General features: G+C 45.3%; 2 protein-coding genes across 3 annotated transcripts in view; one reads left to right on the forward strand and one right to left on the reverse strand.

Moving 5' to 3' along the window:
- The window catches only part of KIF24 (kinesin family member 24), a 20,505-nt gene extending 1,901 nt beyond the window's left edge, over positions 1-18,604 (forward strand). The window contains exons 3-12 of the mRNA XM_070938976.1: positions 543-640; positions 2,073-2,288; positions 4,191-4,278; positions 5,992-6,113; positions 6,568-6,673; positions 9,834-9,905; positions 11,927-12,036; positions 13,554-15,716; positions 16,340-16,436; positions 17,163-18,604. Of these exons, the coding sequence (XP_070795077.1) occupies positions 543-640; positions 2,073-2,288; positions 4,191-4,278; positions 5,992-6,113; positions 6,568-6,673; positions 9,834-9,905; positions 11,927-12,036; positions 13,554-15,716; positions 16,340-16,436; positions 17,163-17,303 (3,213 nt within the window). The 3' untranslated portion in view covers positions 17,304-18,604. The remainder of the gene's footprint in view (positions 1-542; positions 641-2,072; positions 2,289-4,190; positions 4,279-5,991; positions 6,114-6,567; positions 6,674-9,833; positions 9,906-11,926; positions 12,037-13,553; positions 15,717-16,339; positions 16,437-17,162) is intronic.
- A 3,803-nt stretch (positions 18,605-22,407) lies between these two features.
- Positions 22,408-58,469, reverse strand: UBAP1 (ubiquitin associated protein 1). Of its 2 annotated transcripts, none has more exons than XM_070938975.1 (7): positions 58,311-58,469; positions 34,120-34,160; positions 33,662-33,786; positions 31,577-32,473; positions 26,965-27,147; positions 25,201-25,302; positions 22,408-23,717 (listed from the first exon to the last, which is right to left on the reverse strand). In XM_070938975.1, exons 2-7 carry the CDS (start codon positions 34,151-34,153, stop codon positions 23,577-23,579), a joined length of 1,482 nt encoding a protein of 493 aa, XP_070795076.1. In that variant the 5' UTR covers positions 34,154-34,160; positions 58,311-58,469; the 3' UTR covers positions 22,408-23,576. The 2 variants fall into 2 exon arrangements, with proteins under 2 accessions (XP_070795076.1, XP_070795075.1); XM_070938974.1 differs by having other exon boundaries at positions 58,261-58,336.
- Positions 58,470-63,570: the final 5,101 nt, after the last annotated feature.

Here is a 63,570-nt window from a genome sequence, read left to right on the forward strand (position 1 = left end):
AGGGGAGGAAAAGAGAGGGAGGGGGAGAGGGAGGGGAAGAAAGGAAGGGGGGAGAAAAGGGGAGGGGAGAGAGTTGGAGAAGAAAAGGGGAGGGGAGGGGAAGAGGGGCATGGGGAGAGAGAGGGGAAAGGGAGGGGGAGAGAGGGAGAAGGAGAGAGAAGGGGTGGGGTGGGGAAGAACGGCAGGGGGAGAGGAAAAGGGGGGGGAGAAAAATTTTTCTTTGTGATTCTTACCACAGCTCAACCTTAGTTCAATTCAATGAACTATACTACTGCTTTTTTAAGATTATCTCTTTCTATAGCAACACTGACTGCTTTCTTCCCTAGACATATCTACTTGATATAGATTAATAAAATGAGACAGGTTATTTTTTCCCACCTGTATATCTATTTGCAGCTATTGCTGATGGTGCTGCTTCTCGGCGGGTTTAATGTGGCTTTGCCCTATCAGAACGATCCAACTCCTCATAACTTTGAATGAATGCCTAGTTAAAGGAATTAAACCCTTTTTCTTGCACTCAATGTCCTTTCTGTTGTTTGCAGCATGTGTTTTATTTCGACGAAGTCTTTGGGGAGTCCTGTTCCAATCAAGACGTGTACATGAAGACGGCCCATCCTCTTATTCAACATGTATTTAGTGGGTAGAGTATCCTTGTTGAATATTTCTTCATTTTTATTGTTCAACTTTCTTGGCGTTCAGTACTCAGACTCAGAATAGAGCTGGAAGGGACCTTGGAGGTCTTCTAGTCCAGCCCCCTGCTCAAGCAGGAGATCCTATACCATTTCAGACCAAGGGTTGTCCAGTCTTTCTCCAGTGATGGAGCACCCACGACTTCTGGTGGCAAGCGGTTCCACTGGTTAATTGTCCTCACCGTTAGGAAGTTTCTCCTCAAATCTAGGTTGCTTCTCTCCTTGATTGAGTTTCCATCTGTTGCTTCTTGTCCTGCCTTCAGGGGCTTTGGAAAATGAATTGAACCCCCCCTCCCTCTTCTTTATGGCATTTTTGAATTTGAAGGCATTCTTATGCCTTCCAAACCCTCCAGTTCAGCAGTCTTTTCCGTTTTCGAGTGATTTTTGAGAATTGAAGTCTTAATTTTCGCAAGAGGAGCAGTTTGGGGAAGGCTGATCCAGCACTTCAAAAGGAAGCGATGTGGATGGAGCTTTCAAGACACTCCCTGGGCCTTCTTCAGTACGAGAGTTGTCTCCTCTTTGCTGCCACACGCAGCGATGTAATAAGCTTGTGTTCTGTTTGGGATACCTCAACTCTTTGAAGGAGCTACATCTTTTGCTGGGAAAGGCACAGCTGCAGGCAGGTGTTCCCACTGGGCCCATTTGTAACCCCTGTCTGAACGCATATGCCCTCCCAGCAAAAGGTACAGCTCCTTTAGAGAGTTGGAGCTGGATATTACATCGGTGCCCCTGCAAAAACTCCTAAACTAGAAGCTTCACCACATTGAGAGCAAATTATTTATTTATTTATTTATTTATTTGTCCAATTTATATGCCGCCCTTCTCCGTAGACTCAGCGTGGCTTACAATGCATTATAGCAATAGCCTGCATACTTTTATGTATATACCTGCTTATTAGGGCTTTCGGCCCTTCCCTAAGCAGTGTTGTTCTATACAAAGGTGGCTTATTGCCCCCACAATCCGGGTCCTCAATTTACCTACCTCCAAAGGATGGAAGGCTGAGTCAACCTTGAGCCTGGTGAGATTTGAACTCGCACTAATTGCAGGCAGCTGTCAGCTAAGTGCTAGCACTTAACAGCACTTAGTCCGCTGCACCACCGAGGCTCTCTTATCGAGAGAATTCTGGTCTCTATAATTCTGGCATTAGCACAACCCAGCCTTTGAAAACCATCGATAGCTTGCATTTATCCCAGGACCCGAGAGAGAAGGATGTTTCTAATTTCGAGTGAATTTAATGTACGAGGCCGGGGAAGCCATCAGCACAAGTACGCCGTGAATTTAACCTTCAGATGAGATTGTGGTAGGCAAACCAACTGCTGCCCTCAATCCCCTGGTTTATGGGTTGAGCCATTGTTATTATTTTTAATCTTTCCTTGGTTGCAGAGGCAATGCCACCTGCTTTGCGTACGGACAGACAGGGGCAGGGAAAACCTACACCATGTTTGGCACCTATAAAACCCCCGGCCTCTACGCCTTGGCTGCTAAAGAGATCTTCAAGCAACTGGAAACAACTCCGGCTAGGAAAGATCTCCATGTCTGGATCAGCTTTTATGAGATCTACTGCGGGCAGCTTTATGATCTGCTAAATGGAAGAAAGAGGTATTTTAACTCTGGGGACACGTGGCTTTTTTGGGGATGGAATATGACCTAAATCAGATGGAAATTCGGTGGAATGACAGCTTCACAGAAGGCCCCACAAAGCTAGAGAGACTAGCTCGCTTTTTTTTTTTTAATGAATGTGTGCAGAGTTGTGTAACCTGCTTGTTGTGTTTAATATAGTCCTTGACTTATGACAGTTCATTTAATGACCGTTCGAAGTCACAACAAGACTGAACAAAAGGTGGCCTGTCCATTTTTCACCCTTGGGACCGTTGCAGCATCCTCGTGGTCATGAGGTCAAAATTGAGACGCTTGGCAACTGACTCGTATTTATGATGGTTGCAGTGTCCTGGGGTCATGTGATCCCCTTTTGCAAGCAAAGTCAATGGGGAGGCAAGATTCATTTAACGACTCAGTTACTTCACAACTGCAGTTATCCACTTAACATAAATTGTTTCAACTCCTACCGTCAAAACGACGCTATATAGGGCCCTGCCAGTGGTGAAATCCAAATTTTTTTACTACCGGTTCTGTGGGCGTGGCTTGGTGGGCATGGCAGGGGAAGGATACTGCAAAATCCCCATTCCCACCCCACTCTGGGGCCAGCCAGAGGTGGTATTTGCCGGTTCTCTGAACTGCTGAAAATTTCCACTACCGGTTCTCCAGAACCTGTCAGAACCTGCTGAATTTCACCCCTGGGCCCTGCACACCAGAACAACTAGACACAAGGACAGTTCCCCACCCCCACCCCCCATCCCCATGCCATCACTCTGCTAAACAACTCATTCCCACAACACCGTCAAACTATTTACTAAAGCTGTATTGCTATTCTTCTTCTTGTCTATCCTATTACCTCTCTCCTTTTCTACCCTATGACTTTGTTGCTTGTATCGTTACGATTTATATTGTTTTATTTAGTTTCCTAGTATGATTTTGATGGTTTATTTAGTCTCCCATCACTATCACTGTGTTGTATCTTATGATTTATGATGAATGTATTTTTACGATGACTATGATCATGATTTATCACTTCTAGCTTTTATGTACAGTCAGAGCTTATGCAGAGACAAAATCCTTGTGTGTCCAATCACACTTGGCCAATAAAGAGTTCTATTCGATTCGATTCTAACAATTGTGGCAAGAAAGGGCCTAAAATGCCAAAAAGTTCACTTAACAAATATCTCACTTAGCAACTGAAATTTTGGGCTCACTTGAAGTCGTAAGTCGAGGACTACCTGAGCTTCACATCTTTCAGGGACACCAATGTGTGTTTTTGAGAGTGGAGGTCGATTCATTCAACGTCCCACAAGTAGCAATTCTTTATTCCTCTTGTCAACATTTAGAAGTCAGGTAAAATGCAACTTTTCGCCTCTGTCTTTTGCTTCATCACCATCCCAATCAGTACAGGCAGTCCTCGACATGAGCCCAACAATTTCTGTTGTTAAGCAAGGCAGTTAAGTGAGTTTTGCTTCCCACTTTATGACTTTTTTTGCCACAGTTGTTAAAATGAATCATTGCCGTTGTTAAATGAATCATGGTTGTTAAACGAATCCAGCTTCCTCCATTGATTTTGCTTGTCGGAAGCTGGCTGGGAAGGTTACAAGCAGTGATCACGTGACCCCGTGGGCAATGCAGCAGTCATAAGTACATGCCAGTTGCCAGACCTCTGAATTTTGATCATTGAAATTCTTCAATCAGAGCTGAAGAAGCTGCTTGGATGAGAAGCAAAACGTCTTCAAAGAAAAAAAGCTTCTTGAAAAAGCACCTTTGGGACAACCATGATCTGGATGAATGAGAATCTCCATAGAGATTGTAACCAATACTTTTTCAAAGTTTATTTTTAGAGCATTTGCCGCACCTCTTTCCAAGTACCTTTACTAATCTCTGAGGGTTTCTCTGCAGGCTTTTTGCAAGGGAAGATAGTAAGCATGTTGTTCAAATAGTTGGGCTGCGCGAGGTCCATGTGAACACGGTCAACTTGCTCCTGGAGGTAATTTTCGACCCTGTAGAATTCTATTACACCTTCTTCTGTTTATAGTAATAGGAAACTTTGTCTTCAGCCTCTTGCTGTTCTCACACCTCCTACCTCATCAGATGAATTTTGAGAAAGAAGTCACCAGTGAGGACAAGAAGGGAAAATTTGGAGAAGTTTGGAAGCTCCAGCTGAACTGCACTGGAGGCACAATGGGGTGGTGGGAGGGAGAGGGACTGAAAGTTGAAGAGGAAGGAGTGGCTTGGGAAGACCCCATGTCTCAGATCTTCCTCATGCTTGACAATGACATCCCATAATAGTGATCAGTGTGATCTCCTTGGTAGTCTCTGAGTTTGATTGTGTGTTTGCAGTTGTTTCACTACCAAACTAGATACCGGATTTCCCCGAAAATAAGACCCAACTGGAAAATAAGCCCTAGCATGATTTTCAGGATGCTCATAATATAAGCCCTACCCAAAAAAATAAGCCCCAGTTAAGATTGTCAGACAGACAGACGTATTTAGTACTGTATTGCCCTGAAAATAGGACCAAACCAGAAAATAAGCCCTAATCTATTTTATTTATTTATTTTTTATTTTACTTCAAATTTATATACCACCCTTCTCCCTAGGGACTCAGGGCGGTGTACAGCCAGATAAAAACACATAATACAAACATTAAGAACAGATTAAAAGGAAATATCTCAATTTGGCCCAAAATTTAAAAGACATACGAATTTAAAATCATTTAAAAGGATTTGTTAGGCCAGCCCGGCTTGTTGGAAAAGGAAAGTTTTAAGGGCACGGCGGAAGGCACGGAGGTCTTGAATTCTCCTTATCTCTGGGGGCAGCTGATTCCAGAGAGTGGGAGCCCCCAAAGAGAAGGCCCTCCCCCTGGGGGTCACCAGCCTGCATTGCTTGGCTGATGGCACCCCGAGGAGGCCCTCTCGGTGGGAGCGCACAGGTCAGTGGGAGGTCATCGGTGGCAGAAGGCGGTCTCGAAGATAACTAGGTCCTAATGCATCTTTGGAGCAAAATTTAATATAAGACCTGATCTTATTTTCGGGGAAACGTGTGTATCATCAACAGTGCTAGAAGAAGGGGAATTTTGTGGGAGGATTCTTGGTGGTTCCTTGATTAGGCTGTTCTTTTATTGCTTGATTTATTTATTATTTATTTTATTTTATTATTCGTATTTCTATGCCGCCCACTCTCCGAGGACTCTGGGCGGCTTACACCAAAGACAGTATACTAAATAGCATATTGCCCCCCAACAATCTGGGTCCTCATTTTACCCACCTTGGAAGGATGGAAGGCTGAGTCAACCTTGTTGGTCTAGTATTAAGATGAGGGGGAGAGAGAGAGAGAAAGAGAAAGAAAGAGAAACCAACCAATAGAAGAGAACATTAGTAGCTCAGGATTGAAATGAGGGGTGCTTGGTGCTCTTTGAGTTTGGTTGTTTTCTTGCAGACGTTTTACTACCAAACTAGATAACATCATCCATGCTAGAAGGGAAAGGGGTTTGCCCTCTTTGCCCACATTGAACAGGGCAAGTCACTTCTATATAAACCGAGAGCAAATCCCATTCCTTTCTTGCACTTTTACCTAATTGGGTCATGTCTGCAAGAAAACAGCCAAGCTCAGGGAACACGAAGGATCCCACAATTTTATTACTGTACAATTCCCGCTCCCTCGTACTTATTTCTCTGCTTTTGACCCCCTCCACCCCCAGGTTATTCTGAAAGGAGGGAAGGAGCGCAGCACAGGAGCGACTGGAGTCAACTCTGATTCTTCCCGGTCCCATGCCATTATCCAGATTCAGATGAAAGACCCTGCAAACAGAGTGTTTGGGAGGTGAGCACAGAAGAAGGGGATATAACAGGCTTTCCTTGAACCTCCTCTTCTGTCTTAAAAGGTGTAAGCTGGCTGGGCATCCTTGCCAGTTCCTTCAGCACACATAGGTAACTTGAACACCTGAACTTCAGCTCAACGTAGCTAGTCGTTTACATTTCTAAATGCATTCTAGGAGATCACACAGTCTGTTTCTACATAATGGTAGATCATCAGAAGATGGCAGCAGGCCATGTCCCCATTTAATTTCTGATTTTCTTTCCTGAGCTGGACCTTTACTGCTTTGATTGGTTATTGTATTTTCTTTGAAATAGTGAATCAAAGAGTATAATTTTTTTTGAGATGTACTTCAGTATCCTTCAGCAAATCCCTGTTTCCTAGTAAATTCTACCTGACTGTGCGAGAAGTAAAACTCCATTGGGCAGATAAACATTAACCCACAAACCTTGTCTCCCAGAATCTCGTTTATTGACCTGGCTGGCAGCGAGAGGGCAGCTGATGCCAAGGACTCTGACCGACAGACAAAAATGGAAGGAGCAGAAATCAACCAGAGTCTTCTAGCAGTAAGTAAACGCAGGTTCTTCCCTGCTGAGTTCTTCTGAAGGCTGCACTTCGTGGCTCAATGTTTGCTTGGTCAGGGCTGGGCCGGGGGATTTTGCCACGCTCTCCTTGCCCCTCTGCGGGATCCTCTATGCCCTCCAGTAAAAGTCACCCCCATCTTACACCTAGTGACCATCTGGCTCGGACTGGTTGCTCCGCAAGTTCCAATTCCTCCAGCCTCTGTGCTGGTGCGGCTGAGGAAGGGTTGCTCTTGGGGCTCCGGACTCCTCCTGGTCGCTCCTGTGGGTTGACATTGAGTGCTCAGCCCCCACGGTAGTCTAGAGTCTCCAGGTTGGCTGATAAAGCAGATCTTGCCTAATGTCAGGACTGCCTCCGTTCAAATCCTAAGAAAGAAAAACCCCAACTCCTTTTGTTTAGAGAAGAGGTACTCTTACTAAGTTTGAACTGATAGCAGCGAAAGCAAGGCAAGATCTGAACCAAAGCAGGCGAATGTTACACATTGAAAGTCATCCCAAATCCCTCCCCCCAGGGTCCAGCACTAAGCGTCCAATCAATGTCCAGTAAGATGATACGGGAAAGCTCCTCTGCAGGTATTTCTCGCATCTGGCATCTCAGGACAGTTGGCCTTGAAGAAGTATAAACAACTCCACTCAGCAGTGCCAGAATTCATGGGTGCAAAACTGCTTTTCCGTTCTCATGGGACTACTACACACCAGCTTCCTTTCCCAACCCAAATGCCATGCCCTCCTCCCCGTTTCTTTGGCAGCTGAGAGCAAGCAAGCTTCAAAAGACCATGCTGGAGATCCGGCTGACACAGATCTGGCTTCTGACTTGCATATCCCTGGGTTATTTATTTATTTATTTATTTATTTATTTATTTATTTATTTTATTCGGTTTATATGCCGCCCTATCTCACAATGGACTCAGGGCGGCTCACAACAATAAAACACAAGCCACAATAAAAATAAAGACTAAAATCTAAAAAATTTAAAATTAACCCATTAAAACCCTTAAAACCCCGTCATCAGTCCAGGTCAAGGGATTTGAAAAGCCAAGTTTTTAATTCCCGGCGGAAGGTGCGAAGGTCGGGCGCTAGTCGTAGCTCCAAGGGGAGTTGATTCCAGAGGGTGGGCGCCCCAACCGAGAAGGCTCTACCCCTGGGGGCCGCCAGCCGCCACTGTCTAGCCGACGGCACCCTGAGTAGGCCTTCTCTATGGGCGCGAACCGGGCGATGGGATGTTGTTGCTGGCTGTAGGTGGTCCGCCAAATATCCTGGTCCTAAGCCATGTAGGGCTTTATAGGTCAACACCAGCACCTTGAATCTCACCCGGAGGGCAACCGGTAGCCAATGCAAAACGCGCAGGAGGGGTGTAACATGGGAGTATCGGGATTCTCCCGTCACAACCCGCGCGGCTGCATTCTGCACCAGCTGAAGCCTCCGAGTGGTCCTCAAGGGCAGCCCCATGTAGAGAGCGTTGCAGTAGTCAATCCGTGAGGTGACCAGCGCATGCGTAACTGTGCGTAGGGCATCTCGGTCCAAGTAGGGACGCAACTGGCGCACCAGACGTATCTGGGCGAATGCCCCCCTGGTCACGGTCGTTATCTGGTCTTCTAAGCTCAACCGTGAATCCAGAAGGACGCCCAAGTTGCACACCCTGTCTACAGGGGGCAAAACTTCACCCCCTATAGTCAACGATGGCACCTCTCCCCTGAACCGAGATGCCGGTACCCACAGCCACTCGGTCTTGGCCAGGTTGAGTTGCAATTTGTTTCTACCCATCCAGACCCGTACCGCTTCCAGGCACCGGGCCATCACATTAGGTTAGGGTTCGGATGGGAAAGGGCTCTGTCTGAAAAACAGCTGCCATTGGAAAGATCCGTCCAGCCCAGCAGAGTATAAATTTCATCCCTCTGGCTCTGGTGATACAAGACCGAGATTTCCAGCCTATTGAGTTAAACTGATCTGATTCTGAAGTCAGAAAGGAAGCAGTTTCCTATATTCATACAAGCAGGAATGGGTAAATAATTTCAGTTTTTAAAAATTAATGCAATAATATTTTGATGAAATCATTCAGCTGCCTGCAATTACTGCTACTTCGAATCTCACCAGGCTCAGCCTTCCATCCTTTCTAAGGTAGGTAAAATGAGGACCCAGTTTGTGGGGGCAATAAGCTGACTTTGTATAAATATACAAAAGTATGAAGGCTATTGCTTAACGCATTGTAAGCCGCCCTGAGTCTCTGGAGAAGGGCGGCATATAAATCAAATTTAAAAAAAAAAAAAAGGAGAAAAAAAATCAGGAGAAGGAAGGAATTAGTTCAAATGGGGGGGGCGGGGGAGGAAACATAAGAGGTAACTTACAAAGAACGATTATTTACAAGAAAAAGAAACCCGAAGACCAGAAGTTTTGGGAAAAGAAAGCAAAGATCTGTCCTGCTGATCAGAAGCACTCATAGCTAGCGAGAGTGTTACTCTAACACACGGGTGTCAAACGTGCCATCGCGTGATGTTTCGTGACATTTTTCCCATTTGCGGAGCTGGGGTGGGCGTGGCCTGCGCACGACGCATACGGCCCATGGGCTGCTAGTTTGACACCCCTGCTCTAACCCCATGTGTGGAGTCCTTGGTGCTCTCTGAAGTTGATCGTTTTCCTGCAGATGTTTCATTACCCAACTAGGCAACATCATCAGTGTTAGAAAGGAGTAGGGCTATATACACTATATACAAGTGACATGTAATCAAGGAACCACCAGGAATGCTCCCACCATCACTGACAGGACAAGCTATAACCAAAGGGGCCCCACAGTCCTTCCCCTCCTCCTCCACCCCTCCACAAACCCCACTCCCTTCTAGCACAGATGTTGTCACCTACTTGGGTCATGAAATGTCTGCCAGAAAACCACCAAGCTCAGAGAACACCAAGGAGCCCACAGTTGAACCCGGAGCGACAGACTTTCTCTTCCCTCCTAACCCCCTTGACGTTTGAAGGAAAGACCTTGAGGGAGTTCTTGCAGGAAGTTGGAGGCGGTGACACACATTGCAACACCCCCTCATATCTTTGGGATATTGGATGGTGGGGTTCAGCCTGGTTTTGTGAGAAAACGGCTCCATGCTGATGGGCAGACTCTTGTGTGATAGGTTTTTCTCTTCTGTCTCTCTAGCTGAAAGAATGCATCCGTGCACTCGATCAAGAACACGCTCACACCCCTTTCAGACAAAGCAAACTGACCCAGGTAAGACTGGGGACTGACTCGGCTTCCCCCCAAATTCTACAAACTTCTCTCGCTCTCTTTTTCCAAAAAATGGAAAACGTGAAATAACCAAGAAGTATAGGTAGTCCTTGATAGGTAGTTCATTTAGTTACATCATTCTCATTGGCATGTTTCAGTCTCAAGAGACTATGGTACAAAGTTACAACGGCACTGCAAAAAGTGACTAATGACCAGTTTTCACACTTACAACTGTTGCGCTACCCTCATGGTCACATGATCAAAATTCAGACGCTTGGCAACTGGCATGTACTTATGACGGTCTCAGTGTCCTGGGGTCATGTGATCCCTTTTTGCGACCTTCTGACGAGCAGAATCAACAGAGAAGCTGGTGTTGTGGTCCACCAGCAGCCTGTGGAGCTGGCAGCGGAGTCGGACAGTGAGGAGGCTGGGGAGGAACATGAGCCAGTCCTGGAGTCTGGGGAAGGCTCGGATGAGGGCTCTGCGTCAGAGGCAGAGATTGGCCAGGGCCATCTGGGAGTTATGCATGGACTCCGGAGCCTCCAGAGTTGGACAGCAGAGACGCAGAGGAACAGGAGGAGCCTGTTCCTAGTGCGCGCATGCACAGAGCTGCCAGAAGGCAAGAACAGTTAAAAGAAAAGGGACAACTCAGGAGTAAGGCCTGGAGATGATTGGCCCCTCCCATAAGGCTTAAAAGAGGAGCAAAGGCACGTGGGCCCTTTGCAGGAAAACAACGTTGTTAATTCTGTTCCCAGTCGGCATCTCTCTTTGATTCTGGACTCCGTGTGGCTTTGCCAAGTAGGTCTTTGGCAGAGTGTCAAGGGAAATAAAGGTTGGTGATGATCCCGAAGGACATTTTGCAACTAATTTGGGACTCAGCTGTGAATGAAAGTAATTCACAGCTGTTGCAATAAAAGAGATTTTGGGGACTACTTGTGTGTTTTAATGACTCAGGAAACCTAGATCACAACAGCTGGATTCACTCAACAACCGAGTTATTAACTTGACTGGCAGTTGTCAGAGTAGTAAATAGTTGCAAATAAGAAGGTTGAGACATTCCAGATTGCAGAATAAGGGACAAGGGCAAAGAACAGAGTTCTAGGCAGCCACGTTAGAGACCTGGATTCAACAGGGCCAAGAATTCAGGAAAATAGCCGCCTGGCATTGTGCAAAGGCATCCGGGCGGCAATTTTGAAATGTTCCCGCTAATGGGCGAGGTGTAGTCCCAGAACTCTACACGGCTAAATATTTGGTGAGCATATCTTAATTGTTGCTGTGTGACTCATCTGATATTGTGCCTCTTCCCGAGGTTTCAAGCTGAATAATGTCTACAGGTAGTCCTTGACTTAAAACCATTCGTTTAGTGACCATTCAAAGTTATGCGACTGAAAAAAGTGACTTATAACTGTATCACACTTATGACCGTTGTAAGCATCTCCATGGTCACGTGATCAAAATTCAGAGGCTTGGCAACTGACTCATATTTATGACCGTCACAGCGTCCCAGGCAGGGGTGAAATCCAGCAGGTTCTGACAGATTCTGGAGAACCGGTAGCGGAAATTTTGAGCAGTTCGGAGAACCGGCAAATACCACCTCTGGCTGGCCCCAGAGTGGGGTGGGAATGGGGATTTTGCAGTATCCTTCCCCCAGGAGTGGGGAGGGAATGGAGATTTTGCAGTATCCTTCCCCTGCCACGCCTACCAAGCCCCGCCTACAGAACCGGTAGTAAAAATAATTGGATTTCACCCCTCGTCACATGATCCCCTTTTGCGACCACCTGATCAGCAAAGTCAATGGGGGAGCCAGATTCACTGAACAACAGTGTTACTACCTTAACGACCGCAGTGACTCACTTAACAGCTGCGGTGTGAAAGGTCGTAAACTGGAGCAAAACTCACTTAACAGACATCTCACTTAGCAACAGAAATTTTGGGCTCCGCTGTAGTTGTACGTCGAGGACTATGTGTAGTTAATATACCAAAGAGCTTAAAATAATTCTGTCTCTCTTCTCTCCCCGCTCAAGGTCCTGAAGGACTCTTTTGTTGGCAACTCCAAGACGTGCATGATTGCCAACGTGTCACCCAGCCACCTGGCCACGGAGCACACCTTAAATACCTTGCGCTATGCGGACAGGTAAGTGGCAGAACTGGCTTACCACCAGGGAAGAGTCTAAATCAGTCATGGCGGGACTATGTCATGGGAGCCACAGGTGCCCCCCCTACCCCCATGCATTTTTGGTTTCACAGCAGGCCTCTGGACCCTCTGGAAGTTGGCCTTGTCCTCCTCCTGCAGCCTCTGAAGCATCTGAGTCACGTGATTTTCTGAGACTCCAGAGACCCTGCTCAGAGCCCTCTTGTGTGACTTCTACAGGGTCTGGAGAGGAAGGCAGGCAGGGCAGAAGAGGAGGAGGAAGGGAAGAAGGAAAGTGGAGAGGAATAAAAAGAGGGAGGAAGGAAAGGATGGAAGATAGGAGAGAAAGAGGAAGGGAAAGAGTGGAGAGAAGGAAGGGAGAAAAGAAAAGGAGGGAGGAAGGAGCGAGCTTCTTTTATCTGTAATACATCAGCATTTTCTGAATTTTTGACGCTCCATGCCCCAAAAGTTCACCATCACAGTCCAAACTATCAAGTGGTCAGGCTGGTCAGCAAATAGGCTGTTCTCTGCCAGGCTTCTATTGGCCAGCGGGATATCTTACTTAGAATGCTACTAGCTCCGATCTCCAGCTTTCGTGGGTGGCCACAGGAAGCCGAGATTCCAGGATGTTTGTGGAGTCTTGTTTCCTAACCTGGTCAGCTTCAAAGGGCTCAAACATGTCTGAAACACTTGGGAAACCTGGAGCTTGGCAAATCTCTTACCGATTTTTCTTTCCTTGCCTAAAATCTTACAAACTTGTTGGCATCCCTAACCCTGACAGCTGTTCATTCTGGTTGAAGAGCTGTGATTGCACTCAATGGGCGCTGCATTTTATTCTTCATAAGCATCTCGCCTTGAGCCAATGCAGCCATTCTGACCCAGTTCCCCAAACACGACAAACAAAAGTTAACTCCAAGATTGCTTTATTAGGAGCGCTGGCAGCCCTGGCAAAACGTTTCTCTCACTGCAAGCTAAGAAGTCCATCCGGCAGGGAGAAGAATAGTTGTCTGCCACACCTATTCATCTCCGCCCCTGCCTTTTATCCCCAGAGCTAGGAAGGGGCTTCGCTAGCACTGGTGGCTCTTCCATCCCAAGGATTGGCCCATAGATTTCCACTGCTCTCCTCTCCTCTGCCTTCTGCGCATCCACACGTCAGGCACTGGACCCAGCTGTTCCTCCTCTTCTTCATCAGCCACCTCCAGACCTGGAGGTTGTTGACTCTCCATCTGAGGGCTGATGGACAGCCCAGGCTCCTCCTCTGTCTCTCTCTCTCTCTGCCAGCCCCATTCCCTCTTCCCCCTCGGAGCTCTCAGGTTGCCCTGATGCTGGTCCTGACTCCCATGCCTCCTCCTCTGACTCAGCTGCTGGAGGGGCCGGCGGCCAACAGGCCACAACAAGCATCTTTGAAAAGTTGCCTAGAAATCCTTCAGGATGACCTGAGCCCGTCTTTGAGGGAAATGGGTCGTTAAGAAGCTTGATATACAAAGAAATAATATAATTCTTGGCTTTTTTGTTGTCAGGGTAAAAGAGCTGAAGAGAGGGATGAAATCTTGCACCCCTATTGCCAGCAGACCCCGGGCAGCAGGACACACATCTCCTAAGCGTATCCAGAATTCTCCTTACATCCAAGTTGGAGGGAAGAGCTCTCCCAAAAAAGTCAAGCTGGGGTTGCATCACCCTCTGATGCCGACCCCCTTGTCCAAGACGAAGACCTCTTTGCTCTTTCAGCCAGCTCACCTTCCTTTCTCCTCCACTCCGAAAGGACAGGGGCGCAAAGAACCTTTGGGAACTCCGTGGCCCGGTTGTCTCAGCGCAGAAAGAGAGATCCCGAAGGCAGAGTCGTCATCCAAGAAGCTGGCGGAGGAACCTGCAATAACTTCGGAGAAAAGCCATCTCCGGAAGGACTTGGCGGCCAGGAGAGAAGGCGGCCAGGAGGACAGGCAGCGGGTGAAGTGTCCAAAAGTCGAACCGGTGCAAAAGCAACTGGTTTCCAGGGCTGATTTTTCCCATCACGGCTCAGATGACGAAGAAGATCCCGGGAGGCTCTTTGCGGATCAGTGCGTGGCCGCCTGGGCGGGCGTTTCCTCCCATCAGAAAGACCGAGAACAGCACTTGAGGCTTTATCACCAGCAGTTCCAGCAACCGCCTCTCCTCCAGCAGAAATTAAACTACCAGCCCCTGGAAAAGGTCTTAGCGCGGTACAAGTCCCAGGAGATCCAGGTGAGGCCAGAGTCCCCCTGCCCTGACTCCGTCTCCTCTCAAGGCCGGGATGAAACCATGCAGCTGGAGGAATTGGACGACAGCGACTTCAGCGAGGACTCTTTCTCTCCCGGGCCAGGTCGGAAAAAGGTGGAGAGAGAAGCTCGAAAACAAAGCAACCAGAATTCCTTTTTCCTCCATCGGAGAGATTTCGGGGCTGGAGAAAGGGACGGAGAAGACAAGCAGGAGCTGTTCTGTAAATGGTACGCGTTTGAGAAGGGAGGAAGAGCTTTCCTAAGTGAGGAAGAGTCCAGCAGCTACGAAGAAGGCGGTAGAGATTTATGTGACTGGAGCCCAGGAGAAATATCAGCGGTGGGCTCTTCCCCGCACAGAGGCATCCCGGAGAAACCTTATTGCTCGAAGGAAGGCGGCCTTACAGGCCACAAGATAAATTCTCAAGGATGGCCCGTTGAGCAGAAGCCGCCCAGATCTTCGGATCCGTCTCACGGTTGCCCCGACGGACACTTTTCCCCACCGAGGAAGAGAACACCAAGTCCACCTCTCGCTGCCATCTTGCTGGAGCCCCCTTTATCGGAAAAAACGGGTCTCCCTAAAGGGAGAGACTTCCGCGGAGCGTTAGACTTTCCCATGGACCTGGCTGATGACACGGTGACTCCTTTGTCCGTATCCTTCCTTAACTCGGGATCAGCAGAGAATCAAGGGAGGAAGAGGACTGACGAAGAAGTCCTTGGCCCCAGCAGCCGCTGGGAGGAAGACGCCCGGCACGTTCATGAAAGCAGGCAACTCTCTGCGTCCAGCATCTACGAAATAAATCACTGGGGGAGAAAAACCGAGCTGGGTCTTTCTCCAGGGGCCAAATTCCAGTGGCTCCCTCAGTCTTGTCACTGTCCAGGGGATGCTTCCATCTTGGAAGCCACATTGGCTTTTGGTAAATGTGTTTGTGGCTACGCTAGTGAAGACCCTCTGGCCGAACTCTTTCCTCGGCACACGGAGGAAATGGCCTCACTTTGTGGAAACCTACAAACAAGCGAATATTCGACTCTCTATGACTCCGATCCTGAAGTGGCAAAGATTGCTATTTCGTGGAGCTATTCGGATCATCTGAGTTTGGGGGCAAAAGAGACTCCTGTACTCTTGGCCCCGTCCAGCCCGGTTGATAAGGGAGGGATATCTGCCACTCCAAATGCTTTGTCCAGTTCTGATAATGCAGGAAACAAAGAGTTCTCGGAACGAGAACCCCCATCACAGTCAGATTCATCCCACAGGACTGTGGAGCTGCGGCATTCGGAGGAAGCCTGCAGGAAGGAAGAAACCCAGCGTATGCACAATTGTGAGGACACGGAGCAGGATTCGGGGACTGAACCCAAAGGGACGGTTGCTGAGACTGAAAAGAACTCGCAGAAGGCTTGTGGGCAGGTGGATTTGGCTGAAGGCGCCCTGAAGGAGAAGGACACGCTGGGAAGGTGAGTAAATAGATGATAGATAGATAGATAGATAGATAGATAGATAGATAGATAGATAGATAGATAGATAGATAGAGAGAGAGAGGGAGAGAGAGAAAGAGAATAACTTTATTGTTGCTTTGAATATACACTAATTGCCATACATTAAAATGAAATTTCGATGCATACAGCTCTCAAAGGGTCAGTAATAGATCCCTTGCGAGCAAAACTCCGAGGCAGGTGGATTCCTCAAAGGGTAGCTTTATTGGAAATATTCTATTGGCACATATCTGATGAAAACCGACTCCGAGGGTTCCCGTTTTCCACTTTCTCAAAACAGTCAGTCACATGGTCCAATCACAGCTCTGTCTGGTTGCTTGGTGACATCCCCCTCCTTCTTCCGACCAGGTGTGAGAATGTCCTTGATTCCCAAGAGAAAGTATTTTGTTTTGGCTACAGAGTCCTACCTAAATCAAATCCCCCCACCCCTTCCTATCCCTCCGCTCCAGTGTGGCAGGTCAGTTTCCAGGTCGACACCTGTCCTAAGTCACTGCTGTCATAACTTCGGACGGTCTCTAAATGTTAAGTCGAGGAGTCACCCATAAGGCATTTTGGTCAGAGGGCTCCCTTTCCTTTGTCTCCAGCAGGCAGCTGGTTCTTCTAACCCATCAGGAGCAGCTGGACGAAATGGCCGCCCTGTCTTCTCGGGAGGAAAGCTTGATGGGCATGATGTCAGACTTGGTGAGTCTTCCAAAGGGGCTTCCAGGCCTCTCAAAGCTGACCTTTGCTTGGTGGGTCCTCATGACCCACCATGGTATGACTTAGACCAGGGGTCCCCAATCCCCGGCCCATGACTCGGGTACCAGGCCGTGGCCCGTTAGGAACCGGGCTGTTTAAGGGCAAAATGCCATTTGCACAAGTGGCAGGTGCCCATTTGCGCACAAATGGAGCTTCACACGCAAGCAGACTCCCAGGCCACCTGTGTGGAACCATCTTCTCTTCCCTCCCCCACCGGAAAAGTTGTGGGGACCTCTGACTTAGGACAGCACAGGTTACGAGGGTTTGTAAAGGGGATTTCTTCCAAACATTGAAGTCAACACCCAGAAGAGGAAGGCTGTCAAAACCTCTCCGGAGTTCCCCTCTCCGACGGGCTCCGAAGAGCAGCATGGTCACCCCTCTCCCATTTTTCTCCCTGGGTGCCTTTAATTCGTTGATTAAATTTATTTGCCACCCGTCTCGTATCGAAACGGCTCCCAGCACGAAAACCCGAAAGTCCTAAAAGACGAATATTTCTGAAGCAATAAAAATGGAAACCTCAACCACAAAATATCATCATACAGGTAGTCCTCGCGTTACGACCGCAGTTGAGCCCAAAATGTCTGTTGTTAAGTGAGACATTGGTTAAGTGAGTCTGGCCACATTTCAACCCCACTGTCTTTATTTCTTGCCATTCCTTTTTCCTGTTAGGAATTTGAGGACTGTCTGATGAAACTGGACGAAATACTGAGCCTGAAAGCCGAATGCATCCACCGGGCACGAAGCCGGCTGCAGCTCTGCTTTGCTGCTCCCTCAAGTGGCACCCCCCTGCTACCGGTTTCCTCCACCTAGTAAGGAAGCGCGAGAGCCAGACTGGCTACGCACAGCGTCTCAAAGTACCAAAGAGCTCCGATTGTCATGCTGAGCATGTTTTCAGAAGAAAACCTACTTGTCGGTTAACAAGGGAACTTAGCCGATGACCACGCCAGTTCCCTTCCCTCCCTCCCAGGTTCTTCAAAGCCCCCAAAAACTGCTTCAGGCTGGACCTTCCAGGATCTGTTGAAAGAAAGGAGGGGAGCAGAAATCACCTGCTCCCCAAAGTCACCCCTTTTTTCCTGCCTGGCTGTCATTGTGTGAAATGTCTGAGGAATGTCTGAGCTATGAGCAAATGCCAGTGTTGGACAAAGGCAGCTGCCTGATCTCTCCCCACTTCCCTGCTTAACAAAAATTCTACATTAATACTTTGGCTTCCCCGTTAGCTGCTGTCAGTCCACTGAAAGGCCCACCATGAAACTCAAAAGCCTGGAATTTGAGGGACAAGAGGTGGAAAAGGGATGTCTTGAAAGCCTCTAGGTGGAAAATGAAGGCAACCCTTCTTCTACCTGAAATCTTCACATTGGCTGCGCTAAATATTTGCACTGGTGCGAATGTTTGCTGGACAAACCTCCGACCGATTCCTACCAACGAGTTCTACTGTTGTTACAACAGCAACTACACAAGGTTAGGAATTCGGCAGGTAGGTGTGCAGTTAGTAGAAGATTCTCCTGACATGTTAGAGTCAGACCTTCAGGCAGTTTCAAAGACCGGCAATAAAGGATATTGAAAGTAATAGTAACTCTTGAGTAGAGGGAATGGAGCCAGTATCTTGCCACCTGCTGGGCCTTGAGCATCAGATTCTTGTGGGAGACACCATTGGTAGTTCGATTCTTTCCTTGTCGGGCTCCCAAGTAGCAAGAGTGAGGGGATAGAAGTAGAAAGGGCTAGTGGTCACGGTGAGAGCACGATTCAGCCAGAATTGGGAGCCAGTCACCAAGACCACTGAGAAGGCTGGCGTTTATTTTGACTTCAGTTCGCCTAAGCCCGTAGCCCATCCTTGCTACTACGCCGCCTAATTCCAATATTAGGTGCCATTTGGTCACGGAGATTGCAGACTAGTGCGATCAGGCAAGATCCAAAGCACGTCGATTTGACCTCGAGCCTACATGTATGTTTTAGGGCCCAGAATGCAATAGTCACGCGTGCTCTTCGACGGGAAAAAAGCCACAATAGAAAGCGGTTGCGAGGAAAGAGGAAACGGTGCAAACTATTTTAATGCATCAAAATAGATATAAAAACCCGGCAGATGGACTGAATTAAAAAAGAAAAAGCAGAGATAGCTTGGTTATGTTGCATTAAGCACTTTGCCTCACCATACCAAAAAAAAAATAAAATAAAAAATAAAAAGTGTCTTTAAATACCTTTAATAAGGGAAGGTGGTCCATGCGGTTTAAGGGATGTTGATTGCGGCAAATGCTACGTAAATTAAATTAGAATGAGTTTGAATAGATGCATGTCGTTTTATACTGAAAGTTTGCTTCGGAATTTGCTGTGTTCAAGACAACGCCCTCTAAATTAAGGACCCGGATCAAAATGGTAATTCGATGCTTTGATTGCAAGAATAATTCAGAAGCAAGAAGAGGGCTGGAGAGCGTAATTATGCCAGTGCGCGGTGGCGCCAGAAGTCCCCTCCAACTACAGACTTTCACATCAAGTAACTGAGGGATGTGACCTCTCGGCACAGATGGTCCTTTAGAAGAGGAATGTGACATTTTTGGGGCTGGCCAAAATAAGTGGGCTCTCCGTAACTCGACTTGACTTACGCCATTATAAATAAAATTTATTCACGATTGCTTGCCATGGATTTGGTAGTTTTCCTTTTCACTGGATGAGTTTTGACGCAGGGCTCTACGAGGAGGAATCGGCGTCTTTCGTGCGATTCCGTATTTTTCGTCTTTATAAGCCGTTTCAAGGTCTCTGCTGGTTTATTATACATTTAACTCTCTGCAGCTTTAAGGATTGGTGTGAATGTTCTCGGCTCCAAATTTTGCCATGGTCCCAGCCCCGAGTACACGGTTGTTAGATTTCACATTATCTTTTTTTTAAAAGCACTTTCTCTGTGTTTTCTTTGCCACTGTATTCTTATATTTGTAGAGCTTTTTAAATGCTTTTTATTTTGGTCACTACTTTAAAAGCAATTACATGCACATACATACATATATTGTATGTATGTATATAAAAGCTTCCCTAGTTGTGTCTGACTCTAAGGCAGTGTGCTCCCTCCCTCCCTCTATATATACATCTCTCCCTCCCTCTCGCTCTCTCTATACATATATACACACACACACAAATATATGTACCCCGTTTCCCCGAAAATGGGCCCAACCAGAAAAGTCCTAGCATGATTTTTCAGGATGCTCGTAATATAAGCCCTACCCCCCTTAAATAAGCCCCCGTTAAGATTGTCAGCCAGATGGATGCATTTAGTACCCTATTGCCCCCAAAATAAGACCTAACCAGAAAATAAGCCCTAATGCATCTTTTGGAGCAAAAATTAATATAAGGTCTTATTTTCGGGGAAACACGGTATGTACGCAAAGGTTGCCCTGGCCAACTCTGTCTTAATCTAGGGCAGTGTGCTCTCGCCCTTGCTCTCTCTGTGTATATATACACACACATATATACATATACACACACACGTATATATAAGTCCATCTTATGGCCAGGCCATCTAAAATGGATGACTTTTAACTAGCTTGCGTACAATTATACATTTATTTTATTTTATTTAACTACTGGGCCACCAAACCCCCATAAGCTCTAAGGCAGCTTGCAGAAACCGTGGCCCAAGAAGGGTTCAAAAAACCCCAAACAAAACTGACAAGTCAACCCTAGCGAAGTGTCACGGGGTGTTCATCCCAGAGGACTGATTCATGGTTACTCAGTACTACAATGCCCTTGTGATGCCTGCCATCACCCCTTGCTGCCCTCCCTGGGAAGGAAATGGTGGGTCAAGTGCAGGAAATGACTTGGTGGCGAGTGGGGTTTTTTTCAGGTTCAAGTTCCATCATTATTATTGTCGTTTATTATTATTGTTGTTGTTAATAATAATAATAATGATAATGATAATAATAAAATTTTATATGCCGCCCCTCTCCGGAGACTCAGGGCGGCTCACAATACATTTTTAAAAAAACCATTCTAAAAACATTTAAAAGATTAAAAAACATTAAAAACCTTAGAACGCATTCACACCATTCATGACCGGATCTCACAAGATTGCAACAGTGAGATCAACGGCCCCAGGCCTGCCGGAAAAGCCAGGTCTTCACCGCTTTCCGGAAGGCCAATAGGGTGGGGATGGTCCGGACCTCAGGAGGTAACTGGTTCCAGAGAGCTGGGGCAGCCACAGAGAAGGCCCTCCCCCATGGGCCCGCCAGCCGGCATTGTTTAGCTGACGGGACCCGGAGGAGACCAACTCTGTGGGATCTTACCGGTCGCTGGGAGCTATGCGGTCTCGAAGATAACCTGGCCCTGAGCCATGTAGGGCTTTAAAGGTAATAACCAACACCTTGAATTGTGACCGGAGACCAATAGGGAGCCAGTGCAGCTCGCGGAGAATTGGTGTAATGTGGGTGTACCTAGGTGCACCCACTATAACTCACGCGGCTGCGTTCTGGACCAACTGTAGTCTCCAAACACTTTTCAAGGGTAGCCCCATGTAGAGCGCGTTGCAATAATCTAACCGTGAGGTGACAAGGGCATGAGTGACTGGGAGGAGAGCCTCCCGATCCAAGTAGGGTCGGAATTGGTGCACCAGGCGAACCTGTGCAAAGGTCCCCCTAGCCACAGCTGCCAGATGTTGCTCTAATCTTAGCTGTGAGTCTAGGAGGACACCCAAATTGCGAGCCCGTTCTGAGGGGGACAATTTCTCTCTCCCCCACCACCCCAGAACCAAGGATGGACAATCGACATGGTCTTTAGGAGGCAATACCCACAGCCACTCGGTCTTGTCTGGGTTAAGTCTGAGCCTGTTGACTCCCATCCAGACCCTCACAGCCTGCAGGTGGTGTTGGGTCAAGGACATAAAAGCCAGAAACTCAACAGGATTAAACAAACACAGTCTTGGGGTTTACAGAGTTTGATTGTCCAATTATTATAGGCAGTCCTTGACTTATGACCTGCTTCTGAAGTTCTGACACCATGTACCCTGGTCACATGACCGCATGTCAGGATGCTTGGCAGTTTTGACTCATCTTTCCAAGGTCGGTAAAATGAGATTTCCCCCAGATTGTTGGGGAAAATATGCTGACGTTGTAATGTGGTGTACCCAGAGTGTTATAAAGGACTGTGGAGTGGTATATAAGTGCTATTGCTAAATTTCATCCATCCATCCATCCAATCTGCCATGATGATGCAGTGCTTAGAATGCAGTATTGCAGACTACCAATAACTCTGCCCACTGCTAGCAGTTCGATTCTGACCAGTTTAAGGTGAATTCAGACTTCCATCCTTCTGAGGTCAGTAAAATGAGAACCCAGATTGTTGGGGAAAATATGCTGTCATTGTAATGTTGTGTAATGAGTGTTGTAAAGGACTGTGGAGCGGTAGGTAAATCTTAAGTGCAACCACACCGTATTTACAGGCATTGGCAGCGTCCCACAATCACGCAACCACAATTTATTAGTTTTTGATCGAAATTGATGTTTACTTCGTTTCCAGTAAAATATGCCCATTATGGACCATGGATTTATTTAATGATGGCAGTGATTCACTTAACGGCCACCACAAGAACAGTTGTTAAAAGCAGACCTGTCAAGAATGATCTACTTTACAACACAACTTACGACACTTCATTAGGGTTATGTTGAGGAATACCTGTATATATGAAGGGTTCATCTCTTTAAAACTCAAGGAACAAAGCCCCAGATGGCAGTTCTTGGAGAGAGACGGACAGCTGTCATGAAATCGATTCCTGCGCAGTATTGGTAACCCCTTCTTTTAGGATGAAGGAAAGCGATTTGGGCAAATAATGCTAATTATTGACAGCATGCTAATGGGGGAAATCATAACACTGGATTTTCATCAAGGGGGGAAAAAATGAGATTAATCCCTCCTAAAGCCTGAGAACATTACGAGCCACATTTTAAGATTTTATTAGTATCTTTCTGCAGAGCCAAAATAGCAAATTACTTCGAGGATCAAGACCACTTATATAGTTCTTTTTAGGAATTTAAATCTTTAAACATGTACAACGTAATACTTTTTTCGCTATCAAAACCCAAAGGCCAATTCCTAGGACTAGATTAATAATTATAACTGTGTGAAGAAACAAAACAAAACAAAACAAAATAAAACGGAACCAACGAGGTGAATATTATAAAGAAAGTGCTTGAAAGAGAGAGAACCCCCCCCAACCCGTCGCCAATTTGACACGGTTAAACTGACCCGTCAACTTCATTTCTCCAGAAGGACGTGGCTTAAGGAGGAGGACAATGATTAGCTCGGGTGGGACAGATCCAAAAACTCCTGGGACAGACAGACAAGACAGAAGAGCCGAGGGGCAAAAGATTTCACAGCTTGTTATCTTGTTTGGGGGGAGAGAAGAAAAACTGGCAGAAATTCACGAGCAGCCCGTGCCGCCGTGCTGGAAAAAGCCGTACCGTTTCTCCGGGGCGTTCGGCAGCCGTTAGTGAACCAGTGTTGCACTAAGGTTACTAAGTTTCTCCTTTCGACCTTCCCCGCCTTGAGTAAAAACTGACTCTTCCGTTGCACTTCTATCAAACGGATTTTGAAAAGTGTCTCAAAACGTTTGCAAGTACGAGCAGGCACACACATCAAAGCGGTTGTAAGGAAGTCTAGCGGAGGAGTTTGCGGCCGAGAGTCGAGGGTCGACGCTTCTCTGAGTCCAGTACAAAGGGACCGGGAAAGGGGTAGGGGGTGGGGTGTCAGGGACAGAATTGGGGTGGGGGTGGGGGAATCGGGAGAAAAAAAACAACCTTAGCCTGACACTTGTCTGCACAACTCAGTCCGGAGTCTCTGGCCTACCGAAAGAAACAAACGTGGGGGGGAAGGGCACTTAAAACTTTAATCGAAGAAAGCGCTTGCAACTCTCTTTTGGGTGGGTGGGCACAGCTGGCCGGGGTGAGGGCGTGACAAGGGACCGGCTTTTTCAGCTGCGACAGCATCTCGAACGCAGGATCCTCGTGGCATTCTCCTTCCCGCAGCACCAGAGAAGACCCGGCTGGCGAGGGCAGGGGGGGGTGTCCGGTGGCCAGAAGCAGCGAGGGGCTGCTCCGCTCGCGCTTTTCAGCTGGCGCCTGCTCGGGTCATTAAATCTTCCAGGGCATTGTCCTGGTCGTTGTTGTGTAATAGCAAAGCTTCTTTAATGTCTTTCAGTTCGAAGCCCATTTCTTGAAATTTGCTCATGAGCTGGAGAATCTCGATGGCCTGAGGAAGGAAGGAAGGAAAGAATGAAAGAAAGAAAGAAGGAAGGGTAGATAGGCTGTCAAGATAGTTTATGGCAGTGGTGAAATTAAAAAATTTCCCTTACCGGTTCTGTGGGCGTGGCTTGTTGGGGGGGTGTCATGTGACTGGGTGGGCGTGGCCAACTCAACATCACTCACATCGAGAGGGTCCTCACCGGCCCCTCCCCTCCCAGCCACTCCTTGCCACGAATGGCAGGAAAATGGGGAGGGGACTATTCCTGCCTACCATCCTTCCTTCAGTCTGTGCTGAGATTGAGGAATGGATAGCAGGCAGGAAAATCCCCTTCCCCATTTTCCTGCCTTTCACAAAAAACGGCTCCATTCCAGCTGCTCCCCCCTCCCCCTCCTTCCCTCCCTCCCTCCTGGGGACTCCCTGAAAAGGGACAGGCTGCAGCAGCTCCTTTGTGACTGGAGGGAGAAAAGTTAGCATTCTCTCTGCTGCATTTAACATTTGAATTCTGTGGAATATCGAGCAGCCGGAAGAGGTGAGCGGTGACCGGTCGGGTGTGGGTGGGACTAATGAGGGGTGATTACTACCAGTTTGGCGAACCGATGCCAAGAATCCCTAGCGGTTCGCCCGAATCAGTCCGAACCAGTAGGATTTCACCCCTGGTTTACAGAGTTTTCGTAGGTAACAGAGTTTTTGGCTTTGAGAGGGGCCCAAGGCCGTGAAAAAGATGGTACGTCAGGAGTGTGTCCAAGCTTGGCAACTTTTAAGACTTGTGGACTTCAACTCCCAGAATTCCTCAGCCAGCCATGCATTTCTGGGAGTTGACGTCCACGAGTCAATTAATTCAATCAGAATAGAGCTGGAAGGGGCCTTGGGGGTCTTCTAGTCCAATCCTCTGCTCCAGCAGCAGATCCTATACCATTTCAGACTGACAGGAGTTTGATGTTGACCGGCTCGAGGTTGACTCAGCCATCCATCCTTGTGAGGTCGTTAAAATGAGGACCCACATTGTTGGGGGCAAGAGGCTGACTCTGTAAACCGCTTAGAGAGGGCTTGCAGGCAAACTCTGCCCACTGCTAGCAGTTCGATTCTGACCACTTCAAGGTGAACTCGGCCTTCCATCATCTCTCTCTATCATATCTATGATATCTGTCATCTATCTCTATCATCTCTCTCTCTCTCCTCTCACACCCCACCCCCCCCTCATATCTACTGGTATATCTATCGATCATGTCTGTCTCTCTATCTGTCTATCTCTATCTCTCTATCATCTATGAGTCATGGTGGCGTTAGAATGCAGTATTGCATGCTAATTCAGCTCACTGTCAGCCGTTCGATCCTGACTGGCTCAAAGTTGACTCAGCCTTCTGTCCTTCCGAGATCAGTAAATTGAGGACTCAGATTGCTGAGGCCAAAATGCTGATTCTGTAAACTGCTTAGAGAAGGGCTAAAAAGCACCGTGAAGCGATATATTGCTTTAAGGATGAATGCTCACCTTCTCCTCCGAGCACTGATACATTTCGAGGACCGTTTCTACCAGGAGCAGATCAAAGCCCTTCTCACAGAGTTGCCCACGGACAACCAGGTATTCCAGAATCTACACAGAGAATCCAGAGAGAAATGAGTTCAGACGTTTGTTCTGCGAGTCCAATTTCAACTTTTCTAGAGCTCAGCTGCCTGAATTGACCAAGATCTTCTCACCTGCTCCTATCAATAACTGGTCTCAGCTACCCACAAATTTCATTTTCAATGGTATTCTTGTTCCGGTTGTCACTTAAGTACAGGTAGTCTTCAACTTACAACGGTTCGTTTAGTGACTGTTCAAAGTTGCAACGGCACTGAAAAATGTGACTTAGAACCGTTTTTCAGTTATGACCTTTGCAGCATCCGCGTGATCATGTGATCAAAATCTAGATGCTTGGTCATTGACTGAGATTTATGACAGCCGCAGTGTCTCAGAGTCACGTGATCCCCTTTTGTGACTTCTCACAAGCAAAGTCAATGGGGAAGCCAGAGTCCCCTAACAACCATGTCACTAATTTAATGATTGCGGTGATTCACTTAACGACTGTGCCAAGAAAGGTCATAAAATGGGGCAAAACTCACTTAACAACTGACTCATTTAGCAATAGAAACGTTGGCCTCAATTGTGGTTGTAGGTTGAGCGCTACCTGTAGAATAGGACCATGGGGCAGTATCCATCTTTGTATCTAAACCACCACCAGGCAGGACTCTTAGTTTCAAAAACATTTCATGGAAAACAAGTGGTCTAGTGATTAAGATGATGAACTAGAAACTAGGAGACGGTGAGTTATCTAGTCCTGCCTTAGCCACGAAAGCTGGCTGGGGGATTTGGGGTCAGTCACCAGGAGACAGGGAGTTCCAGTCCTGCCTTAACCATGAAAACTGACTGGGTGACTTTGGGCCAAACACCAGGAGATGCGTTAGGCATGAAAGTTGGTTGGGTGTCTCTGAACCAGACACCAGGAGACAGGGAGTTCTAGTCTCGCTTTAGGCATGAAAACCAGGTGGATGACCTTGAGCCTGTCCCTCTCTCTCAGCTCAGCTCAGCTCAGCTCACTGGGTGGTTATGGTAGGGAAAACAGAAGGAAGGAGTATTAACTATGTTCATCAGCTGGAGTGATTTATAAATATATAATAAAAGGTGGGATATAAAGTAAATGGAGAGCTAAGTAATTCAACTAGTCCTTGCCTTCAATCACAATTGAGCCCCAAATTTCTGTTGTTAAGTGAGATGTTTGTTAAGTGAGTTTTGCCCCACTTTACGACCTTTCTTGCCACAGTTGTTAAGTGAACCATTGCAGTTAATTTAGTGACAAGGTTGTTAACGGAATCTGGCTTCCCCATTGACTTTGCTTGTCAGGAGGTTGCAAAAGTGGGACACAGAAACGGTCATAAATATGAGTCAGTATCTGAATTTTGATCACAGGATCATGGGGATGATGCAAAGGTCGTAACTATGAAAAACAATCATAAGTCAGGGCCTTTGTAACGTTGAGCTGTCGTAAGTGGAGGGCTACCCTTATTCTCCCAGGCTTCCCCTCCTTCCATCAAAATACCAGAAGCTCTGGACCGGCTGTATTTCCTCTGACATAACACAAGACACAACCCTGCAAATACCATGAGGCGAAAAGGACAAGGAACAAACCAGGAAGTTGCCTTTGGGCACTCAAACTACAGCCAAGGTGGATTGCTCCCTTTTCCCAGATGTCTGGACGGACCACGATCTTCCTCTTACCTGTTCTATGCTCTCCCCCTTCCTCTTCATCGCTTTTAAGACATCTTCGTACGAATAGCCCATGCCCACGATGATTTCAAGACACTCCAGTTCTCTGGAGGACAGGGCCTGCAGCACGTCCCCATAGGAGAAGCTGCCGGTGGTCTTGGGCACTTGAGAGGTCGGGAAACTTTGGTGAGTTACCTAACAAAAGGTAAAGAAGGGGAGCATTTGAGGGGAAGGCTGAACACTGGCGCTGCCCCTAAGTCAAAGTGGAAGCCTTCAGGCATCCATCCATCCATCCATCCATCCATCCATTCATCCCTACCTAATCTATCTCATCTACCTGTCTACCGTCAACCTATTTCTTCTATTTATCTCTTCTGTCTCCACCTATCTATCCAAACTATCTCTTCTATCTCCATCCATCCATCCATTCATCATCTCTGTATCTCCCTCTCCATCCCTATCATCTCTCCATCGATCCACCCACCTACCTACCTTATCTATCTCATCTACCTGTTTGTCTGTCTACCATATATCTGTCTACTTATATTTTATCTGTTTGTCATCTACTATCTATCTACCTATCTCTTCTAACTATATCTACCTCTTCAGGTCTTCTCTCTTCATCTATCTATTCATTCATCCATCCCTGTAGGAGAGGACCAGGCTGAGCCCGAGGGGGGAGTCAAGCATGTCGTAAGTCTGGAGTCCCTTCGCTCCATCTACTTATCTATTTATCGATCAAACTGCTCATCTCCCTTGCATCTTTAAAGTGAAAGTAGTCGAAAAAGAGAGAAGAGCTTGGCTTGAGGTCCAGTCAGCTTGTCCATTGCCCCCCCCCCCCCAAATGGTCATGAGCTCAAACTTAAAAGGGTAACAACCAGAAAACATTTTACAGGCCTGAGGCTGAGCTTCTCAGAAAACCATTTGAAAGCGTTGAGAGTTCATAAAATGTTCGGCTTTGAAAAAAAATAAAACTTGCATCAGTGTAGAACTAAAAACCTGATGTTAGCTTTCAGCTGCTGACTTGCTTTCTAAAAGTACTGTGTTTTTCCGAAAATAAGACCCAGCCTTATATTTTGGGGGGCTCCAAAATAAGCACTGGGGCTTATTTTGGGGAAAACAGCACTAGGGCTTATTTTCAGGGTGATCAGCCCAGCTGGGGGCCACCCCCCCCAGCCCAAGCACAAGAGGGGACAAGCACGCGGGAACTGATGGTATCCAACATCAGCTGCAGCCTGCCGGTCCCTTGAATGGCGCACTCGGAGGTGTGCAGCCCATGCAGTGCAGGTGAGTTGATTTCCTGTCCAAGCAGCAGACGGAGGCAGAGGTGCCGGGGGGGGGGGGGGGGGGGGGAAGGCAGGTGATCCGGATGCACCACACAGGCCACAGAAAAGCCAAGTCAGTGGACTGGAGTGGGTGGGTGGCTATGGGAGGCTCATCTTCGTGCGTTGGCACCAGCAGCAGATGGAGGCAGAGGCGAGGGATGGAAGGGAAGCAGAGAGTCATGAAGACAAGCCTCCCACGGCCGGTCACTGCTCTAGCCCATCAACTCCCAGCTTTCCTGCAGCACATCCAGATCGTGTGCCCCCCCCTGCCTCTGTCTCCACCTGCTGGACAGGTAATTAACACCTGCGCTGCACGGGCTGTGGCTGCTAACGTACACCATCGGCCCATGCATGCTTACCGCCTCCTGTGCTGGTCATGCCCCCCCCTTCACTAGGGCTTATTTTTGGAGTAGGGCTTATATTAGATGCACGCTTAAAAAACCAGGCTAGGGCTTATTTTCGGGATGGATGGAAAGAGATGGATGGATGGATAGATATGATATGATACATAGGATAGACAGACAGACAGAACTTAGCAATAGCACTTATATACCGCTTCACAGTGCTTTACAACCTTAAGTGGTTTACAGAGTCAGTGAATTGCCCCCAACAATTTGGGTCCTCATTTTACTGACCGCGGAAGGATGGAAGGCTGAGTCCGTCCTGAACTGGGCAGGATCAAATTCCTGGCAGTTAGCAGAATTAGCCTGCAATACGGCATTCTAACCAGTGCGCCACCACGGCTCCCCACAGTCCCAAGTTTGCCCAGGTCTTCATACCAAAGCATAAAAAGCCCACAAAAAAAGCTTCACAAGATAAAACCGCTAGACCAAGCCCGCAGGGACAAAACCGGAGTTTCAAAGCAGCAGCGATAATAAAAGTAACTCCCAAAAGATCCGCAGGATTAAGGTTTAATTCACACAGGCTCTACAGGAAAATCCACTCTCCCTTCACTGCAAGGGTTGGGCTAACTCAGCAATTACTACTTCCCATGCAGGAAGGTATATGGCTGTGATGGCAAACCTATGGCACACGTGCCAAAGGTGGCACACGGAGCCATCTCTGCAGGCACGCAAGCAGACGCCCAGGTCAGCTCCACCACGCATGTTTGCATGCCTCCCACCGGCCAGCTGATTTTTTGGTCTCTGCCGCCCCCTTGGCTCTCCCTTTTGGTCCCAGGAGGCTTCAGGGAGGCCTGCTAGGACCAAAACGGGGGTTGCACGCACATGCGTGGGGGGACAGGGGGAGCACTGGGGGTCACCCGCGCATGTGCAGGGGTGGGGCCTGCGGGGGCCTTGCATTCTGGGTGTTGGCACACACGTGCTGTCGCACACGCGCTTTTGGCACCCGACAAAAAAAAGGTTCGCCATCACTGGTATACGGGCACCAGTATTTCTCATTCTTGGCAGGGTGGATTTGATTTAAATCGAGCTGATTTAAATCACAATTGAAATCATGATTTAAATCACTAGTAAAAAGGCTTGATTTAAATCAACTTGATTTAAATCATAATTCTTAAAGAGCAACTGTCATCTCTGCTACTCCTTTGACCCACCGTTGACTCACCGATAGTCCCAGAGTTGCAGAATATGCAGCCTCCTGCTACGTAACTAAGCTCCATTTCATGCTGAATAAACTAAATTATTTATGTATCTTAAATAGAAAACTATCTTACGATAATTTTACCCCAAAAGTTTTTTATTAAAATAAATTCGATAAAAATCAAAAAAATCCAATTTAAATTTTTAAAAAATCCATTTTTTTGATTTTTTTAAAAAAAATCATTGATTTTTATCCACCCTGATTCTTGGCAACTTGAAACTCCGTGGACTTCAATTCCCAGAATACCCCAACCAGCATCTGAATTTTGGTTACATGACCACAGGGATACTGCAAGGGTTGCAAGTGTGAAAAAACGGTCATGTCACTTTTTTCCACTGCCATTGTAACTCCGAATGGTTACTAAATGAACTGTTGTTAAGTCGAGGGCTATCTGTACTTACAAACCACCTGGAATGGGAGGTGACTAGAGGTATAACCAAGTTTGCTGATTGATACCAAATTGTTCCGAGTGATAAAAGCAATACAAGGAAGTCTTCAACTTACAACTATTTGAAGTTACAAAGGAACAAAAACAAAGTGTGGTTGTAACCATTAGCTCTGATCCTGTAAAAACAGGATCGGAGCGAAGAGAGCCGACTGATGAAGGAGATCTGGAACTAACGGTAAACAGTTCAATAAAGGGGTCGATAGGATGTCCATCCACCATAAAAAAAAAAAGGCTGACATATGCTAGGGATAATTAAAAATTATCCTCTTTTTTCTTATGGAAAATGTTGAGTCCCCTATTTTAGCTACCCTTCCTCTGCCCTCCTTCCAGCTGCAGGTGTGAAACTGTGGTTTGGGGGGTAATGCTCAGTGCTACTGTAATTTCGGTCACTAAACAAATTGTAAGTTGAGGATTATCTGTATTCCATCACCCACTTAATTTCTGCCTTCCAAAAATTGGTCCAGATTGGGGAACATGGCTTTATTTATACCATTTAGAAGATCATACCATTTAGAATAACAGACTTGGCAGGGACCTTGGAGGTCTTAATCCAACCCCCTGCTTAGGCAGGAAACCCTACACCACTTCAGACAAATGGTTATCTAATCTCTTCTTAAAAACTTCCAATGTTGAAGAATTCACAACTTCTGGAGGCAAGTTGTTCCACTGATGGTCAGGAAATTTCTCCTTAGTTCTAGGTTGCTTCCCTCCTTGATTAGTTTCCACCCGTTGCTTCTTGTCCTGCCTTCAGGTGCTTTGGAGAAGAGCTTGACTCCCTCTTCTTTGGGGCAGCCCCTGAGATGTTGGAACACTGCTATCATGTCTCCCCTAGTCCTTCTTTTCATTAAGCTAGACATACCCAGTTCCTGCAACCGTTCTTTGTATGTTTTAGCCTCCAGTCCCCTAATCATCTCTGTTGCTCTTCTCTGCACTCTTTCTAGAGTCTCAACATCTTTTTTACATCATGGCGACCAAACCTGGATGCAGTATTCCAAGTGTGGCCTTACCAAGGCATTATGAAGTGGTATTTAGTACAAAACAACCACAAATTATTTTTGTTTAGTTTTGTTCCGTGTCTGTCTGATTTTTTTCCCCTTTGGATTTTAATCTTTTGAACAAAATAAAACTTGTGAAAGAGAAAAATATACAGTCCCCACCATCACGACCCCTCCTCCTCCTCTTCTCATCAAAGCTCATGCTCTAACCCCCCCCCCCCAAAAGCACACTTCCTCTGTTGCGCAGCGCTTACCGCTGTGGCTGTAGTGAGAGCCGGAATGTCTTCTGTACATGCTACGGAGGTGGGCTGGGAAGGACCTCTGGACACGGAGGATAACGTTCGCGTGTCTAGGCCGGGTTCCACGCTGAAGGTGGGAGCCCCGATCGCGTGGTGTCCGTTCAGTTCATTGGCTTTGTCCGGTAAAGCGCCCAGGAAAGTGCCATTGTGCGCGCGATAGGTGTTCACCAGCCTTGCCGCCTGCAAGTCACTCTCGTCCAAATCCAGCTTCGGGAAGGAGAGGGACTTAATGTTGCTGACCGACGTCACGGGCGAGAGGGACACTTTGGAAGAGAGGGACATCTTCTCGCACCCGCCCAGCTGGGGCAAGGTCACAAGACCGTTGGGTTTGTGGAGGGGCTTGAGGTCCAAAGCTGCCCTTTCCAAAGAGGCCAAGACCTTCTGGTCTTGCAGGGCTGACGGAGGCGCCACTTTGGGCAAGCCGCCGTCGAGCAGTTGGGCCATGATCGGCCCCGTGGTGTCGACGTGGATCTGGAGGATGTTCTTCAGTTCTTCCCTGTCATCCAGGGTCTTCAGCTCCAACTTGTCAAAGGGGTCTTCTTCACACTCAAAGTCCGCTGGGTTGAAGTCGGCCTTGGTGTGGGGGGGACTCAAGACTTTTTGCTTCAGAGCGCTGCTGTTGGCCGGGGTGGGAGTGAGGATGGAGTTGTGATGCAGGCCGGCCAGGATGGGGTTGATAGGGAGAGGCAGGGCAGCCCCCGGGCCGCAACCCTCGGGCAGGTGTTCCTCCGAAGTCCTCTTCACATTGGCCAGGGTCTCCTTGGCTTTCCGCTCCATTTCTTGCTGGACAGCTTGGATCCTTTTAATGTTCTCGGCCCACTCGATCGTTTTCCTTTCGAGAGAGAAGTCATACTGAGGAGAGAGAGAGAGAAAGAAATCGTGGTAACAGACTGGAGAACCAATGAAAGAGAAGATTTTTTTACTTGGGGTACAACGCTAGGGGTCCTTGGTGGTTTTTCTTGCAGGAGTTTCATGACCCAGTTAGGTAATATCATCAGTGCTAGAAGGGAGGGAGGTTTGCTGGATGGAGGAGGAGTGGTGATGGTGGAGATGGAAGCGGAGGAGGAAGATGAAGAAAATTAGAGAGGGAGGAGGAGGAAAAGAAGAGAGGGAGGAGGAGGAGGAAAGAGAGGAGGAGGAAAAGAAGAGAGGGAGGAGGAGGAAAAGAAGAGAGGGAGGAGGAGGAGGAAAGAGAGGAGGAGGAAAAGAAGAGAGGGAGGAGGAGGAGGAGAATGAGCATGGGGTCCTTGGTGCTCTCCAAGCTTCATTGTTTTCTTGCAAACATTTCATTACCAAACTAGATAACATCATTAGTGCTAGAAGGAAATGGGATTTGCTCTCATTTTTATATATTCGTATATAAAATAAGAGTAAACCCGCCCTCCCTTCTAGCACTGATGATATTACCTGGCTGGATTGTGAAATGTCTGCAAGAAAACAACCAAGCTCAGATAACCCCACATACTGGAGTACTCCAAAAGCTAAGATATTTCCTCTAAAGGAAAAGCACCTAGTGATGAAATGCACCATCAGATCCTTTTGGGTAGTTTACTGAGAGCCAAATAAGGAGCCCTTATTAAGATGACTTCTGCCAAGGCCAAGTATGAAGTCAAAAACACCTTGGCTGTGAGGACACATCGGAACATTTTTTTTCTACCAATCTAAAATCTTCAAAAGAAAAGGAACTTCAAAAACAAAGAGCATCTCTTCCTTTGACTGCAACTTCCACATAGGTTCTCCCTGATGATTAACAAAGAGGTACTGACAACTTGAGCTGCAGATCTATTGTTTTGCTATTTGGCTTCTACAAACAACACAGCAGTTGTTGCAAACAAGTCGAAGCAGTTCTGTTTTAAGGGATCAACCCAATGAGGTCAACTAGAGAAGAGCTTTAAACTGTGGTGAGTTTCATCAGAAACATGAGTGAGGAACTATAATGTACTATACGGTATGTTCCTTATCATGTCAATTGCGATTCAGCAGATTAAACAGGTTAAAGCATCATTTCTTTAAAAAAAATGTCCAGAATTTATGACTCACCTGGGCTTCCCTTATCAGTTGTGGAGAGTCTGGCAAATAGAAACCAATCGGGAGGCCAACTTTCGCTGGTCTTCTGAACTTTTCTCCTATCTTGAATGGAACATCATCAAGGTAACTGAAGGGCCCTGGAAGGAAGAAGGAAGAAGTCAGACTCTGATTTAGCAGCTATTGATCAACGCACATCTTCTACTTATGGTTAAAACCACTCAACCACTGCAGGGGTTCACTTTACAAGTTTGGCAAGAAAGGTGATAAATTGGACAAAACTCGCTTAACAACTCTCTTGTTTAGCAACGGAAATGTTGGGCTCAGTTATGGTTGTAAGGTGAGGACTATCTATAAAGTCTATTACGTTTCCACGAGTAATTAAATCCTATGGTCAGAATCCTTCATTTAATAACCAGGGAGAAACTACATCCAGATGGGTAACACAGGTCCAGCCCTGGCCATTCACTTACCGTGAAAATCAGACCCCGACTTCTTAGAAGCCATTGAGAACCTGAAAGACATTTTTAAAAAGCAGAATTAGCCACCTTCAGAAGAGTTATAGCACACGACATATAAGACAAACTCCATTCTAGGCATCGGCCCAGCTTCATGCACGCAACAGGAATGCACCAAAGCCCTGCTTTATAAGAAGACTGTGTGGTTCTGGATTTAACTTTGGACTCTCAGATATGAATTTCAATCCTCAAATCAGATTAAGCGAATGGCGCTGTGTCCAAACAGCTGGTTGGAGTGGCCTAGATAGCCTGCAAATGAGATTATGATTCAAAATTAACAGTTGAAAGCTTTGCTGCTGGTGACTATGGGGACATGTCCATTGGGGTTTCAAATACCTGATTTCCATACCCTAGTCCAGGGGTGGTGAATCTATGACACATGCATCAAAGGTGACACAGCCCAAGGTTTTGGGGTTCATCAACATGCTGCAACTATTCTCAAAAACAGGCCCTGTTCTCGTGTGGTTTTTGGAGGCTGGTTGAGAACGGGGCCTGCCTGTGTGCAAACAGTACAAGGCGGCCTATTTGAGAGGCAACAGTGGTACTAGGGATGAAGAGGAGGCCTGGCTCCCCACTTCTGGCCCAGCCTCAGGGATGCTAGCAAGTGAAGCTGTTCAGAGTGCCTAGATTCGGAATAGCAATAAGCATTTAGATTTATATACCGCTTTATAGTGCTTTAAAGCCCCCTCTAAGCGGTTGACAGAGTCAGCCTCTTGCCCCCAACAATTTGGGTCCTCATTTTACCGACCTCGGAAGGATGGAAGGCTGAGGCAACCTCGAGCCTGGTGAGATTCAATCTACCAAAACTGCTGGCAGCCAGTGATCAGCAGAAGTAGCCTGCAGTACTGCACCCTAACCACTGCGCCACCGAGGCTCAATGGGAGTGGGGCAACTTGCCACAGCCAACTTATTGCTGCCAATTCACCATGGCCAGCTCACCATGGGACAATTCAACAATGTTATTGAATTATTTAATTCTTCTTCTTCTTCTTTTTTTTTTTTTTGATCATCTGCATTTCAGGTTACCCTTCCTTTTGCTTCCTTTCTTGATTCTATTTTACCATTTCTTCGATGTTAGTGTAACTTTTGTCCTGCAGTAAGTTGTTCTGTGGCGAATTGGCTGTGGCACACTGTCCTAGACTTTCTAGATTCGGGGGAAGGGGGAGGAGAGAGGGAGAGACAGACAGGAGATATAGTAGATAGAAGAGAGAGAAAGGCAGGCGAGAGAAGGGAAAGAGAGGAGAGAGCGGGGAGGGGGGAGAGAAGAGAGATAGAGGAGAGGGAGGAGAGAGGGAGAGACAGGAGTGAGAGACAGGACAAGACAGGACAGGGCAGGGCAGGGGAGGAGGAGAGGAGAGGAGAGGAGAGGAGAGGAGAGGAGAGGAGAGGAGAGGAGAGGAGAGGAGAGGAGAGGAGAGGAGAGTCAAATTAGGCATTTTCTAAATTTTGGACACATTGAACCCAAAAGGCTCACCATCACTATCCTAGTCTAACTTAAAGCCCATCCAGGTATCTAGTGGGTTATAAACTATCACTCTCCAATAGCTGAGTACCACTGCATTCTTTTGAAACCTTTCTTCAAACCTTACTTAGGCAACTTGTACATCAAGCTAAGTCTTCAATGTATTTATTCTGCTCAACTGCAAATTGTTTTTCAAAAAAGATTGGAAGCCTTTAAGGGTAGACACGAAAATAAAATAGAAATCCCACTACAATGGCAAACCAGGGTGGATTTTATTGACATGGCTGGTCAGGAGGTGTCAGTTCAATGCTTTAAATCATGGTTTATTCATTGGTCAGCAGGATTCCATCATCCTTTCTAATAAAAGTATATTTTTCTTGTTTGGTATCACATGACTTACTTAGTGTTTATACACAGAGGTCATTTTCAGAAGTTATTGTGTTGTATGCAACACAATTATTTAACCAGGTGGGTTTTTTTTTCATATTTGTTTTCATTAAAACTTGAAATATGACTTAGCATCAAGCTAGAGATATCCTGGAGTCTTTAGGAGCTGAATCAGCTCCTTTCAAGAACGGCCCTGAACGCTATTTTTACCCTGACAGCCTAAGAGGGGAGGGAATGATCAGCAGATTTTAAATTACATTAATGACCTTGTTGCCTTGACACTGGTTATTACCCTGTTCGACCGAAGTTTGTTATCGGGGCTGACAGTTTACATTTCATCTCCATATTAGCAAATGCAAGCAAATAAAACCAGCAGATATTTTCATATTTATAATGTCAGGATTCCAAGTAAGACCCTTAACGAAAGAAAACTCCGAGGCTAGAAATTCCTCAAAGTTCCATTTTATTAGAGATGACATATTGGCACAACTGGGAAAACCCGAATCTGAATGCTTCCAGGTTTTCCCCACCCAAAAGAAAGTGAAAGTCCCTGCCCCATCACCCACATGGTCCAATCAAAGCACCGTCCCAACTGGAGATGCCTCCCAGTCACTCCCCTCCAGGTGCAGGGCAGGATGTCCTTGACTCTCAGGGAAAGGAATGTTACTATGACTATGTATCACCCTTGCTCCATACAATCCCCCCTCCCAGATTCCCACAGTAGTAAATGTGGCAGGCCTGAAGATCCAACAGAAAATATGGCTTCCAGCCCTGACATATCCCTGGTCATGTTTTTTAATAGGCACTTAACACACATTTTCAACTCTGATTCCAATTGTGAACCTAGATTCAAATTGAAAGTTGCTGTGTCCCAGGGTCACGTGATCCCCTCTTGCGACCTTCTGACAAGCAAAGTCAATGGGGAAGGCCAGATTCACTTAACAACCGTGTTATTAATTTAACAACTGCAGTGATTCACTTAACTTAAAATGGGCCAAAACTCTAACCAATTTCTCATTTAGCAACGGAAATGTTGGGCTCAATTGTGGTCATAAATTGAAGACTCGTGTATTTAGCAATTTAGCCAATGGTATAGGGTCACCTGCTGGAGCAGGCGCTTGGATTAGAAGCCCTCCAAGCTCCCTTCTTGGGAGTTGGGAGCGACTTTTCCGCTGTGCTCTTAAGACCCTGCTCTTCCGACAGGCAGGGCTAGCTTCATAATTGAGTTTTAAATTCGGAGTTCTTAAATTTTTTAGGTTTTTTTAGCTAATTTTGGCCTTAAATGTAATACTTTTAAGAATTTTTAAATTTAAATTGTGATATTTGTATTGTGTTTTACCTGGCTGTACACCGCCCCGAGTCCCTCGGGAGAGGGGCGGTATAGAAATAAAATTATCCTTATCCTTATCCTTCCAGTTCTATTCTGATTCAAACATGGACACGGTCATAATTTGCCTTAAAACTGTGCTCTATTTGCAAAAGCCAACATTCTCTTGCTTGAACACGACAACCAGATGAGGCATTCAAGTGTGTGACAGCACAGTCCAAGTACAGCTAGTCCTCAACTTACGACCACAATTGAGCCCAAAGTTTACACTGCCAAGCGAGACAGTTAAGTGAGTTCTGCTTTACATTTTACAACCTATCTTGCCACAGCTGTTAAGGGAATCACTGCTGTTGTTAAGTTAGTCATGCGGTCGTTAAGTGAATCTGGCTTCCCCGTTGACTTTGCTTGTCAGAAGCTGGCAAAAGATGATCACATGACCCAGGGACACGGCAATCGTCATAAGTTCATGCCAGTTGCCAAGCAACTGAATTTTGATCACCCGACATTGGGGTTGCTGGGATGGTTGTAAGCGTGACAAACGGTCACAAGTCACTTTTTTCAGTGCCGTTGTAACTTTGAACTGTCACTAAACAAAAGGCTGTAAGCCAAGGACTATCTGTACTGCAAAATTCACAAGCTAAATGGCCAAAAGGAAATAGCTAATTTTATACACCTGATCTTAAAATCAAATTTTAAAGAGCCTTGATAGTACAGTGGTTTAATGCACCCTGTTATTAACACAGCTGCCTGCAATTACTGCTGGTTCGAATCTCCCCAGGCTCAAGGTTGACTCAGCCTTCCATTCTTTCTAAGGTAGGTGAAATGAGGACCCAGTTTGTGGGGGCAATAAGCTGACTTTGTATAAAATATACAAAAGAATGAAGGCTATTGCTTAACCGCATTGTAAGCCGTCCTGAGTCTCTGGAGAAGGGCGGCATATAAATCAAATTAAAAAAAAAAAAAAAAATTAAAACAGACTAGTGTTAAAGCGTCATTTTCTAATTTTTTGTGATATGGTCGGAAACCACAACTGAGGCAAACCGGATCAGGGATAACAAGATGTTCGGTTAGCACCATAGTCAACTTAATTCCAAAACAGATGATACTTTGCAAAGGCCTGTAGCAACTGGGACAGCTTGTTATTACAATTTTAAGTCGGCACATAAAACACAGAGACAAGCTGTATTTCCTGGCCACTTGTTGGCATCATTCCTCCCTACGCAAGACAATCCTCTCTCTATAAATAGGCTGTACCGATAGCTGAAAGCTACTCAGAACAAGTTGATGGATCACAACTGAATTTATGTGGCAGAGGCTGTTTTACTTCTTGTTCGCAAACTCAGCCGATTGAGAGTCTGGAGAAATATGATTTTTTTTTCGTCTTTGAACCGTGTCATTTCGTATTTCGTTTTCTCATTATCCAACGAATAAGATGCATCGTGTTTTGTAAGAGTTATTATGCTCATAGATGGTGATTTCTAGTCCTGTATTAGGCCCGAAAACTGGCCTGAGTGACTTTGAGCCAATCACCAGGAGACAGGGAGTTCCAGTCCCACCTTAGACACAAAAGCTGACTGGGTGACTCTGGGCCAATCCCCAGGAAGCAATGAGTTTTAGCCCTGCACTAAGCACAAAAGCTGGGTGACTTTGGACCAATCACCAGGAGATGGTGAGTTCTAGTCTGTGAAGTGTGACAAATGCTCATAAGCCACTTAAGATTCAGCACTGTTGTAACTCTGCTCACTAAACGAACGGTTGTAAGTCCAGGGCTACCTGCAACGACTGTCTCGTCTATTCAGCCTCTCTGGAGCTGTGTACAAGGCAGCATTTGGTTCCCACAAACCTCTAGGGCAGAGGTCTTCAAACTTGGCAGCTTTAAGACTTGTGGACTTCAACTCCCAGAATTCTCCAGCCAGCTCCCAGTAGCTGAAATATAAGTGACCAGAGGGCAGATCTGTTGTGTCCAACTTACAAATAAACGACTGGTGGTTTTTGGAGAAACAGGGCTAAATTTAAAAGGTTCTATTCAGCCTCAGCTCAAAGGCCTTTTTGTTCCCAGCCCTCTGCAGATTTGGGAGACGTGGTGACTCTCCTTGCAAGGAGGGTTCTTTGTTCTTGGCATACTCCCCCAAACCCAAGAATTATGCAGCTATTCAAGCTATTTCCTGACATTCCTTGGCAATCCAGATATTTTATTTAAAAAAACCTTGAGGAAGATTAAAAGAGCAACTGTGGTGCTTAGACTGGAGTTTAGCTCAGTAAATCTGGGTTGGCAAAAATCTGCAATACATTATGCTAAAACAAACCAGATTAAGTGAGGACCCGGCTTGTTCAATGTGTGAAGGCAATCAATGGGATCCCACAAACTACACAATTGTAGTGTGCCGTGGAAATTCAGCCAATGGCTGTATTCACATCACAAGCCAGAGGTTCTTTGCCACAATGAATGACATTTGCTGATTCTCTGCCTCCCCAAAATTTCCAGTTATGGATGAGTAATGAAATGTCTCAGTTTTAAAAAATTCCAGATGAACCAGAGGAACTTATGGCACTCCTGATCTGCTGGAGAACAACCATCTTGAAGGTTATGGGACATTAAGCCCGTGTTGGCTCTTCGCAACCTCAGTTTTTTGTCCATAATGATCTGTCCCTAACCTGGCCTTCCAACAATAATCTTCAAGTCAGCACAATTAAATTTGAGCTATCAAGCTGTCTCATAGGACAGCGGTCCCCAACCCCTGGTCCATTGACCGGCACTGGTCCGAAGCATGCCAGAAACAGGGCAAACAAGTGAAGCCCCATCCATGGGATGCGTGGATTCTTCTCGGATGAGAAGTAAAACGTCTTCAAAGAAAAACCAGAAAGTCCAGTTATCTCTTGAAAAAGCACCTCTGGGACAACCAGGACCTGGATGACTGAGAAGTTCCTTAAATCTTTCTCCAGAGGGTTTAGGTTTTAAAGTTCTCTCATCCCCTTTACTGGCCTTCTTTCAATCTGTTGTGATTTCTCTGAACTCTTCCTAAAGGGTGAGGCTGAAAATTGGACACAGCCCTCAAGGAGGCCCTTTGGTACCAGTTCTACAGTCCAGACTATTATCCATTCTCCTTCTTGATAACCTGTTTCTCTTTCTGGTTTCTTGTATGTGTCTTTCGCTCCGCCCTCCTCAAATCCAGTGCTGTGGAGTCGGAGTCGGAGTCGGAGGAAATTTTGGGTACCTGGAGTCGGAGTCGGAGTCGGCAAACAATGCACCGACTCCGACTCCGACTCCTACTAAATTTAGATTGGAATTTTAAAAAAAGCAAGTTTAAATGTCCCAATTCACAAAAAGTTATAATTAATGACTTCTCTACTGTAAGAATAAAGACCAATGCATGCAGTGCCTCACGTAACCGCAAAATGAACACGTTAAGTGACCGTGAAGAAGCATGCTTTTCATGTGCTTCACTATAAGGCACGCAACGCACAATTAGGAGTGGCAATACTTATACTTTCCATAGTGTTGTGTTCTGCTGTTACAGGGAACGCAGCGCCCATGGGTAACCTAGCCTCTCACTGATAAGGGATTAAGTAAATATGTTTTTTGCAGGACTAGAGACACTTGCATAAGTGAAGGGAATGGAGGGTCAATAGTTCAAGACTGAAGCTGTAAACCATTGGAAAAACTGCTGTCATTCAGCTAAGGCTATAAAAACTTGTAACTCTGATTGTTAGCTTAAACTTTAAACATGACTAAACACTGTTTAAATTTATGAACCGGCCAAATACTCTGTTCAAAGAAAATACATTGTATGTTTGTATGTGTGTTTCTAATTATTGTTATTTATTCATATTTGTTCTCTTTTATTCTTTAAAGTTTAACAATTCATTCTTTATCTTAATATCTTTATATTTGTTTGGGGTTGGCTTTCTTCCCTTTCATCTTTTTTATTGTACAGCAATCTTTCTCCTCAAACCTACCACCTCTCTCTTTTCTTTCCTTCTTACTTTCTCTTCCTCACCCTCTTCTTCTCCTCCCTACTTCCTCTTCCTTTCTCCTTCTCCTCCTCTCTTCCTCCCTCTCTTACCCTCACTCCTACTCTAATTTCCCTTCCCTTCCTTCATCCCTCTCTATTGCTGTATCCTTTTATGTATATGGACTACTCAGAGGGCTGAAAAAGTTATTTCTGACTGGTCCTCTCCCTTTTGACCAGTCCTCGAACTTACGACTGTCCTCACATTTTACGTTTTTGCCCTATCTTGTCACCATGGTGAAGAGAAGCAGTTGTGAAATGAGTGACATGGTTGTTAAAAATGCTGCACGGGCATAAATGTGAGGATGGTCATAAGTGTGAGGACCAGTCAAAAGTGCGAGGACCTGTCAGAAATGACTTTTTTCAGCCCTCTATACACATAGCCATGGCCACCCGGTCACATGACCAGCTAGCCACACCCACCCAGTCACATAACCTCCAAGCCATGCCCACAAAATAAGCCACGCCCACAGAACCGGTAGTAAAAAAATTTAGAACCCACCCCTGGTTGGGGGTCACCACAACATGAGGAACTGTATTAAAGGGTCGCGGCATTAGGAAGGTTGAGAACCACTGGCTTAGAAGAACTTGGTGGAACAGCTTCTTGGATTCAACTGTAAGTGTTTATATTGTATAGGACAAATCATGTCTAGGTTTAGTGCTGGGATATATAGCTTATTTGTTTGTATAAAGCCATGTACGTACAACTTACAAGACTGTGTATGTTGATATTAAAAATCTAATTATATGCCAGTTAGTATAACATATTTTATATTTTAGGGAAAGAGGCATCCTAAACAATGGCAAAAAGACTGCTAACAACAAACACAACAAAGTCTACTGTTTATGAGCACTTTGCATTATCAAGTGATGGAAAACATTACGTGTGCCAATGTATTAGAAAAGATGATGATGGTGAAAAACAATGTGATGCAAAAATTAGCAGTTTCAGTGGGCCTGATAAAAATGCACCTACAAGAGCATCAAATTTGAAAAGACACTTACAGCGTTTTCATCCCAAAGTGTTAGAAGCCGTGAATGAGAAAGATAGCAATGAAAACATTGCATCTACTTCTGTGACAAAAAACGTTCAGAAATCTACTGGAGAACAATCACAAATAAGAAAATTCTTTATATCTGACAAAGTTACCATAAGGATGACACCAGAAAAATTCAAACACCACATTATTGAAATGGTAGTAAAGAATAGTGTACCACTATCCTTCTTTTCACAGACAGCCTTTTTAGGCCTAAATGGAGAAACGGCAAAAAAACTTGGTGTTTCTCTGGAAAGAGAAAGTATAAGGAAACTTATAATTGAGGAGGCCAAATGTAAAAAGGAAGAACTACAGAAAGTTATGAAAGGACGTTTTGTCTTCCTTAAAATGGATGCATGCACACGTCACAGAGTCAATTATTTCGCTATTAATGTTAGATTTGTGGATGAAAATAACAAAACAATAACACGGACCCTCGGAGTAAAGGACACTCAGGCACATCACACCAGTGATTACCTTCAGAAGTTAGTGGAGGGTGTTCTAGAAGATTTTGAAATTAAAAAGGAACAGATTTTATGTGTTGTGACAGATAACGCTTCTAACATGTTGAGCACAATTGAGAAGATGAAGGCAGATGAAGAAGGTATCAAACAGATATTAGACTTAGAGGAAGACAGCTCTGCAAGTATTAGAGAAAGTTTAGAAACTGAAGAGAATGCTGACATTTTTTTAGACAACTTTGTTGAAGAAGCATTGAAGCTTGCTACTATTCATCATATGCGATGTGCTGTTCATACACTGCAACTTGCCATAAGAGATGGATTAAAAGATCGCCATGCAGCTACATTAATTGGCAAATTACGGCAAGTAACTGTTGCAGCCAGGGCCCCAAAAACAGATGCAATTTTGAAAAGACGTGCAGGAAAAGGAGCCATTTTGGATCAAACAACTCGCTGGGGAAGCACTTATTTAATGGTGAAGCGTTTGCTTGAACTTAAAGACTTCATAGAAGAAATGGACAATGAAAATCTTGCATTAACTGCAAGCCAGTGGACACAAACAAAAGAGCTGGAGAACCTTCTTTCTCACCCCTTCACTGTCACCAAGAGGTTGCAATGTGATGATCTAACCCCGGGTAAATTCCTCTTGGAATGGAAGAGCCTGTTATATCGCCTGAACAAAAATGGAGGGTTAATAGCTGAGGGCATTGCATCTTCAATGATGAAAAGAGAGAGTCTTTTGCTGGAAAATGAAATCTTGTTAGCGGCTATTTATGTCGACCCAATGAGCCGACTTTTATTGAACAGTAAACAGATTGCTACTGGGAAAAAGGCCCTCTATGATGTAGCAGTTCGCATGAAGGGATTACGACCTGAAATACCTCCACAGGAGGATGGAGTTCTTTTAAGCAATAGTGGTAACTCAGAATCATCTTCTTCAAACGAAGAATTAGACTTTGATTCCTTCTTAGACAAAATGGAAGTTGCTAAAGGAAAGCGACGTCGCATAAGCGTTACAGAACCAGTAAATGTCCAAATAAAAAAATTCCAACAGGAGTTTTATAAAGCACTAAAAGAAGTTGAAAAGTATGATCGCTCATCAAAACTTACTGTTGAAGAAGCCATCCTTGTTTATCCAGAGATCGTTAGTGATGTGGCCAGAATAGTTACTGCAATGCCACCCACCCAAGTCAGTGTCGAAAGATTATTTTCAGCCCTAAAAATAATAAAGTCTGACTTAAGAGCCTCTATGAAAGAGGATCTGGCAGAGGCAATTCTCTTCCTTAGAACTCTACATTGAATTGATTTGCATTTGCTAAGCCTATAACTACATTTCAAGATTAATATAAACCATTTCTAGGTTTTACAGATTTTGTTTTTGGTTCATATAGATAAGCTTTGTTTTTGTTCTAAAACAACCAAATAATGTGGTTTGTATTTTTGAACTGGTAAAGTTCCTGTTCCTGATGTTTATGCCTGCTGCTACTATCCAGCAACTTGATTAATTAAATTAATAAAAAAAAATTAATAAAACTTTGTTGTTTTCATTGTGTTTGTCTTTTGCTTAAACTGTTCAATACAGTAGACTGTTGGCTTCCCAGCCAGTAGTCCTGTGGTAATGACATGTATGTTGCCTTTCTTTCCTTCAAGGAATGTATAAAATACATTCGCATATTAATACAGAGGAGTCGGAGTCGGGGAGTCGGAGTCGGAGTCGGAGTCGGAAGTACAAAAAACTGAGGAGTCGGAGTCGGAGTCGGAACATTTATCTCCCGACTCCACAGCTCTGCTCAAATCATCACTTAGCTTAGTTTCTTTGACTGTTTCTCCCCACTTTGGAACCTTCCTTTTAATATTACCCCTCTGGAGAAGGAGGGTGTTCCCTACCATGAGAACTTATTTCACCTTTCGACTGAATTTTTAAAAATTTACTACCTCTATGAAGACTCAATCATCCAGGCCAAAAGCATCTAAGAATAGGTTTGTTATATCCTGGCAACTGGACCAAAGTTTACTAAAACTGAGACGACTCTCTGCCTGCCCAAAATTTCCAGTTATTTGGATGAGCCACAAAATCTCAGTTTTAATAAATTTTGGTCCAGTTGCCATGATTTAATTTTCTTCAGATATCTACAGGTTTAAGTAAAATCAAAGTGGTACACAGTTAGAGTTAGGTAAATGCTAAACACTGAATTCAATCAACTATTTCCATGGACTGTAGAATGTGGCTGTCTGGGAAACTCTCCTTTACAGAATAACAGAGTTGGAAGGGGCCTTGGAGGTCTTCTAGTCCAACCCCCTGCTCAAGCAGAAGATCCTATACCCATGGTGGTGAACCTGTGGCACACGTGCCCAAAGTGGCACGCGAAGCCATGTCCGCCTGGCACACGCGGCCTTGCCTATTTGTCTTCCGAGTTTCTGGTGCACATGCGTGCACGACAATCAACTGTCCTTCATGCATGCAACAGTGTCGAAAACTGGTGTGTCCATATGCACTGGCCAGCTAGAACCCAGAATTTCGGCTTTTCTGGAGCGCAGCCCCGACGAGCGCACACGCACGTTTCCGCGCAATGAGTGCCGAAAAGGTTCGCCATCCCTGTCCTATGCCATTCTGGACAAACAGCTGTTCAGTTGCCCAATCTCTTCTTAAAGACCTCCAGTGTTGGAGAACCCAAAACTTCCAGAGGGAAGCCATTCCACTGTTTTAATTGTTCTGTTAAGAAAATTATTACCAAGGCATTTACCTAAAGAGACGTTCAGAAAATATTTCACCACCTCGAATAATGAAGAATTGGAAGAACTGGCACGAGATGAGTGACAGAGGCATGTGTTTGGAAAGGCTTACGGCACTGAGTCAGCATGTCCGTCGCCTCACAGGAGGCTGCCATATTTCACGAGACTTGAAAACTGACGGGCATAAGCACCGGCCCCGTCAAATTGAAGGAAAAAGCAAAAGGTTCCCTGCCCTGCCCCCTTTCTCTTTCTTCTGTGAAGGAATATGGGAAGCACCTCGGGGAATATATGAAATAATTGTTAAGGAGGGAACTTGCAGAAAATATTACACAATTCAGAGAAGGAATGAGGTGTGAGAAAGAAACTCAAAATAACCCTGACTTTCGTGTTGAGTATGAGATGAGAGAGAGATAAACTTATCTTGAAATCCTCTCCGAGATACATGTTAGTCCTTGACTTACAAACATTTGCTTAGTGACCGTTCAAAGTTACGACACCACGGACAAAGGGATTTCTGATCGTTTTTCACACTTACGACCACTGTAGCATCCCCGTGGTCACCTGATCAAAATTCAGAAGCTTGGCAGCTGCTATACGTTTATGACAGTCGCTGTGTCCCCCTTTTGCGACCTTCTGGCAAGCAAAGTCAAGGGGGAAAGCTGGATTCACTTAACTGTACTCATAACTTAACAATTGTGGTGATTCACTGAACCATGGTGGCAAGAAAAGTCGTCAAACGAGGCAAAACTGAGCTGTCTTGCTTAGCAACAGTAATTTGGGGCTCACTTGTGTTGAGGACTACCTGTTCTACAATTAAGTAGCATTTATGTCTGTACCTTGACCTGGCCTACCTCAGAATCACAGAGCTAGAGAGAAGCCTGGAGGTCTTCTAATCCAAACCTCTGCCCAAAGCAGGAATCCTTATACCGTCCCAAACCTCAATCAATTTCTCTTTATTTCCAGGTTGGCTCTCCCTCTCGGGAGCTTCCGTCCTTTGCTTCTTTTCAGGTGCTTTGGAGAAGAGGTCAAACACCCACCTTCTTAATCAAGTGCCTTGCGGGGGAGGAGGGACACACAGTGTAAATTTAATAGCAGATTTAGACCCCTTCTGCTCAGACAGGAGCTGGTCTATTAGAGTCCACATATTCCTGCCAAAGGAATAAGGGGAACAGCTTGTAACAAGTTTTTCCTTCTGTACCTTCCTTTTACGGGAAGGTACAGGAAGAACTTTGACTTGAATCTGTTAATGATTTGACCAGTTTTCCTGTGGCTGAGACCAATGGGATCAAGCACACTGTTGCTTCTGCCTAACAACTGGAAGGCAATGGATCTAAAAATATGTAATCAGGTTATTGGAAAACCAAGGACATCCTGGCAACCAAATGTAGGTTAGCCCGCTCTACCATCTTCCCCGGAGCTACCTCTGGTTGCGAAAGTTGGACCTTAAAAAAGCAATGCAGGAAGAAAATCGACTCGTTTGAGCTGTGTGAGACTGGAGAAGGCGCCTGCTACCTATTCCTCAGACAGCAAAGGTGACCCACAAGCAGGTATTGGAGTGCATAACACCAGACACATCACTGGAATGTAAGATCACAAAACACTGCCTCACTTATTTTGGCCATGTCACGTAGGGGAATTCACTGGAAAAAGCAATTATGTTGGGAAGAGTTAATGGTCAAAGGAAACTAGGCCACCAAAGAACACGGTGGCTGGACCACATCAAAGCTAACACTAGCCGGAGCATAAAACAACTCAAAGAAGCAGTGCAAGATCAGAAGATGTGGCGAGTCCTGGCCCAGAGAATCGCCAAGAGTCAGACATGACTGAATGGATCACATCAACATCATCATTATTACTTATATTAATCAGCTCTTGGAATCTCATTTCCAGGAAGTTGATCTTCAAGTTGATTGCATCACTCATGTCAGCTTCATCCAAGTAGTGGGGTAACAATTATCTCACAAACACACAGTATCCCAAAGCACAGTGTGTATTCCTTATAATTCATTACTTAGGCCTCTTGATTTTTTTTTATTTTTTTTTTTATATGCCGCCCTTCTCCGGAGACTCAGGGCGGCTCATTTCCCCCAAAGGTCTTAAGCTGATCAAAGACGAATTTGCCAACCTGAAAAGTAGTTCAGAATGGAAGCCTTACAGTGTCCCAGTGTCCCTTACAGAAGCCCCTCTGGCCACTGTGGGTAACCCTGGGAGATAGCCTTGAGAGAGATATTTCTGGAATGTGCTTTTGATTTTTTGGCTGCCGTGCTCCTTTGCCTTTTGGTTTTTTGGCTGCCGTGCTGCTTTGCCTTTTCCCATCCCCCTTGCCTATGGCAACTAGAGAGCAGGCCAGGGATGCTTTGCGAGTTGACATACAGTTGGCAATCTATTACCAAATCAAGTTTTTAATGAGGGGGTCCTTGGTACTCTTTGAGCTTGGTTGCCTTCTTGAAAATGTTTCGTTTCCCAAACTAGGTAACATCATCATTGCTAGAAAGGAGTGGGGTTATATTGTATATAAAAAGAGAGTGAACCTCATTCCCTTCTAGTACTGATGATGTTACCTAGTTTGGGAAATGAAATATCTGCAAAAAAACCCCACCAACCAACAGCAACCAAGCTCAGAGAACACCAAGGACCCCTCATTTCAATCCCAAACTACAAATATTTCCTTTAAAAGTTTTAAATATTGTTCTCGATGAATTCTGAAAAGATGTTTCAGGGCCTATTCTTCAAAATGCAATCCCTGCACACAATTCTGGGCTGATAAGACAGGGAGATCTTTTGACATCTATAGATCTCTGAGAACGTGCCCATCAGACCGTCCCACAGGAGGTTCCTCAGGTTCTCCTACACGGGACTGCACTACCAATACAAAGCTCTGCTCTTCGGACTTTCATCCGCCCCCAGAGTATTCACAAAACTTCTGGACGTGGTGGCTGCTCACTTGCGAATGAAGCCCATACATCTACTATGTTATTTGGACATCATTTTAGTTCTCTCTTCGTCTCCTCAACAGGCGAGTCTCTCCAGACCATGGTTCAAACCCTCCAAGGCCACAGGTTTACGGTGAACTGGGAGAAGAGCCATATGACCCCTTCCACCAACCTGGTCCACCTGGGAGCATGGATCGACACTCAGGCCAGCCTCGTCTTCCTCTCCCAGGAACGTTGTTCCAGCATCCGCACCACCATAAGGCAAGTCAGAACCCTCAGACAGGTTCCCTTGATGCTTCTTTCCCAATTGTTAGGCAAGATTATATCTTGTGTACAGATTGTTCCTTGGGCGAGATTGCATTCCCGACCTCTTCAATGGTTCCTATTACCAAGTCAACGGGCGGGCCTCAGCAATTCCCCCAAACGGATAAGAGTTCCTTTCAAGGTACTCAGATCCTTGGAGTGGTGGACATCGACAGCCCTGGAACAGGGCTGTTCCTTCAAGAAGCATACCTGCCTGATCCTTACCACAGATGCCAGTCTTTTTGGATGGGGCGCTCACCTGCAATCCCAAGTGACCCAAGGTCGGTGGTCTCCACACGACCTCATGGACATCAGCTGGCTGGAACTGAGAGCTGCTCATCTGGCGTTTCACCATTTCCAGCGTCATCTGTCAGGACAACACGTGCTGTTACTTTGACGGACAATGTCATGTCAAAGCACATATGATCCAGAGCGCTGACGCGAGAGGCTGCAGCAATCAGTCTCTGGGCAGAGAGACACTTGTCCTCCCTGCGGGCGGAGCACATCTCCGGGTCCTCCAACATCCAAGTAGATTGGTTGAGCAGAAAGACCATCGATCAGGCAGAATGGAAACTTCATCCAGAACTGTTCTGACAGCTTTCAGCCAGATTCGGCCCACCTCAGGTAGACCTTTTCGCCAGCCCAGAGAATGCACAACTTCCTCGGTTCTACACCAGATTCCAATCACCAGGGGCTGAAGGGATGGATGCCCTCCGTTGTCCATGGCCCCAAGGCCTGTTGTACGCGTTTCCCCCGATACCTCTAATACCAAGGGTCATCAGGAAGATCCTGGAGGAAGGCGCAGAGGTTCTTCTTGTAGCTCCTCACTGGCCGAGACCGAACTGGTTTGCGGATCTACTGACCCTATCAATATCACCTCCCTGGAGGATTCCTCCAGACAGGATCTCCCTCAGCCAGAGGGCCGCTCTCCATCCAGACCTGTTTACACTTATGATGGCTGATGAAAAAATGTAACTATGACCAACTCCTTGCCTTTACCATGGCATGTCTGTAAAGCAAAGGAGGGCTGAAGCAAGATCATAAACACAGTTGCCATTCACTTAGCTGCTGCTTCACTTAACAATCAAGTTACAGCTCCCTACTGTGGTTGCTAAACGAGGACTAGCACTATTTCATTTTAAGACTTCTCTCACCATAACTAGAGTGGAATGAGGAGACCTAATGAAAGGCCTCCTTCATCTCATGAACTGAATAACCTGGCTTTAAAAGGTAGAAAAATAAAAACTAAAATCTATGGAGAAAATTTGCCAATTTTCACAAAACCACTATGCAAATCCTACCTTCTAGAGACGGACAATATCTCCATATAAGGAGCTGAACCCTACTCTGTTATCAATCATACAGACAGAAAACAGAGTTCAAAATAGGAAATTACACCCAGTGGAAAGCAAAGTTAAAAGACACGCAGTACAGCTAGAGTCCTCAACGTCTGACCACAATTGAGCCCAGAATTTATGTTGTGAGAAATTTGTTACATGAATTTTGCCCCATTTTACGACTTTTCTTGCCACATTTGTTAAGTGAATCACTGAAGTTGTTAAATTAGTAACACGGTTGTTAAGTGAATCCAGCTTCCCCACTGACTTTGCTTGCCAGATGTGTGCAAAAGATGATTGCATAATCCGAGGAAACTGTAAGCGTCATAAATATGAACCAATTGTCAGCACTCGAATTTAAATCAAGTGACCATGGGGATGCTGCAACAGTCCTAAGTGTGAAAAATGGTCATAAGGTACTTTTTTTCAGTGCTGTTGTAACTTTGAATGGTCACTAAACAAACTGTTGTAAGTTGAGGACTAATTCCATTCCTTGTATTGAGATACACCCAGCTTAATCACTGCACTGTCTTGATAAAAAGTTACCACAGGAAAATTAGGCGAGCTGGACAGTCTGAAAATAAAATCAATATTCTAATCAGTGCAAGAATTTTCCACCTCATTAAAAGGTAGCTTTATCCCATGCTGTGATTAAGGCACTGAACAGAAATGATACTGTACTATAAGAAAATAATACTTTATGAACACACAGGGGTGTATTATTAGTTACAAGAAAAGCACACTCAAGGAATTTAGCTTCTCTGATACACTCCACATGTATTTACACTCAGTCTGGAACTAAAAATCAAAGGGATAACTGGATTCTACTGGGCTAGCCAAAAAATTGCAATGAGAAATAATTGAATGATTTGGCATTTCAACTCTACTATTTTGCCACGTACTGTCATACTGAAAGAGCAAACAACTGAAACCAGTATCCATATTTAGCCAACTTTCTCGGTGGGTGTAAGAATCTCTTATTTACATAGCATTAAACAGCCACTCCTGAAACACTTATTATTTTAAAAAAACATATAAGCAATTGTACTTATATAGTGGACAATGTTGGGAAATGTGACAATTATATGAGAAAGAGAAAAAAAATCTGAATTGGGGTGCTTCAGATCACACCAAGGGGAAGAAATGTGTTGTAATCAAACTGCAAATGAGAAGGATGAATTAGCCAATCTGATATTAACTTTACACAACTGAATTAGTATAACATACGGTATTATGATAAATGTGGAAGCATAAAACTGTGAACTTTATCCACGTTAAAAGGTAACGATAAATCTCAAATTTGGGCTAACCAGTAAGAAAGTAACGCTGAACAATCCTGAATCTGCACACACATGACAAACTGTTATATCTCTTTCATGCAAAGCTAAAAGCCAAGAATAAAAAAAAAAATACAGAAAGGAAACCTCTGCCCTTTTGTGAACATTCTTTACAAAATTATCCTTTTTATAACTGGAACAGCTAACACCAGGGGAGAAGTTTGCCAGCAGTGACTCAGTCCATAATCACAGCATTGTTTATTTTATTATTCTATTATTTTACTTTTGTTTGTTTAAACTTTTTTTTATTTCTTCGGGTTTTTTTATGGTTGCAAGCCGCCTAGAGCAGCCCCATGGAGAGATAGGTGGCAAATAAATTTAATAATTATTATTTTCTAAAAAGCACAGAGCATGGGAAACACTCCATTTTGAATGTAAATCTAGTTTTTTTTCAGTTCAAGACAAGACTCATAGATCATTTTGGAAGTTTCCAAAAGGATCAAAACATCCTTTTTCACATTTAAAGTAAGTGTTTCGAATTCGAAACTGGTCAATTTGAAAAAATTTTGACATTGTTAATTAGCAATCTTGACTTTCTGGAAAGTTTTAGTCAGATCTGGCAACAGATCTGCTTTCAGGAATATTCATGTTTGAGAATGACTATTAGGTGTTAGGCTTCAAAAGATGACTGTTTTATTTTACCAATTAATACTACCCTAGCAAATTTGTACTGAGAACAAATTTATTTGGAAAACCCCGTGATATTTGCAGTTCAGCTTACGTAACACAGTGAGAATTTATCACAAACTTCCAAAACCTGTTGTTCATGTGTGTAACTGTTACACAATCAACCTTCGGAAGTCTCTTAAACTTCTTCCAGTAAACATTTTGGAAGTCTAGTTTTCCCATTCTAAGCAATAGAAAAATAAAAAGAATCGTAGAAGATAATTCCAGCTGCGACAATAAGGTCTTGTGTAATAAAGATAGGCCTTGCCTTCCAACTTCATTTAATTCAAATTAGTTCAAATTAAAGACAGTCTCACACCATCCTGTGATCATGATCTGAGTGCTTTGCAACCTATTTGCGCTTAGCCAAGCACCCCGCAATCATGTGATTGTGATTTACAAGTTTCTCTGCCGGTTTCCCCAGAAAGTCATTGGGGAAGCTGGCAGAAAATGTTGCAAGCTGCTGCCGCCTGTAGAGACTGATTGAAAGAACTCTGTGCCTGTTTGGATATTGTCAGAGACCCCTTTCAGCTTTGGCTGAATTTTCTGATGAAACCAAACAGGCATAGAGCAGAATTCCTTCGGCAGGGAATTCAGCCAGCCATAGAGGATTTTCAGCTGCTGATCAGAGAAGCAACACAGTAAATAATAAGCACAAGATGCTTCGGGGAGGGAGGAAGAAGTTGCAGTGTAGGCTGCACACAAGTAGCTCTCCTCTCAGAGGCTGAAAAATCCTGTTCTGACAGGGAGGATATCTCCTAATATCTAACTTTTCCAAGGATCATTTCACAGATAAATTATAACATCTGAACTGTGACCTGGAGATCTAGACTTGCCTGCTGAGGGGATGACGACAGGACTAATGTTATCTAGGTAGCGTAGGAGGGGTGAAATGCTCCTGGTTCGGACCGGATTGCGAGATCCGGTAGCGATGGCAGTGGTTGGTTTGGAGAACCAATAGCAGAAATCCCTGCCTCCCACCACGACCCCTGCCCAGCTGAGCCACGTGATCATCAGAGGATTTTTTTTTTCTTTTAAAAGCATTTTTTCTACAAATGCTTTTAAAAGTTATAAAAAAAAGCCTCAGATGATCGCGCAGCTCGTCTGGGATCGTCAGTGTCTTTTAAAAGCACTTTTTCTACAACCTCTTCGGCCGAAGAGGTTGTAGAAAAAATGGTTTTAAAAGTTTTTTTAAAAAAAGTTGGCCACACCCACCCAGTCACATTATCACCCACCAAGCCACGCCCACAGAACTGGAAGTAACAAATTTTATATTTCACCACTGTAGCATAGTAATTGGATGGGTCTTGCCCACAGATGGGCAGCCACCATGTCCAGTAGTTTTGTGAATGTTCTTTGGGCGGAAGAGAGCCCAAAGGGCAGAGCTCTGTATTGGAAGTGGAGCCCCGTGTAGCAGAACCTGAGGAATCTCCTGTGAGATGGTCTGATGGGAACGTGGAGATAAGCGTCCCGTAGATCTATTGATGTTAAGATGCAACCCAGAATGGTATGCAGGGATTGCATTTTGAAGCATTTGTACTTTATGGTACATACAGCTTCTTCTGTTTCCGCCCAATTTCTTTTGCACCAGAAAAAGTATTGAATAGGAGCTGAACCCCTGATGTTGGAGAGGTACCGGTTCTATGGCTTGAATAGCCAGCAGATGCCGGATTTCAGCTTCCATCAGAGACCTCTTGCTGGCGTCCCTTGACACTGAGCATTGGATGAACCTTCGATGGGGTTCGGAACAGAACTCTAGGGTAAGGCCTAGTGTCACTGTTTGTAAGGTCCAGGCATCGGTGGTCGTGATTCGCCAGCAGCTGGCAAACCTGCCAAGGCGACCGCTGATGGGGCCCGTCGGGACAGTACTTGGTTCGACGGTAGGGTCGGTAGCCAGCTCCCCGAAAGGGACGTCTGGCCTACGTTTGTCTAGAGTGATCCCGAAAGGGATGTCTGTCTTGTGGCCTGTCCGCGGCTTGTAGAAAGGATCTTTGGTAGACTGGGCTCTGAAATCCCATGTCAGATGTCAGAAAGTCCTGCCAGCGCTATGGGAAAATGGTCCTTCTATCTGCCCGTCTGTAGGCGTGGGGAAGAACCTTCCTGTTGTCCTTACCCTCTACTAAAACAGGGTCCAGGGCCTCCCCAAAGAGGGAGCCTCCCTTAAATGGAGCCGCCACTAGTCGCCATTTCATTTTCATGTCGGCTTGTCAATGTCTCAGCCAAAAGAGGCATCTGGAGGTGACATTGGACGCTAGGGTTCGTGAGGCAAATTTTGCCCTATTGAGAGTTGCATCTGCGGAATATTCAGCAGCAGCAATTAGCTTATTTATGTCTTGATGCAAACGAGTATTGTCCGGGGACACACAGGACTGCATTTGGCGAAGCCAGATTTGGGACGTCCTTGTGGAAAAGGCCGCCGCCGTGGTGGAACAAATAGCCCAGGCGGCTGCTTGGTAGGTCTTGTTCCCAATAAGCACCCCCATGTTGGCCGTTGTTTTTGCCTGGTACAATAAAGTTTTAAATAGATCATGACATAACAGCCCCAAGGCAGCAGGTTTGTCAGGGATGACTCTTTCATCCTTGGAAAGATTATACTCTGCCATATCTTCTTCACCCATAAGAGACATGTCACTATGCTGCAAAGGTAAAGGAGAATGAGGCTCCAGTATATATTCCCTGTCAGAATGACCCATTGGCTAAAGGGTCCGTAGGTTAGGCTCTGCCTTTGGTAACGGGGCCAAAATACCCCTTTGAATGAGGGCAGCATCAATGCCCTTTGAAATACTCTGTGCAATCATGTCACACATTTCTTGGGACAGTGAGAGCCTTGTCCTTCCTCTGGGCGGAGCCACGGCTTTCCACGCGCTAATCCGGTCGCAGAACTCACGGAAACCGGAGTCCGAAGCAAGTAGGAGGTGGTCAACGACTCCACACGCCGTGCAGGCCTCTTGGGTGAAGAAACCGCCACCACTATTCCCCACAGCTCAGCTGATCAGCGCCCGGCGGGGTGCGGTGCCAGAAGCCGCTGTCTCAACGGCAATAAAGTTTTTGAGTTCACCTTCTCCTAATGCGATGTTTAAAGAAAGTCCAAGCAATGGAGCTCAAGTATTACAAGTCTCTCTAGGCCGACTGAGTTAACAAACTGGAGCTAAACAGGAAGGAGACGTGGCTAAACAAATTCTAACTCAATCATTCCAACACCCTTTCCTTGGACTCTCTAAACTGCGCACAGGAGAACTGAAAGTTCTCCATCTTCGTACCTATTTTACATCACAGGGATCATTAGGTTTAAATGCTGCCATAGTTTTAGGAACTGTAGTAACCTGTCATCCCCCCCCAATGTAACATTTTAAATTTTCTTTGCTAATACATCATGTAAACAAAAATAGGCATACACATATATTTTACATGTAATTTTGTGTGAAAACTTAACATCCAAGCTGAGGAAGAGTAGAACACCAAATTAATCAATGATTCATAAAAAGTTTTAGCTGAGTAATTAGTCAATGATCAGCAGTGACTGATTGAATCCAGTTCCTTACTGGCGCCCATCCCCCAAAATTAAAAAAGCATACAATATGTTAATATGCAACTTCCCTTATAACCCACACTATACAAGAGCTTTCCATCTCTATTGGTTATAGATTAGAATCTCAGTGTGTGAGACAGATGAATGCCCTTATACCAGTTGTGATTACTTCAAGGAGAAAAGACCAGTTTTGTCTGGCAAAATACTTCCAGGAGGCTTGCATTTATCTGAGAATGGTGAAGAATCATCTTCCCAATTCAGAAAGGGCTTTGCCTCGAGTTAAAATTCACTTCTGATCTTTAAGTATGTTTCAGACTGTGCTTAAGGATCCTTGCATGATTAAGAAATCTCATTCAAAAAAGAAGAACAAGTTATCTCACCTTGAAAATCAAGTTTTATCTCCTTTGATTTATAGACAAACATGTAGAAATATTTCTTAGGGACTTTCTCACATATAAAATATAGAATGGTATCACAACCTGCCAAGTGGGCATGAATTTATAGCAACACAAACACAAGGTTTAGGTATTATTGCAGAAAGGTTATGTATTTCAAGGCCTCACCAAAAGTGTGAGTTTAATTTCTGAAAACATCAAGGCCCAGTAGTTCCTACCCTTACAAAACTACTGGTATGTCTATTCTTTTGGGGGGGAGGGGAAAGGAGAGAAGGGCAATCATCTGTCGGAGAGCTATTGCCTTAATTTGTGCCAGGCAAATGAATCACGGAACGTAAAGACCAGTATAAAACTTGGAGACCCTAGTCCAAACTATCTCTAAAGTGAGACTGATATGGTCTAGTCATTAAAATTGCAGACTATAACACTGATTGTGGGACCCTTGGAGTTCCCAGCTTGTTTTCTTGCAGATGTTTCATTGCTCAACTAACACTTTCAATGATACGACCTAGTTTGATCATGAAATGTCTACAAGAAAACAACCAAGACTAACCATTAAGTCTCTTCTTCTTTTTCTTGTTAATTTTTTTGTTGCTTTCCTTTTTTAAATGTTTTGGCATTTTGTACTTTAACCTTCTTTGAATAAGCTAAAAAATTTGCCAAATGCGAACTAACCAAATTCAGAGAACACCAAGGACCTAATATAGTTCAACCCCAAGCTATGAATCTTCTTTTCAACTCTTTCATATACAACGTTTCTATTGGTACCAGAGTGGAAAAGTAAAAAACAATACCCTGATCAAGGAAATATCAAGAGACACCCCCACCAAAATGACAGAGTAAGCTCCTGTTGGAAGTTAAAACCCACCCCTCTCATAGAAAATTTAAATATTTTAGGATATACTATAAAGGCAGAATATTTCCCCCTAAAAGGGAGGTAGAAACTCATTCCCTCCACCTTTGTCAATGGGCCATTAAGGCCTCAGCATCCCATCTGCAATACAAAGAACCAATATAGCAACAGAAACTCACCACATGGCACCTGGGAAGATTACATCAGCCAGCAAGGCTAGCTAAAAACCCCTACCCCCTGGGAGTCTGACAACCAATCAGGATACTCTTCCTGTGCCCCAGGAAGTTCAAAGCCCAGAGAGGGCATAAAACCCAGGGACTCTCAGCATCCCTCCCCTTTTCTGCTCAGGAACTCAAACCATGTGATCCTGCCCACCATTAAACCATCTTTCCAAGCCCGTCTCCATGTTTCCAGTGTCTTTTCCCCCCACTTGGAACTGAACCCAGAAGGATATTTCTTCCAACACTCCCATATATAAACAGAGATCAAGCCCCACCCACTCCCTTCTAACACTGAAGATGTTACCCAGTTGGGTAATGAAACGTCTGCAAGAAAACCACCAACCCACAGAGACCACCCTCCATTCAACCCCCATATACAAACACTCCCTTTTTATTGATAACGTTCATTACTGAGTCTAAGCGTACTATCAGTTTCCCCCATTTCTAGTCCCCGCAGATCGTTACTCGTTACGACCACCCACCAAAAGCAGAGCAACAGGAGTTGGAGGGGACTTCGAAAGGTCTTCTATTCCAACCCCTCTACTCAAAGCAGGAAGACGACCTGTTATCATTGCAGACAAATGGTTGTCCAGCCTCTTAGAAGGGGTTTCTCCTGTTTGGGGTGGATCCTGCCAGCCAGGCCATCCAAACCCTCTTTTAGCAGCAACCACACAAACCAGGAAGTGTATCCTGCCCGCTTCTCTTTGCCTCATCCACCCCAACAAGGTCAGGCTGCGAAAACTCCCTTCGGTCGCACAAGCCTCTTTCTCTCCCCCACCACAACCGCCCCCCTCCCCATATTCGGTCCGAGAAAGGCAGCGGGCAAAGGGGAGCCACCTTCTCAGCGTGGCGGCTGCGGCTGCAACGGGCCGAGAGGGCGGCAAGAGGCCCATTCAAAGGCCGGAGGAGTCCAATCTCAACGCGGAGGGCGGGGCACATCTAGGCCGGCTCCCCGGCAACGCTGGGCCGAAGGAAAAGCCGGAGGAGCCGGATTCTCACGACCCCCCCGCCCACTCCGCGGGCCGAGCGTCACACCCCCGGGCGTATTGCGCCTGCGCAGACTCCGCGCCCCCTCCCCTCCCTGAGGAGAAAACGGCCTTTTTACCTCAGCGGCGCCCGGGAAATAAGGGGAGGCCGGCGTTGAGGCCTACTCACCCCGGCGGCTCCGCCTCGGACCCTGCGGCCGCTCTTCCTCCTCCTTCTCCTCTTCCTGACCTCCGGCGCGGCGGCTCCGAGTTAGAATTCGCGGCCGACGACGGCGAAGGCCCACCGGCTCCCTCCTCCAGACGATCCTCGGTAATGGGGCGACGCCATCTTGTCTCTCCGTCCCAGCCCCGCCTCTTCCGCCTCCGCCTCCAACGGCGCCCAGCTCGGTCACGCGACGCGGAAGCAGGTGGCCAATAAGAGCTGGGAGAGCGGGGGAAGGGGGCGTGTTCTTCAGCCGGAGTGGCGGAACGCCCTTCGCTCGCTCGCAGGGGAGGATGGGAAATGTGGTCCAAACCTTTTGACTAGCAGCTGAGGGAAGCTCCTTTGGGGTTTTTCTATTTTTTTCCTTCCTGGTTGGGAAAAAACTGGTTGGGTTTTGGGATTTACAAAAATAATAGATTATATTAATATACAGGCTGTCCTTTACTTACAACCATTTAGTGACTGTTCAAAGTGATAACGTCACTGAAAAAGTGACTTGGGACCGGTTTTTCACACTTAACGACCGTTGCAGCATCCCCAAATTTTGATCACGTGACTGTGGGGATGCTGCAACGGTTGTAAGTGTGAAAAACGGTCAGTCACTTTTTTCAGTGCCGTTGCCACTTTGATCACTAAGTGAGCTCTTGTAAATCGAGGATACAGGTAATCCTCGATTTACAAGAGTTCACTTAGTGACCATTCACTAAGTGACTACCTGTATTTAGGGTCACCTGGTCATCTCCCATTTGGAGTATTGCAACATAATCTACATGGAACTACAATTTGCAGGATCCAATCTGAGTAGCATCACATTCCAATGACTAAAAAGACATGTATTCGACATGCATTCAACCCTAAGCGTCACTAAACGAACGGTTGTAAATTGAGGACTATCTGTAGTGAAGATTGGGCGTGGCATCCTACCTGAGGCCCAAAGCCAGATGGGTAAACTTGTATGAGTCCTTTTCTTTCAGCCGTGGAAGAAGAAAACAAAGCCCTTCTGAAAACATGCCAAGAAAACTGCAGGGATTTGTTCAGATAATTGCCAGGACATGAAGGAATGCAACAAACAAAACGTTAGCCAGGATGAGGCGTGGTGGTTCCTAATCCTCTTAAATTTAAAAAGGAAACAAAAAGACCAAAACAGCTCCTTGCCAACAATCAACATCTAGATAAGCAGGGATTAACATCAGGATTAATACCATACCAACAATCAATCATGAAATGATACCCCAATGAAGGAACAACCTACTCGGACAAACAAGCATTAAACAACAGCATATTCAAGGAAGCAGAAAGAACTTTCCCATCAATATTGACAAGCCATTTGTATACAAACAAACCTCCCTCCCTTCTAGCACTGATGATGTTATGTAGTTGGGTCATGAAATGTCTGCAAGACAACAACAAAGCTCAGACAACACCAAGGATCCCACAGTTTTCCTCCCTCCTTCCTCTTCCTTCTCTTCTCCTCCTCCACTCCACAAATCTCACTCCCTTCTAGCACTGATGATGTTACTTAGTTGGCTCATGAAACATTTGCAAGAAAACAAGCTCACAGAGCCCCAAGATTCCACACCTCTTCAATGTCTCCATCAATTAACCTTCCAGGAACTATTTAAAACTGAGTTATTCTGGATAGCCTAATTGTCACCAGTGCTGTGTGCTTTAAATTTTAATTCAACTCCATCTGAATTTAATTTACCACAGCTATTTCATTGCTATGCATTATAAGTGTTAGGAAACACCTTGAGTTTCAGGTTGCGGCACTCTATAAATTCAGCAAACAAATAAAAGAGTAACAAGCAGGTGTATGAATTTATATTTCCATGTGGCCTGAAACATTCCTTCCAAATCCAATCTAATAGTTTTAAAAAGAATATTATTTGCTGCTACTTAAATTATGCTTTTGGATATCCTTTCTTTCAGTAGTATTTAATTTTTTTTCTAATTAGCTCGCTGGAAAATAGGTCCCACTTGCTGGCTCTTTTCCATGACATATTTTCCATGATTAATCTGAGAATAATTTGGTCAAATTTTTCTGGGATTGCAAAACGGTGCAGAATTAATCGGACTCACATTCTCAGCAGGCACCAAACTAAAATGCAGTTGGTTATTTCGTTTAGAATGTTGTGTAAACACAGTTCCTTCTTTTGTATTCATAAGCGTTGGCTTTTGTAATATTTTGCTTCTTCCCGATTACAAGAGCTTGTCTGCACCTTTCTAATATCCCTTTGACCATAAAATTCTCTGCCTTAGTAGAACTGGACAGATTTATCCTGAATTAAATTAGTAATAATTTATTCCACCCTGGATACTCCAAACTTCCATGTCCAGAGGATAGGATAGGATAGAATAGGATAGGACCGTGATGGCAAACCTATGGCATACAGGTGGCACGCAGCGCCCTCTCTGTGGGCACCTGACCTCTCACCCAAATTCAGCTCCACGCATGCGCGCGCACCTCCCACCAGCCAGCTGGTTGTTGGGTCTCTGCCGTGCAAGGGGGGTGGGGCATGTGCGGGGGGCAACATGCGTGGGGGGCGCGCACATTGCATTTTGGGGGTTTGGGCGCATGTGCATATTTGCACGCACTTTGGGCACTCGGTCCTTAAAAGGTTAGCCATCACTGGGATAGGATAACCTTTATTGTCACTTTCTCTGTGTAAACACTAGGACACATTAAAAATTAAATTCTGATGCCCATTTTCAAAAGAATTTTAGACAGACAGACAGGCACATATATATATACACACACACACACACACACACACACACACCCCTCTATACACATACATAGATCAGTAGTGGGTTTCAAATCCCGTTGCTACCGGTACTCGTGGGCGTGCGCACACATGCGCAGAAGTGTCCGAGCATGTGGGCAGAACCTCCCGGTGCCACCGCTACTGGTTTGCCCAATCCGGGGTGAACCGGTAGTAACCCACCACTGACAAAGACACACATATACATATGAGCATCAGTGTATTATTGTAGGACAATTCTCTCAGTGGGTTTCAAAGTTTCATGCCCCTCCTGATTTTTAAAAAGAGATTCCTTAACAAAAACCAAATAAATTAGAAAAATCTGGGGGTTGGACCAGATGACCTACAAGGTCCCTTCCAACTCTGTTAATCTGTTAAAAAAGTCAATGGGGGAATCAGATTCTCTTAATAACCGTGTTACTAATTTAACTGCAGTAATTCACTTAAAAAATGTACCAAGAAAAGTCGTAAAATGGGGCAAAAATCACTGACCAAATTTCTCACTTAGCAACATAAATTTTGGCCTCAGTTGTGGTCGTAAGCTGACGACTACTGTAACTTATGACCATTTTTCACACTTATGACCGTTGCAGCATCCCCATGGCCACATGATTTATATTTGGATGCTACATTTGGATTCATATTTATGACGGTCGCAGTGTCCTGGGGTCATGTGATTCCTTTTCACCTTTTGACAAGCAAAATCAATGGGGAAGCCAGATTCACTTAACAACCGGGTTACTAATTTAACAACTGCATTGATCGGCTTAACAAATATGGCAAGAAAATGGGCCAAAACTCACTTTACAAATTTCTCACTTGGCAACATAAATTTTGGACCCAGTTGTGGTCATAAGCTGAAGACTACCTGTACTTTCCCAGCCTGAGAAAGACTGAAGATTCTCTGTCATCCAAGTCATGGTTATCCCAAAGGTGCTTTTTCAGGAGTTCCTTGTTTTTTTATTTTGAAGATGTTTTGCTTCTTATCCAAGAAGCTTCTTTTGCTCTGACTGGATGGTAGGGAAAGAAAGGATTTTTATTTTTTGCAGACAAGTGGTGATTTGCATCCTTTTAGGGAGTCCTTGAGGCCACTTGGAGGTTTCTCTGTGTCCTCAGGATCACCTGAGTAGTGCAAATGGTTCCTGTAGTCTGCAATTTTTCCTCTGAAAATCCATTCCTACTCCCATGCTATTCCAAGGGGGCTCATCCCAAATTGTATAACTAAAAGTCTGTAGAGATTCTCAGTCATTCAGGTCATGGCTGTCCCAAAGTGCTTTTTTCAGAAGGCACTTGAATTCCCCACCATCCAGTCAGAGCTGAAGAAGCTTCTTGGATGAGAAGTGAAATGTCTTCAAAGAAAAAACAAGAAAGTCCAGTTGCCTCCTGAAAAAGCACTTTTGGGAAGACACTACAATACTTTCAAATGCAGTAATTTTCCAACAGATGTTACTGTAAGTTTCAAGAACCACGTGCCACTGATAATTACACAGAACAGAGAAGAATGTCCTTTTCAAATTTCACAAAAACATTAACATGAATCATGCGATTTACAGACTTAAGCCGATGACTGGAATGGGGAACAAAATTAAATCATCTAGGCAGCGGATGAGAGAAAGAAAGCAGCAATTGATAAGATGATAATACACAAAATTTTTCATGAGTTCTGTTGGGAACAGAGTCCAAAATAATGATAATAAAAAAACAGAAGGCGCTCAAAATGCTGGACTTACAAAATGCTTGACTCAAAATGCTGGACTTATAACCATTCGGTTAGTGACGGTTCAAAGTCACAACAGCACTGAAAAAAGTGATTTATGGCCATTTTTCACATGACCATTACAGCATCCCCATGGTCAGCTGATCAAAATCCAGATGCTTGCCAACTGACTCATATTTATGACGGTTGCAGTGTCCCAGTGTCATTCTGACCTTCTGGCAAGCAAAGTCAATGGGGGAGCCCGATTCACTTAACAACCGTGTTACTTCCTTAATTAACTGCAGTGATTGACTTAACAACCATGGTGAGAAAGGTCGTAAAATGGAGCAAAACTCACAACCTTTGTTAAGTGAGTTTTGCCTCATTTTACGACTTTTCTTGCCAGAGTTGTTAAGTGAGTCGCTGCAGTTAAGTTAAGTGAATCTGGCTTCCCCGATGCTTGTCAGGTCACAAAAGAGGATCGTGTGTCCCCAGGACGCTGCAATCGTCATAAATACGAGTCAGTTGCCAAACGCCCGAATCTTGGTCACAAACCATGGGGATGCTGCAAGGGTCATAAGTGTGAAAAACGGTCATCGGTCACTTTTTCCAATGCCATTGTAACTTTGAGTGGTCAGTAAATGAGCTGTTATAAGTCGTGGTCTGCCTGTATGCAACTCGCTTGGTGTTTCTTAATTACAGGTAGTCCTCCATTTACAACATTTCACTTAGTGACCGTTCAAAGTTACAACGGCATTAGAAAAAGTGA

Source organism: Pituophis catenifer, unplaced genomic scaffold (assembly GCF_029215685.1).
Source record: "Pituophis catenifer annectens isolate HBS135680 unplaced genomic scaffold, rPitCat1.0.hap2 SCAF_2, whole genome shotgun sequence".
Classification (NCBI taxonomy): domain Eukaryota; kingdom Metazoa; phylum Chordata; class Lepidosauria; order Squamata; family Colubridae; genus Pituophis; species Pituophis catenifer.

Bases quoted from the DNA above. Each gene is read 5' to 3' on its own strand.
- UBAP1 (XM_070938975.1), bottom strand. From the start codon at position 34,153: ATGGCTTCTAAGAAGTCGGGGTCTGATTTTCACG. The intron at 32,474-33,661 runs GTGAGTCATAAA...CTCTCTCCTCAG, and splicing joins AACTGATAAGGGAAGCCCAG to TATGACTTCTCTCTCGAAAG. The intron at 25,303-26,964 runs GTAAGAGGAAGA...TTCTCTGTGTAG, and splicing joins AGGGGGAGAGCATAGAACAG to ATTCTGGAATACCTGGTTGT.